We start from the raw sequence: 72089 nt of genomic DNA on the forward strand, positions 1-72089 counted from the left end.
CACTTCCAGGAGTAACATCCATTCGTTGATCATGCTTGTGATTTATGGCTGAGACAGAACAGGGTGGTGGGGGTGGGGGGGGTGGGATGGAGCCTGGGTAGGTCCCGGTCTAGACTACACAGTGGCACTCAGGACTGCAGGTCCTTGGATCAGGAGTTCAGGGTTGCTCTTCAGGCTGCAGGGCTTGCAGTACTAGGAACCTTCCATTTTGGCGATGTTCTGCAAGGAGCCAGATTCTTTGAAGAGTGAGGTTCTAGGTAGTCTCTTCCTCCCTGACACCTCCAAGCCTCTAGGCTGACCTCCTCCTTGGATGCCTAGCTTCTGTTACTCAAATGTTGATTCAAATGTTTTGAGTGAGTTCTGTCCTTGGCAAGAATAACAAATGGGCTCTATGTGAGCGGGGGATGGATGGGACATCAACATTTGTGTTAGAAAAGTCTGGTTCTAGATTCAGCTTTAAAGAATAAAGGGCTAGTGATCAACTAGTGATGTCTGGTACGAGCCCATGGTGTGAAGCTGCAGCAGCCTGTGTGCTTGCCCTGCAGGTCTAGGGCAAAGGCACCCCTACATCTGGGTCTGGTGGTGCAGTCCTAGCTACTCTGGAGGCCAGGGCAGGAGGACCAGAAGTTCAAGATTTGCCTGGAAAACTTGGGGAAGCCATCTCAAAAATTAAACTTTAATAGAGCTCACCTGGCATGTGCAAGGCCGTTTATGTTCAACCCCCAGCACAGGGCTATCTATGCTATCTATCTATGCCTGCACGGTAGGCCTTTGCCAAGTCTACTGTCCTCTCGACCTCACTGCTCACCCCTAGCAACCTGTGAATGCATGATCGAAAGTGAAGCCTGACCGACCCCCACCCCACTTTGATTAATGCCTATCTTTCACTACACTGTCTGCCCAGGCCCCACAGTGGCTTGTATCCCCAGGTGTGGCCTATGGTTTTTCTGGAAACATTATAGAGATTTTCCTGTAAAACCAACCGTCCCCTTCCACTGGGCAGGCAGAGTAGGCCTTGGCTTCCATCAACGACTAGCAAACAGGACTTAGCTGAAGTGACCAGCTTTCTCTTCCGTGATTCTGAGTGCCAGGGTCCAGGTGAAGGTGCAGCAGGCTTCCTTTGCTCCAGGCAAGGGTTGGCTGTCCAGGCACAAACATCATTCTGGCCCTGTGCAATTCCTTCAGCAAGTGCCTCTAATCATACTGAGGTCACACCTGCAAGCAGTTCTCAGGTCTGGACAGCAAAGGCCTCTCAGACAATGAGGTTAATAATCTCCTCTTTTGGATGTCCAGTGTTCACACACGTCACATGGGAGGTTCCATCCTCCCAAGTGCTCCCAGTACTACTGTTAGTGGGATCCCCACAAAGGGCCTCCAAGTACCACCAAAAGCATGGGAGGGAGAGCAGAGCACCTTTCTGCACCTAAGATGTCCCGGCACAAACACCAGCAACACCAACACCAACACCATTTACTCTGTGCACTTGAAATCTTCCCAACAGTGATGAAATGCAGACAGGGACCATTTAGAAAGCGTTTCTTCAACAACCAAGACTCCCATTCGCACTTTCTTTTAGTGCCAGCTCAAGCACAGAACCAGACAAGGTGTCCTCAGGACGAATCCTCAAAGGCAGGCCACAAGCAGCAGCAGGGAAGGAGCCGGCCTTGCTGCAGGGCTTGTGGGCCAGACAAGGTGTTTCACTCCATCTGCTCACAACAGGCTTAATGGGCTCTGGCAAGAGCAGGGGCTGTCTGGGGGCTTTCAAACACTGGAGGACAGCTCCGGTTCCCTCCTCTGGATCACACAGCCTAGCTGAAAGGAGCGTAGACACAATCATTTTCTTCCAAATTCTGATGTTTGGGCTCAATTCTCTCCTGTACTACCGTTTGTGATCTATACACTAAAACACTCAACACCAGCTTGTGGTAACTCAAGTACTGAAGGAACTATGCTTTCTATTCCCACTGGAAACATCCCACAAGGGTGTGTGTGTGGGGGGGGGGAGAAACTAGGCTTTTCTAAGGGCTGAAGTCTATGGAACAACAAAAATAATCATCTCCAATGTAAATTTTACTATTTTATTTGTGAAAAAACTACAAGCAGAATTCATAAATAGACATTTCTATTTAAAGCAGGAAAATGATAAAGTGGCTTCTAATAACATAGTCGTGCACATGCCAATAACAGGAATATATTAACATCTTTTATTTGCTAGACAAAGAGCAGTGTCCAATATAAATTTCCCCCAAACATTTAAGACCTGTGAATTTCTGACCAGTTCACAAAACCACCGACACTTTAGCATGAAGAGAAAACAAACCTAACAGACTGTCAGCTCTAAGACGGACGGAGCAGAAACTTCCAAAGCATTATACAAGCCATCTTTCTGGGCAAATGGAAAATAGAGCTCGTATAAGACATTAACAAAAGTTCACAAGGGAAGATTATGTTCTGACATACTTAACAAGCATTCGCTATCTGTCTCCAACAAACAAAGCTAAGGAAATAATGTAACCATCTTTACACAGTAAATTAAGGTTACAAGTCATACACAAGAACAGAACTGCTTGCGCGTTAGAAACTGTTCAGCTCCATTGTCACACTCTAAAGGTTGGCTCTTAAACCATTTTCAGTAACATACAAGCAAAGGTTATTATATATTCAGCAATTAATAAATTCTCAATAATTTAAGATATGGTAGCTTAAAAATGCAGACTGAGAATGATCTTGATAAGGCAGGCGAGACATCTTAGTGGAGCTAAACTCACAGAAGCTTCCGCCAATGTTCTGAAGTATCCAGATCCAAACTGAAAAGTTTCTTGATTAAAATATTTTCGTGGGTATCAAGATGTCTTTTTTTTTTTCCTCCCAACTGCATGACTTGGGCAGAGCAAGTTCGGTCAGCTCTGTGCGTGTGCGCACCGAGTGTGAAAATCATGTACTAAACATATGGGAAACTTGCAAGCCTTAACACTGTGCTTTTGTTTTAATATGCTTCCTGTGCCACTGAATACCAAGTATTTCTGGTCCTCTTAATGTCTCTTTGTAAGCTACACTAGTGTTTTTTACCTACTGAGTACTATAGTAGGGCAAACTGTAGATGCAGGAAGCTACTAGGAATTCCATTTCCAGAATGCATGCCTGAGGATGTCATCGTAGCACCTCTCCTCCACCCCAAGAGAGCCTGTGACAGCAGCAACCGGGCGGCCGGGAACATCTGAGTGCTTCGACTCCGCCACTGCCAGCTGCAGTTAGTTTCTCCCTCAAGGCAAGTTCACTCCACTCGTTCTGAAGCCTTTCCTCCCTTCCCCTCTCCTCATTAATTTATCACGGAGGCAAAACTGAAGAACCAAGACACGGGCCATGAATGAATTAGTAGCCTATGAGGAGCTGGTAAATCAGCCTTTCCCACTAATCTAGGGGGTCCAATCACTTTACATGAAACTCGTTTTGAAAAAGTACACAGTGTTTCTGAACAAAGTGCATACCAACACTTATTGGTTCAAAGAGCAGTGCAATCCACATGAATTTGGTGGCATTTAATTTTTTTTAAAAAGTTAATTAAAAAACTTAGCAATTCCTTACACCTCTGGAAAATAAATATGGCTGACTAATTAACCCTCCCTGAGACCCTTAATAAAAGGAATATTAAAACTTTAGAAGGAATGTCTTTGCAATACCCCACTAATATTAAAATGTGGATTTAAAATTCATAGTCAAATCACTATGTATTATATATTCTGATGCTTACAGAAAGCACCTGATTTCCTTTGGTTCATTAATAAATACTTTAAAAAGGTATTTAAAAAGGTAAGTACAGCTTGCATCCCAGACACAAGCACTGTTTTAAAAAGAGGGGAGCATTGTCCATGCTTCTGAGAACAGGAGCCCAGCGACAAATAGCACTGCCTTTGTGGACAGAACGTAGACCACGGCGCATCAAATGACTGGTTTTAATGTAAATGTGAATGGAACCGTTCCTGTTGGCTACTCAATTCAAGCTGTTAATATGTTCTTAACTTGTTGCCTCCACAGATAGAAATTAGCTCTATTATTAAGCAAACCCGGTTAACACCAAGAGGTGGTGTTTCCTTACACACTCTCCCATGAGTCCTTAGAGTGTGATCAAATAAAAGAGGTTACCACCACCTTCTCATGCTCACAGGGACTCAAGTACTACAAACTCAGCGGATATGAAGGTAGTCAGGCAGGAGAGATACCCTGAATCTAAGAGCAAAGCAGAACACCCAAATTTGGGATGAAATGGGGTGATAAACTGTCATTAGTGGTCTTCAATTATCCCCCGCCCCCCAAAATGGTAAAAAGTGAAAAGAAACTTTAGAGTTCAGTCAAGCTATCTCTGTTGAGAGGACAGAGACTGCCCGTTCACTCTCCTGGGATGTGAGCCTTCCCTACAACTTGCCCGTGTACCCCTGCAGTCCTTTCCCCCACAAGGAGCTGAGAACTGACACCAGAAACTGGAAGATCCGTGTCAGGTCTGGATGTGTGGTCGACAACCGTTGTTTAGCAGGTTTTAAGAAGACAAACTAACAACTGTGTTAGTAGGGTGAGGGCTTGAGGGTGGGGGCGGGGTGAAGTGGCAAACAGGCCATGGTCACAAAATCCACCACTGCAGTGTCACAGGGGAAGTAGACACGGGGCTGCTCCCTAGATGGTGGGGATTAAAAATGCACTACCGCAACCCTACAACTGAGAGACAGCTGCTGATGTGCCTCAGGCATGAGCAGGGGTCTGGAAAAAGGCCGGAATTCGAGATACAGAACACCATAGTTTCATGAGTGCTTAATAAGAACAGTAATGTTAACATGTAACCGTAATTTACACGAATACTTGGCATTCTGGAGCTAGTTTTGTTACTTCCGAATGGTCAAAGCCCTCCAACTGAACCACTGGTGATTTGTCAATTATCCCATCGCAAATGCAGGCTATCTGGAGCAGTCTTTCAATTTGAGATCACATTGTTTAAAAAATATATTTTTTATATCATCCAGTACTCTTAAAGACAGATGAGAGAGTCAAGTTCCCATGTAGGTTGGAACATACTTCATGTAAGACTGATTGGAATTACATCTCAGCACTTTCATAGAAGGGACCGTCCCGTTTCTGTGTCAACTGTCCAATGTTGTGTTCACTTCACAGTGTATCAAGCACCAGCGTTGCCATGGATTGGTTTCAAATAACCCTTTATATATAATTTTATATTTATATATATAGTTATATCAAAACTGATAGTACAGAGTATAGCTGGAAGAAAGAACTAAATTTTAAGAGGATATGCTGACAGGATGGAGTCTGTGAACACAATAAATAAAAGTTCCCTCCCCCCTCCCAACCCTCTTCAACAAAACAGAAACAGAAAACCAGTTGTAATGTACATGGAAAATTGTGCACAGCAGATTTTTTTATATAAAAAGTAGATTCAGGAGCACATCCAATTATAAATGATTGTTAGGAAAATCATATAAAACAATGGAATACATAAAAGTGTCAAGAGGAACTGTCAGGGTACGAAATTCCTTGGTGGCCAGATGCCCACGGCAAGCAGAACCTCTCCTGGTAGCATCACTACAAGGTCGTCCACAGAAGACTCTCCAGGGCGCAAGCAGCATGGGCAGGTGGAGGGTTTGAATCTCATACCCTGATTCATAGTTTCACAATTCCATGTGCAATTTCAGAAGGACTCGTCATTCACTGCTGACATGTCGCCCTTTGGCGTGGAGGAGCGGGAGGAGCCTTTGTCTGTGCTCTCTGACCCCGAGCTGCTCTGGTTCTGCTGTTCTGACCCTGCACTGGAGGTCACTGTGGAGGAGGATGTCGAGGAGGATCGAGTCTTTTCTTTAAAGTCTGTGATAATGACGGTGACGTTGCCCACAGTTACGGCCAACTGCTGTGCGGTGCTCCTGTCCACATTCTTCAGCCGGGGCCTGAAACATGCCAAGGGAAGCGCTTAGGGAGTGACAGCAACACAAGCCTTCCCACAAGCTTGTGCCCAGGGACCTACACACACCATGAACTGCCACAGAAGCAATGCTGCCCATTAGCTGCAGGCGTGCTGACCACTTGATCAATGAGACATGACCATCAGCTAGCAGAACTTTTGATCATATATGATGGCCCACTTCTGTTCTTTCTGTTCTGGCCAAGATAATCTCAAAAGGTCAGCAGCCTTACCTCTAGCTCCTCATTCCACCCCCCACCCCCACCCCCCAAATTTCTAAAATCTCTAAGTATGCTGCAACCTTAGGCTTTTGATTATGATTAAATCAACAACTTAGTAGTTCACTCCTTTCATAGTACCTTGAGGTGTGATTCGTTTCGCTGGTCTTTGTTGTAGCGTTAGCAGACTGTATACTGTTAGCTTCACTAGGAGGATCTTTCAGAATATCAGACTTTGGTCTAAGGGGTGAAGCAAAGACCCAGAGAAATAAAAGTAAGTCATCATTGAAAATCTCTGACCCTGGTGTAAATGAGCACATTGTATTTAGTACCCAGAAACTTACTTTGTTTTCTTGTTGGTGTTTTTCTTGGTGACACTGGGGCTGATGTCCTTGTCTTTATCAGGTTTCTCTTTGTCGGGCTTTTCTACCTTCTCCTTCTTCTCCTTCTTGGGGGGAGGTGGAGTGGCGTACTGCTGTGCCACCTGCTGTGCCACCAGCTGAGAATTGATGCGAGGTTTCCTACAACAGTCAACAGGAGATAGGTACAGCATCAGTGCCTGTGTTGGCACTTCTTACCAACATTACTCCACATTGTTTCAACGTTGTGTGTGTGCGTAGCCTTCAAAAGGAGACATCACATGCACTTGTGATCCATATGTGCAGAGCCCTGTGCATCATCCAACACGTTATAAGAGTGCTACAAACACTTCTTTTGAGCTGTCACGATTATACTGACAGCTTTCAAATACTTCCGCTGCAGAGGGCTAATCTGGTTTTATTAAAGGGACACTGGTAATCCCCTGAAAAGAGAATGAAATTAGAAGTGTGACATTCACTCCTCAATCTAATTATTCCAACTGGGCCTGCTCCCCTGCAGCTGTGATTGGCATGGACAACACATACAGGGCAATAAAAGGTAACTGTGGTTCATAAAACTCCCAAGGGGATGAAATCACTGTGGAAAAAAAAACCTCAGACAAGTGATACATTGACTGTGTCATAACAGTTATGCATGCACCAATCTCCAGCTGACACAGGCTCTCTCATCACTGTTGTGTGTAACTTCTAAGTAGTGCCAACACTTTTACAATACAGGACCATTCATAGACCCAAACTAGGGGGAAGGAATGCTAGCCAATGTTTCTATAGACAACAACCCCTCCTCTGCAGCCTCATAACAGATCTCTTAAGTGAGGTAGGCCCCAAACTATGACAAGGCAAGTGGCCCATCCAGCGAGGAATACTGGGCAAGGGGATGACCTGTCAGGTTAGTGATGGTTGGGATGAAATGTTATTGACCATGGCTGACTACAACTGGCCACTGAAGCTTGGATGAGACAAGATTCCTATAATACTAATATAAAATTTCCCTAGCTAGACATTCAAGAAGAATCAATGCTCCAAACCTCAAATGGGAATATTCAAATGGGTTCTTAGCAAAGTGAAGGGACAGGCTGCTAGAACACAGCAGAGGTGACCAAGGCGGAAGTCCTAAGCAGAGGACCTGGAAGAGCACAACCTCCACAGCACTGCCTTCTCCCGTAGTTCCGCTATTCCTCACGGGACTGTTAAGCAAACATGGTTAAAGGAGTACCCCTTGAAAAGACATGGCATGGGGACAGGTACTTATAGTTCCAGTAGAGGTGCAACCTCAGAGAATGTCTATCAGCCTCCAGCAACAACGGCCTGGATCAGGAAACCAGGTCCCTGAAAGTACAGTTCTCCAAGTGAGGGATTAAGTCACAACATCTCTATCGGCGGTTCTCAACCTTCACAATGCTGTGACCCTTTAATGCAGCTCATGATGTAGTGATGCCCAACCATAAAACCATTTTCATTGCTACTTCATAACTGTAATTTTGCTGTTATGAATCGTGATGTAAAAATGATATTCAACCCTTGTGAAAGGGTCACTCAACCCCAAAGGGGTCTCAACCCACAGGTTGAGAACCACTGCTCTAGATGACTGCACTGAGTCTAAGCCTTTAGGTGAAAAGGTGCTGTCAGTTTTAACAATGAAGCAGCCCTACCTAATATGTTCCTTCAAAGAGGAATATAGCTGCAAATACAAAGACAATATGAAAGCATTTCATAGACACCAAAGGAACAAAACCCAGCTGTTTACAGGGATTATTATCAAGCAGTATAAATAATATACTTTAACCTACACTCGCGTGTCAAAAGGAATTTCAGTGCTGGAGTGTAGTGTGTTTTCCCTGCATACACAAAGTCCTGCATTCGATCCCTGCTGTTAAACCTAATAAATTTTGAGGCCAGCTGAGCTACAGGAGGCTTTGGTATGTACAGAAAGTACTATGATCTGAGGATCCTTTCAATTAAGCCAGACACAGAACCAAAAGCGTCTAGGGGCCACATGCTAGAACCTCAATAAAGTTTTGTGGTGTCTTTTACTAGGCTACACTTTACATCTCAATGCCAGGTAAAAAGAGAAAATAAACAGCCAGGTGGTGGTGACACATGCCTTTAATCCCAGCACTCAGGAGGCAGAGGCAGGAGCAGGAGGATCTGAGTTCAAGGCCAGCCAGGACTACACAGAGAAACTCTTGTCTCAGGGAGAAGGGAGGGAGGAAAAAGGAGCAAATAAATAACCCCTGCGGGTAAAGGCAAAGGAGAACGAATGCATGGTGCGGTCTCCACTCTACTTTCAGCTCAGCCACTCCTACAAATCAGGTCTGCAAAGATGAAAGGACTACAGGCTGCTGTCAGCAATGGCAATTCCCAGGCAGAGAGGGTAAGAGCTTGGGTGAGGGTAGGGTGTGGGCAGAGATGTAGCATGGACATCAGAGATGGTGTCTATTTTGGTACAAGGCATGTGCGCTAATATAGTCCTAGAGGGAGAAGCAGAGAGATGGACAGAAAGGGAGCTCTTGCATCTTAAACCACTTGTGAAGGCCTGGCTATGGGCAGAGTACCTAACAGCACAGCTTCCAGCTCCCTGCTGTAGTTCTCTGGCTTCTCCAGGATGCAGGACTCCTGACAAGGACAGCCTGCTGGCACTACTCAAATGCTGCAGCCAACAGGTAAGATGTTTAAACACTGTGCCAATGTCAGGCACTCACACATCAGCAAATACGCTGCAATTCTTCAGCACAGGCCAACAAGCTTCATTATGGACAGGACAAAAAATCTATATATACAGAGAATAAATGATGGTCCATTCATCCTAGCATAGGCACAACAGTGTGTGGGCAGACAGTGATGTGCTGTGTTATACAAGCCAAAAGGAATTAAGACTAATTAGCATAGTATTCAATTATTACCATGAAAATTGACCCAGCTTCTAAAAGCACTGTGTTATTTGAAAATAACTGCTGTGTTCTAAATGTTGTATGTATGGCTCAATGATGTCCTTAATTGACCTTATAAGCAACCCACCACTTGTTCTCCTCCACCCAAACCCTCCATAGTGACTATTTTTTTTCTTTAGTTCAAATACTTGCTACAAACTAATCACTGCCCATCACACCCAGTATTTCTAGTATAAGGAGCAATTTCATGACCTAAGAAAAATGAAAGCCTAAAATGGTCTCTCATATTAAGGCATCCCTATGAGAAGCACTGATTTTTCCCCCTGATTCCACAAACATGTATATGCCCAGCCTAGACACCAAAGCTATTCTTCCTACCTCTTGTAGATGAAAGTCTTACCAGAAGATAGGAATGGTAGTACTTCCAACAGCAGGGCACTGGACAGATCAAATATGCTTTTGCAAATACAATTTTATAAATTAAAGTTATTTTTCTTTGCAAAAGTGCCTGGTTAAAGCCACACTGAGCTAAATAATTGATCTTTGTTTGAACTAGTCTCTATAAAATAACTTAAATTCTACTTGTAAACAGCTAAGGCATAAACACATGTCGGGATGACTCCTAAATCTACCTATAAGGCAATGTGCTAAGCTGTTCATCCCAGCAGCATCACCCACCACACATGAATGGCCCTGGCTTCTTAACCAGTACAACTTGTTTTCTGCTGATTTAATCCTGTTTCCTGACCAAGGAACCTATATGATTCATGACAACTTTGTATTAAAACCAGCTACCTTCACACAAGAGTAATTTAAAACCTCCACTACATTTCAATGTGGACATACCTTAGCAGTTATCACTGATTTCTCGGCTTTCCTCCTTAAGAAATCTTTCAGTACTAAATAGTTCCTACTCCCACAAAACAATCCTTGAAATTCTTTGGCTTCCTGAATGAGCAACTGGGTGCCCTAAAGAAGTTGTAATCCTATTCTAGATTATTCTTTCTCACCAGACTCAAGAGAGCCACCATGCTCTATAAAACTGTCCTCCCAAGTCTAACACCGACTACTGAATTAAACACTTTTCTCCCATGTATTTATTTCTCCTGTTGTCTTACAGGGAATACGGAAAACGTGGTGTAAAAGAGTAAAGCTGAGTGTCCCAGCACTAGGGAAACAGAGGCAAGATCTCTTTAAGTTCCAGGACATGCAGAGCTATAGAGAGAGACTGTTTCAAAAACAAACAAAACAAAAAAAAACACCAATATAAAAAATTGATATGAAAATTTTAGAGTGATATAACCAAGACAACCAAAGCTCCTTGGGGGCTCTTACAATTTTTTAAAGAGAATAAGGACTGCTCTGGTCAAGCATTTCACTATGCAAGTATGCTGTGCCACAGGCAGTCCCACTGTTGAAAAGGCAACCTGCAGAACCATTCAGATGAACTCTTAACTTCAAAAGGTAGAGGCAGGCAGATCTGAGTGATTTCCAGGACAGCCAGGGAGTTACACAGAGAAACCCTGCCTTGAAAAACAAAACAGAACAAAAACAAAGAAAGAAAGTCCATGGATAAGATACTACAAAAATAGAAGGTCTCATGTGGAAGAATGTTTCCTAAGTTGTTTAAAAAATACTTTTAAAAATTGTTTTTGTGAGCCGGGCGGTGGTGGCGCACGCCTTTAATCCCAGCACTCGGGAGGCAGAGGCAGGCGAATCTCTGTGAGTTCGAGGCCAGCCTGGACTACCAAGTGAGTTCCAGGAAAGGCACAAAAGCTACACAGAGAAACCCTGTCTCGAAAAACCAAAAAAAAAAAAAAAAAAAAAATTGTTTTTGTGGTTGGTGCCATGGCATGTATGTGGCGGTCAGCAGACAGCTTGAGGGAACTGGTTCTCTCTCCCCACCATGTGGGTCCTGGCAATTGACCTCAGTTTGCTAGGCTTGGTGCCAAGGGTCCTTACCCTGAGCCATCTTGTTGGCCACTTAGAACCTTTCTCTGAAGATCAATGGGTTTCTCTGGCATTTTCAGTCTTTGGTCAGGATCATACCCCCTGAGGCAGCCCAAACTGCAACTCCTAGACTGGACAGGCAGAGGAGGGCCTGCAGCAGCATCAAGGCTCTCTCTGATGCAGTGCTGGATGATTTTGGGTAAGACACATCATCTGGACAAACTTCTGTGCCCTTGATGATGAAAACATTGAAGTGGAGTAAATGATCACTGAGGTTCCTTTAGCTCGGATACTTGCATTCAATATTTAATAAACGCATCTAAACAAAGTGCTTGCTCTTGAGGCGCAGGCAGGGTTGCAGCTTACATTGTCAGCAACTCATTTAGCCTGTCTTTACAGTCAGCTATATCATATCACAAACACTCTACCGTGAGTTGGATGTGACCAGAATCACCTTCTTCCAAGAGGCATGCAAAACCACCTTCTAAACCACAAGGACAACAACTCTCTAGGCAAATACAGTTTCAAATGCAAATAAACGTGATAAATCAAGTCTCCCTCCAAGAAAGAAAACATTAAAGCAATCCAATCTGCTGTGCAAATTACTTCATAGCTGTCAAAGACCCTATTTAAAATCTATGAAACCATTTTGAAATTATAGTTCATTTCATTAAAATATTTATGAAACACAAAGAATCTGTAATGCTTCAAACAAATGTAAAAGGCTATTTATCAATTCCAGGTCTAATACTCACCCAACTACCTTCTGCAGGTGATGGTTAAGAGAAGTGCTGAACTGAATTTATTGAGGTATCATTTTTCAACATTTCTCAAATCAAAGCCTTAAAATTACCCCCAAACTTAAGTACAAGGAAACAACAGCTGCGAGAAGGTCATTTATGATCAAATGCTCATGCCATAATAGTTTCTAAATCACTGGTAATTAACGCTCTGCTGAAAACCTCAACTACAGTTGGAGCTTATAGAAGGGAATCTTAAACTCCTGGACTTAACACTCTCTGTTTGTGAAACTCTCTCCACACTGCCTTACCCCAGACCACTCATTCACACAGGTCCAACTACACTGGACTTTGTGGTTTTTGGAAGATACCTTCCACCACCTTTTTGCTTACCTTCTATCCCTTAGCTTTTGAGACACACCCAAGCTCAAGACCACTTGTTTCCTCATCTCTCTGGGCAAATAATCTGTAGCCAGGTCTTAGAACAATGCTTCAATCTACCCTGGCATGCACCTGCTGCTTAACATTTCACATCATAATGTACTACTTTTGTTTCTCTACTAGATTATAATTGTAAGGCAGTCCCGATTTCAATTTTGCATTCTACCCCCAAATCTGCTTTGAATTAATAGTTTCCAGACAGGAGCTCAGTGCTTACTTCTATAGGTGTTATGTCCTCTAAAAAGTGGTGCAGAAGCAGATGCTACAACAGCATGGAGCATACCTCTGCATTACAATGTTATACTTAACTGTTTGGGTCTCAGAACAGAACTCTCTAAGGCCCTTTGCATATACAACTCATGTTCTATGTTGCTATTCCTTAGCAGAAAGCCTGCCTGGGACACTGTGGGTTCTCAATGAAAAGTGCATTCTATGAGGAGAGTCTGTGCACTGCTGAGCTTTCTATAAACCACACCTCAGAGTTCTCAGTGTTCTGAAGTCACTAAAGGAACCAAACACCAAAAAAACTGTGTAGCCAGTTCGAGTAGACTTTAACTCAAGTTCATGCTTTTCCACTACACCATATTAGCTTAAGAAGGAAAATGAACACATCCAAGTGAAAGGTTACGGAAGCCGGGCGGTGGTGGCCACCGTTTTACTCCCAGCACTCAGGAGGCAGAGGCAGGTGGATCTACAAAGCTAGTTCCAGGACAACTAGGGCTATGAAGAGAAATCTTGTCTTGAAAAACTAAAACAAAACAAAAGACAAACAAAAGCAAACAAACCCAAAAAGGTAAGGAAGCAAAGAATTGCAAACCATTTTTTAAAGGGAAGCAAAAAAGTTTACAGTTTTGTACTAGGTGAGATACAAGCTCCAATCCTCCACCTTTCTAGTCTCAAATATGCCAACTGCTCAAGCACATTCCCACTTTTGCTCACATGACCAGAGAAGACTTGTGCAATCTGTTCTACAGCATTGTAGTTTAAAACCTTAGGAAGCTTGAGACCTTCAGAAGTGTTAAATCTGTTTCTCTGGCAAAGTAAAAGATATATATATATATAATCTCGCCACCAAAGCATCGTACAATGAGTAAGTAAGTTTGCTTACTTTAACTAGAGAAACCACACCATCACAAGTTAAGTACTCTGGCTTCAAGTGGGATTCCTACACCACAAGATCTCCAAGTGCACAGTGTTAGCTAAACCCTTCATGTATATAAAGGGGTATTTGGACAAACTGGGATGACCTTATATTGCACACATGGCTGTAATCATCTAGATAAAACATTTCAACTTAGTATTTACTTCTAATCAAGTACCTGCTTCTAACATCAAAGCAAATCCACTTTCATTCTTGATCTAACAATATCTAACAGGCTTTGGATTTTCAATACTCTACAAGTGACTCAAAAGTCTGTACCAGAACTCTCCCACCCTCTTCTTAATAACTACCAATGAATGTGGTAATACACTGTGTCCCCCAATATATTGTGTCCCCTAGTAAAATTACCTGGGGGTGAGAGAACAGAAGTCACTAGGTTAGACAGAGAGGCCAGAAAATGGTGGCACACACAACTTTAATCCTATCACTGGGAGGCAGAGATCCGTCTGGATCTCTGTGAGTTCAGGGCCACGCTAGGAATACAGCCAGGCGTGGTGGCACACACCTTTAATCCCAGCACTTGAGATTTCTTTAATCCCAGGAAGCGATGGCAAGAAGTAGAAAGGTATATAAGGAATGAGGACCAGGAACTAGAGGCTTTTAAGCTTTGAGGCTTTTAGCAGCAGTTCAGCTGAGATTCATTCGGGTGAGGACTCAGCAGCTTTCAAGTCTGAGGATTGTGGAAACAGGATCAGATGAGTTGTTGAGGTGAGGTTGGCTGTGGCTTGTTCTGTTTCTCTCATCTTTCAGAATTCACCTCAACATCTGGCTCCAGGCTTGTTTTTAACAATAAGACCTTTAAAATTTGTCTTATAAATGAACTTTCTGCAAAAAACCGCTAAAATATTAAACATCTCCATTCTCCTCTTTTTTTCTTTTTGGGGGTCCAGATGAGGCCCTCACATCACATTTTGCTTTTACTTCTTTCTCTCTGCCTGCCTGTGGTAGCTTCTTAGTATTTTAAGACCATGAAACTTGTAAAAGAGTTGCTTTCTAGAAATATCATTAGGTCAGGGCTGGAAAGATGGCTCAGTGGTTAAGAGCACTTGCTGCATCTTTGGTGGAGAAATTCTGGACTTTACAAATATGCTGTTTCTCTTCAAACTTTCTGCAACTGACTATCTAATGTGGATTCCCCTCAAATAGACCCAGTAGATTTGGGATTTGGAATCTTCCTGCCTGTCTCTAGAATGCTAGAATTACAGGCCTACACCTCTAGACCTGGACCCTTCCACTTGCATCAATTGGAATTCTTTCCCATATACTCATTGTATTTATTTTATGATTTCTATTAGTATGAATTTGTTTATCATATGGGGTATAAAGTTTTGTTTTTTTAAAAATCTCATGTTACCATTACAGGTTCTAGCTTTTTTGCCGTGTGTCCTTTCAACAAACTCCATCCTTCAGAATGTGTTCCAAAGTCTACAAGTTAATAAATATCAAATGGTCACTGGATCATCCAACGTTTTAAAGCAATACATTCAAAGACCACCTATAGAAGAAAGCCCTCACTAGGCTGTGTATATACAAGGTGATAAATGAGCCTTCCCCTCCAGGTAGATGACCTCGAACATATGAGGTTGAGGGCTTGTACATGTAAACGAGGAATTTGAATTTGAATGTCTGTATCACAGGCACTGATCTACAGCACTGACCAAATGTTTTAATGCCTGAGAATACTGTGTTCCAAGGGCACACTTGATCAAACAATATGTAGCTAAAGGCAGAAGAAATATCAAAAGAACTAAGGATAGATTTCAGTTTATCAGTTATATGAACTCCCTAAAATATAAAATGCTTTCTAGAATCTTGGGTATAGAGAAAAAACAAACAACAAACCCACAACTCTCAGAAAGTGGAGCTTTTCCCTCAGAAATAAGGACTCAAAAGCCAAGACTCAGTTCATGTGCCTACAAAAGCATATAGCCTGTTATGAAAGGAAACAGAGAACCGGGTCCTCTTCAGTCTCTACAGCTCAGGGCTAAAGGATAGCAATAGCTCCAAGACTGTTCATTCCTAAACAGCTGCCACACATTCAAAAGCAGCCAAAAGAGGGCAAAAGACAGTGGGTTTGCTTGACTTGGTCACCATTCTCAGTTTTGTTTGTTTTTGTTTTTGTTTTTTAAATTAAGAGCATTTTTGTTGTCATTGTTTTCCAAGACAGAGTTTCTCTGTGTAACCAGCCCTGGCTGTCCTCAAACTCAGAGACCTGCCTGCCTCTGCCTCCCTTAAAAGGGGTGCACCTCCACAGCTCGGCTGAGAAAGGAATCTTTCTATGTTGTCCAGGCTGGCCATAAGCTCTTAGGTTCTTCCTCCTAGTACCTGAGAGACCAGGTGTGCTTCATCATGCCAACTAGCCCTTTATGTTTCCAATGTAGTCAGTCCAAGAAGTTGTACCACAGGCACACAGCATGATTACCATCTCCCATCTTTTGCAGCTCTTTCCCAGACAGTTCTCTTCCCTGCTCCATGAGACGACATGTTTTCTGATATACAGATCAGATCCATCTTTCCTCTAGTTCGATGCACATGAATGACATAGCATATACTTCTCAAGTGCACATCTACTTGCACTGAGCTTGGCCTCGGAGCTTTGTCCATGCTGTGTGCTTGTTGTTTACCCAATCCCTTTGATAGACATTTATGCCTTTTCCATGTTTTAGCTAAAATGAAGAAAGCTGAAATGAGCACCAACTATAAATCTTTGTGTGGACATATGTTTTCATTTCTCCTAGCCAGAGATCTATGGCAAGTCTATATCCAGTTTTTTGATAAGCTGCCAATTCTTTTCTTCAAGAGGATTATACCATTTCACACCCTCTCTCGGCACAGCCCGAACACTATGGCGGCTCTCCATCCGCAACACTGGGTACTAGCAGTCTTTTTCATTTGAGCCATTCACATGGGTGTACAGCAGTGCTTCCAAATGGGGTTTTAGATTTGGGGCACATGGTTTCATGTAGCCCAAACCAGCCCTATACCCCTCATCCTCCTGACTCCATAGGCAGCTTCATCTGGCTTTCACCTGCAATCCTGATGGCTACTTTGTTTCTGAGTTTTATAGCTCCACAAGAACATTGCAGCACTTGTGAGGATCAAAGACAACTGCCAATTTCTGCCAATTTCACACTTAAAGCTGGGTGAGGAGCAATTAAGTGCCATTTCTACCTTAAATTACACACACTCACCATCGTGTGCACATGTGTAAGGCAGATCATGGGCAGTGTCAAGTTCTTTGCTCTCCACCTTATTTTCTGACACAGGCAGGTTCTCTTACTGATTCTGCTACACTGGTTGACCAGCACTCCCCCTGGATCTTCCTGTCTGCCTCTTAGGACTGAGATTACGGTCATGCACTACTACATCAGGCTTGTTGTAGGTTAAAAGTAAACCAGAAGCTTACATGCCTAGAGAATGCAACTGAAGTTCATGTACTCAGAAAGCAGAGCAAAAGTTTCTGTTAAAAAACAAAACACTTGACTCATTTAGGCACAGGCTAACAAGGAAAGAAAAGATAACAAGAGATAGCACTTCAGATGACAGAATCAAAATCCAAAGGGGTTCAGTGACTTCAACAATGGATTCAACGCCTGACAATAAGATATAAAAGGACAGCAATGTGCTTGATGTAGTTCTTTTGCTTTTTTTGGGGGGGGGGACGACTGCATCTCACAATTCTACCTCTTCTGCTGGTATACTAGGATTACAGAAGGCCACCCAACAGCTTTGGCTGTAAATGTTCTAGTGGGGACAATAATAGTTATCAGGAAAACCAAAGGACAGTCTTAGTCTATCAGCTTACAGATGAACTGTAAGAAGAAACTACAGTCCCTCGGTCTCAGTTTCTCCAGCTGTTAAAACCGAAAACATACCTGTCTTACATTACTCTTCCAACAGAACTGAGAATATAATGCTGAAACAAATGAAGTAAGCAAAGAACTTGCCCATACACACTTTTGTTTGTTCATAAAGCATTGTCAAATTTTAAAACTGGTTTAATGAAACCAACTATTTTCCTCCAAGTTTCAGGCAACTTTCTTAGAGGGTTGATATAGGAAAAACATCCCAATTATGCAAAAGACAAGCCTTAAACTATTACAATGTTTACTTCATACCCGTCATCCTACCACTGAGGAGACAGCCACAGGCATGAGGCCAATCTGGTCTATACAGCTGATGAGTGAGCCTATGTTTTCTAATGATTATGAGAAGGCAGTGTGACATCAGAGAAGATCAACAGAGGAAGTGGGAGGTGGAAAGACAGAAGGAAACAGAAGAGAAAAAAATATAAAAAGAGGCATGAAGTCAGTGTGTTTTCAAGGCAACCTAGACAGACCCAGATTATGAAGATTATGAGGAGGGGAGGGAAGAGGGAGGAGGGGAAAACACGGAAGGAGCTGCCATCACCCCACCTACTTCCCTCGTAGAGAAAGATGAATTACCCTGGGATTTTCCTTATGAGGCAGACTCAAGGAACCTAGACCAAAATCTCCACTGGAACCCAGCAACTCCTTCCTTCTTAACATGGGTGGTAAGGTGGTATGTGAGACAATGCTTCTGGGAAGGTCAGGGGCTGGGGAAATAAAAGCAAGGGCTAAATACTGCATTGTCAGTGGAGACGACCAGCAAGTGGAGCAGCAAGATATTTGCAGGTGATGCAAAAGAGAAGGGTTAATCTCAGTATGCAAGGAAGCAGATTCAAATCCATTTAGTGTCCTCCACTAAAGTAGTACTGATAAAGACTTGGAAATTGAAACCAAGACGAATGTGAAAAATAAGGCAATGGGAAATGTGTGACATCTGAGATTCTTGGTGCTCCTGATGAAAAAAAATCAAGATAGATATTTTTAGAATTTGAGAGCTGAATCAGCAATTGAAGCTGCTGTTGATCAGAATGGGAAGTATTATGGTGGGCAGGTGATAAAAGCATGTTTCTACAAATTAGATAAAATGGATCTTGGATCTGTTGGAACAAATTTAATTTTAGAGCTACAGTCACCTCCATGATACTTACATGAGCTGCAGACTGAACAATGAAACATGCATTAGCCTCAATGGCTGTTGGATGAACTTCTAAGTTATATGTTGAAGCGCGCTCTCTCTCTCTCTCTCCCTCCCTCCCTCCCTCCCTCCCTCTCTCTCTCTTTCTCCCTCTCTCTCTCTCCAGGGCTTCTCTGTGTAGTTTTGGAGCCTATCCTGGAACTCACTTTGTAGCCCACCCAGGCTGGCCTTGAACTCACAGAGATCCGCCTGCCTCTGCCTCCCAGGTGCTGGGATTAAAGGCATGTGCCACCATCGCCTAGCAATGGACCTCTCTTATCTTATGGTTTTTAAATATAGTATTAAAAAATGTTCCAAATGTCTTTAAGTTTACATTAACTAAACAAGAGTAATGAATTTATACATCTTATATCACAGCTCCAGGGTAATAGCATATAGCATCATTAAGGAATCAATGGTAGGAAATTGCCTGTTAAAGTGGCTAGGGCATAGTGGATACTCTTTTTAGTGGTTTTAAAGTCACTGTCACTTCATGCTAAGAACCTCCTGAACCCCTTCACAGATGAACACACTGTTTTACAGAAAATCAGGAGTTCTCAAGAATCTGAGTTTGAGCACTGATGTGCCTGCACTCTCTTAATGGGAAAGTACAGGACCAACTCCTAAAAACTTTTCCCAGTTCACCACAGAAGAGTTGAAGCACTCTACAATGTTCTGAGGCTAAAACGTCTGTCATGCTTTCTTCTTTGTACCAGGTATCAAAGGGTTATCTACACGACTCATACTTCTATTTCTAATTCTGACTGAGATGCTGATGATTTTAAAATGTAGCACAAGTTCATGAGCCAAACACAGGAAACAACCATACCTTAACAGGCAGGCTGGGTACGATTTGATTTACTTCTATCCTAAAATAATTGCCCCTGAAAATAAATCTGACTTTAAAATCTTATCCAGACCAGATGTGATGGTGCACAACTGCAATCAAAATGCTGGGGAGGCTAAGGCAGGAGAATCTCAAGTCCAAGTTCTGCTTCACAGTGAGAGAACCTGTCCCCAACACTTGGGGGAGGAAGATGAACTCTGAATTCTACAGCCAGGAATATACAAAATGAGACCCTGTCTCACAAATAAAAGCAAGCAAACAAACAAAAGACCCATAATATTATGTAGTAGTCTCCCCTTAGCCAAAGTTTTGCTTTCTAACGTTTAGTCATAATCTAAAAACACTACATAAGTTCCAGAAATAATCAATTCACCAAGTTTTAAGTAACTTTTACTATGATATACTGTTGTAATTTGTATTATTATTAATTTTACTGTGCCTAACTTAAACTTCATCCTAAGAATGTATACATAACTGAATGGATAAAAGAAAAACTGTGTGTGTGTGTGTGTGTGAGAGAGAGAGAGGGGGGGGGGGAATATATGAAGTTTGGTACCACATGCTTTTTGGGGGGAAAGGGAAACTGGAACATGTCCCTTAAAGATAAGAGGCTATTGTATTAAGTTTTGAGGTGTACTTTGTTACTCCCTAATTTAAAACAGGTATACTGCTGAGCCGAAGGCTCCAGGAATGTTGCTGTCATTACCTAGTCTATCAATAGCATCTATCCTTTTCAAAAGTGCTGTTACTAAACAACTTCTCAGTCATCTTGGAAAAATACCCTTCCAAATGCCATGCATTTGCTTCTGCTGTGCTGGACCCACTCATGTAGAAATAGGAGGTAAACACATGAGTTAGTGGAGAAAAACAGGGGAATCTACAGTGTTTTTCCCAGAAAAAGATCAGACTCATGTCCTTCGAACACATCTACTCTTTGTGCTATGAGGTAAGCAAACAGGGAGAAAAAAGGGAACACTTATCACAAATCAAATCCCCTCCATTGCTGGTTCTTAACTTGGCTGAGTGAGGTCTCTCTCGGAAATCTCAACATATAGTATGACAACTATTACCTCAGACAAGAACTGCACAACAGAAGGTGTGATTTGTGGATCCCATCCATGTTGTTCAGGCTGGGCCTAGCAGTCATCCGTTTTCATAAAACAAGCAAGAATAGGGATGACTGATTAAGACTATGTGCAGGAATGTGGCAGCCACACCAAAGACCCTAACAAAGCCTTATGGATAAGCTCACATGGTGAGCAACTAAGACCTATACCTGCCAACAGCTATTAAGTGCCAAAGGTCTTCAGTAACACCATACTTTCTCCAGCCCCTATACCAAGCCTTCAGATGAGGAAGGAAGCAACAGCTGACACTGTTAGAACTTCATCAAGGATAAGCCACTCCCAGATCCCTTACAAAAGACCCCACTTATCTTGTAATTACTGATTTGGGGTAATACATTAATCAATACAATACAGACACAATTAATACACGGAAACACACCTCCTATTATCTCCCAAATGTACAATAACTTTATCAAGTGATGGACGCCTTGGAGAGACAATATCTTAAGTTATACATTATGATCAAAATCTACTCTGGATAGAATAATAGTGAATCAGAGAGTAAACCCAGAAATGAATCTTAATGATGTGTCTCTATGTTCAGAGAATGTGTTAGGCCATTCATTGTTGCATGAGCATCACACTGCATTTACACAAACCTAAATAATCTGTGAACCTCTGTTGTACAGTGGTGGTGGCTTTATAGCCTTATCTCCACAGCCCCATAAGGAACAAAGTAACATGGCATTAAATTCAGTACAAAGAAACAATCAAAGTGTACTAAGCGGATGTGAGGCTGCTGCTGGCATAACAGCACACTGCTTTACAGTGAACAAGTGTGAGTATACAACAAAAATTACAGTAAATATTTAAACCAAGTCAGATGTAGTGGCACACACCCATAATACCAACACTTCAGGGGAGAGGCAGGGGAGAGGACCAAGAAGGCCACCCTGTCAACCAACACATCTCAGTTATTCATTCACTGTCAGGTCTTAAGCACTGTGTCCAGATGTGTGTGACGTACTTTTACGTCACCAGCAATGCAGTAGTAGGCTTGCTTACTTACTAGGTAACTAGGTTACCACACACAGTATTTATATTTCTAGTGTGGTGGCTAAGATGTTAACAGGTAAGAAGATTGCTTCAGTTCCTTGCTAACATTATGGGATCACCATTGCATTGCTGGCCTGTAACTAACCAAAATGTCATCATGTGGCACCTGACTTAGTAACCTAGCTAGCTATAAGTCCATGGTCTCTTCACATATTCAATCAAAACTTGTCCATCTTTAGATCAGGATCAGCAAGCTTTTTATCTAACAAGCAAGGCGAAATCCTCAAATACAGCAATGAGACAAAAAAAAAAAAAAACAATCAAGAATACTTAAGTAGACTATTAAAAGCTTACTCCCTAAGGTAGCTGTCAAAGAGAGTCCTCATGGAGGTAAGGTCTTCAACCTAGGACAATTCCAAGAAGCCAGGGAAATATTTTCTAAAGGAAACTCCAGTCTCCTTGTTTAATTTGCCTTAAGACAGTATTTTGTCTCTGTCTCTAAATTTATAGACCCATTAATCTCCTCGGTAGAATTCTTTCTCCCACTAAAAGCTCCCCGTTAAATGTCTTTTCTCAAGTGAAAATATCACTGCAGGCACTTGAAATCAGTCTGGTGGGCCAATCAATGACCCTGAATACCCCCACAGGAAAAATAACAGGATCAAGCTACATAAGCCACAAATGGGAGAGGTAGGTGCTCACTGTGAAATCAAATTGTCTTGCTCTCACTTGGCTACAAGGTCTCCTGCTTGGAGGCTATGGACACTTTGGGGAAGACCTGGTTTTTCTCTAGTGAATCATCTGCTGGAGGTAAGGCATCAAGCTAGATCCTTGTAACACCTCCAGTCTTCAGTGTTTCAGATACACTATCAATCTGCATGTACACCCAAGTCCCCGCTGACACAAAGCTAAAACTAAATGAAGTCTATTTATGCTTTAAGGAAAGTCAGTACTATAATAAACTTTGTATTTTCACATAACTGTAATTATTACAACTTCTGATAAAACTTCCCTATATGGTACTTTAAAACAGGGTGAAAAGGTGATAGAATAAAGACTAAAGATTTGAAATAGTCTAAGAAATGAAATTAGCATTTAATGAGCTTATTTCATAATTCAACTCCATTTTCTTTTCTGCAAAGGGTGAGATGGCATGTGTGCAGACACACACACATGGGGGGGGGTGTTCAATATTTAAAAAAAATCACCATGGTGGAGAAATGGCTCAGTAGGTAAAGGTATTTTGCCACTAAGCCTGATCTGAGTTTGAGCCTCAAGACCTACATGGTGTAAGGAAAAAAACTGATTCTGCAAGTGCTCTGACCTCCAAAGGTAAGCGATGGAGCAAAACTCATATACATACAAAATGAATAAAATGTAATAAAAGTCATTACCAAAAAGACAATGGGAAGGGGGATTGGCAGAGGGTAGATTTCAGCACAGCAACTGAGATTGGTAGGGGAAGGAAAGATTAATCTCTCCACATGCTTCAAACACTCTGGGTAGCTCCACTTACTGCCTGAAGAACACAAGCCACCTTGGTGCCTATCTTTGAAGGAGCCATTTTGGGTCAATTTGAGGAAGCTGTTGAACAGAAGAGGGGGTATTTTCTGAAGGCCTAGAGAACAGAAACCAGATATGGTGGTAGATGTTCAAGTAGGACCAACTATATCATAATCCCAGAGAGTTAAGAGCAGAGAGCTGTAGGGAAAGGTTCCACTCTTATGACCTGGACAGCCACCATAGCACACATAACTAAACCGTGTCCTCAAAATTCTCAGTCACAGGTCACTTGATATCTGCATGGCAAGATCAGGCAATGCCAATACACAGATCCCAGCTTAGACAATGCTTTCCGGAGCTTACTAACCAAACAGGCTTAGGCTTCCTGCAAGGCACTCATTAGCAAAAAACACTGACTATCCCTGTGCATTTAATTCCCACAACAATTAAAAACATGGACAATTAATGGGCAAAAGACCAACTATGACTATCTTCTCTCCTGTTTATTAGGACCTGTTTTTCAAAGCTGTGAGATTAACCACGTTTTGGTTTTCCCTTTCTGCTAAAAAAAATATATTCAGTTCACTCTATATTATGTGGGGGGGGGGGGGGAAAGAACTCCAAAACAGTCTTGCTTTTGGGGAAAGGGGTTATGTGTAAAATCTTGCTCCATACTCCAGGTTGGCCTCGAATTCACAACCTACATGCCTCAACCTACAGAACACTGGCTTTATGGTGCACTACCATGCCCAGATAGGGGTGATGGGGGAGAGAGACCACTCACTTTAGTTTCTAAGTCCTTAATTTTAGTGTTTTTATTCTTTAGATACAGTGGTCTTGCTCTAATTCTTCCTTTTAGTGTTCACTTGATTTTCTTAGAAGTAGTACTCATAGGTAAGTGAAAACATACTGCAAAGTCTAGAGATGAATCCTGAAACTCATCTGCTATTAATAAGCAAGCATCAGACAATAAACAAGTGATCTGCCAACCAATTTAGAGTTTTAAAGGTTTAGATGATCTCCATCTTTTAAAAATAACTAAAAATCTTAGCTATCTTACTTATGCCAATAAAATTGCTGCAGTGAGCATTAGTGATCATTTGGTAGCAACTGCTTTGAAAAGAAACAACTCTTCCTAACACTGGTTATTTCTCCTCTAACAGTTTCCCACAGGACTCCCTACCACTTAGCTAGTAGGATCTTTCAACCAGGCCTAAATGCCACAATACCATACTCGCCTAATGCCTGTCTTCTTCAAGCATGAAAGACACGTGGGGGTGGGGGTGGAGGGCTTGGAAAGGCTACTTTGTGAGTAGCTCTCACTCAGAAGATTCTGACAGGAAGCCTGGAACTTCTGTAGCAAAGACTGGTAGGGAACTGATTCTCAGGAAAGCCTACAGTTCCTCACACCCTTGCTGAAACACTAAATACACCTTTTCACATTCCTCGCTGCTGAGAGACCACAGCTTCAAACTCAGAGATCCACCTGCCTCTGCCTCCCAAGTGCTGGATTAAAGGTATGTGCCACCACCACTTGGCTATCCATGTAAATTTTAAAGTAATATTTTTATTGATGCTTTGAGAATTTCATAAACATTCTATCAACGCCTCCCAGTTCCCCATACCCCACTTCATGTTCTCTCCCCCACCTCCTTTTTTTCTTTTTGGTTTTTCGAGACAGGGTTTCTCTGTGTAGTTTTGGTGCCTGTCCTGAATCTTGGTCCGTAGACCAGGCTGGTCTCTAACTCACAGAGATCCACCTGGCTCTGCTTCCCCGAGTGCTGGGATTCAAGGCGTGTGTCACCACTGCCCAGCTTTTTTCTTTCTCTTAAATAAAGAAAAACCCATGAGAGAAAAGAACCCAGCCTGCACTGGTTGGCTTTTCCTGGGTATGGACTGAAAACATAATTTTTTAATAATAATTTTAAAAAGTTAAATAAACTGTTTCTTCTATCTAAGGCTTCTGCTAGAAGTCATTTTCCAAATTCATTTTTTATGAGCTTTATTTATGTTTACGTGCATATGCCTGTGTGAGTTTACATGCACCACTTGGGTGGAACTGCTCTGCATCTGACCCCCTAGGACTGCAGTTACAGGCAATTGTAACTACACCCCACTGAACCCTGGTTTTCTGCAAGAGCAGTAAACCCTCTCTCCAGCCCATTTTAAAAACTGCCACTTTTGCAAGTAAAAAATATGTATATAAATCAGAAAAAGTACATTTGGGCTATCGTTTCAAAGCTTACATTCCCCCAAACCCTGTTCATGTCCAATTTAACAATCCCCACAGAACAGATTGTCCTTTGGATGGAACAAACGGATTGGCAAGGGTGGGAAGAAAGTATGACCTAGGTCCTTCAGCTTTTTGCCTTCTGCAGTGAGCACACAGTAACAGGGATGGATGCAAAAACAAACAGTACTCACTAAATATCAAGTGCAAGCAACTATAGTTCAGCCTCCAGAACTCAGAAAATGAGCCTCTTCCAAATTCGCTAGTCTTGGGGTATTTCACAACATAAGCTACGGTGATTCCAACAGTCCAGACTATCACGTTCTAGCCAAGTGACCTGAGGCCCCTACAGCAGTTCTGATGTTCATGATCAGAATCACTACTATGGTATGATCCAGACACATGCACACAGTGCTCAAAGATTAGGACACTTCTGCAAAGGTGAGAGTCACAGAAGATTAGGGATGTATCTAAGTGATAAGGACTTAAAATCTGAATGACCTTAACTTTCATCCATTCTATAGTGTTACTTAGAGGTTGCCTTTCCATTATAAGTCATCACTGGGCTGGGAAAATGGCTCTGCAAGTGAAGGTACTAGCCACCTACACCTAATGACCAGAGTTTCACCCCCATAATTCACAAAAAAGCTGGTGTGGTAGTCGCCGTGTATAACCCAGCAGTCTTATGGTAATAAAGAAAATAGAGACAAAAGAATAACCCTGGGAGGCTACATAGCAGGGGGGACCCTAGGATGACTGTGGCTTATAAGTTTTGGTTTTACTCAATCACTGGGCAAGCCTCAGTGAAACATTTCACTATTAGGGTAAGAATTTGTACTGTTATCAAGCTGATAATAGAAAATAAAGAAATAAATAAGAAACTACTTCAGAAAACAGTTTGCAAGCAGTTAAGAAGCATCTTATAAAGTTAATTTTACATTCTGCTACCTACTCACAGGTATCTACTAGTAAGGAAATGCAAAAACACATATCCAAGGTCCTATTTAAATATTTACAAGATTATTCATAAAAAGCATAAAATTAGAAACAATACCAAATCCATCTACTTATGAATGCAGAAAATGTGGTTTATCCAGGTAACAAATTACGCAGCAGCAAAGAAATGAAGTATTGATAGAACACAACAAAACAAACACCCCTCATCAATATGCTGAGCAAAAGACTGTATGTTTGATTCCACTGGGTATTTATTTCTATGGAGAGTCAGAAGTCAGTAGTTGCCCTGGGGCAAGACAACTGGCTGCTAACAGGCAACAAGGGAACTTTTGGGGTGATGTTTTAGAACAAAACAGGACTAAGGTGAGGACTGCACAGCTATATAAAATCATTAAAAATGGGGCTGTTTAACACACAATTCACATGTACTGTAAATTGTTCTGTTTTTAAAAATCTGTTAAATTGTAGCAACCCAATCTTCTAGAAGATTTTAACAAAGAAGCCAACTTAATTTCCAAGTATTCTTGCATCTCGTTCTATATTTATTTGTATACAACAGGTTACATTTTCATACATAAATTACAGAGAGGATTAAAGGAAATTTCAGAGACAGCTTTTTCTTGAATAAAGCATGAGGTTTAGAACACTGTCACATAGCATGCATATTTCAGTCTTTTAGTAATGTCCAAGAAAATGTTATTTAAAAACCATGGACTGGTGACCAGCAAGATGTCTCAGTGGGTAAGTGCACTTGTTGCAAAAGCCTGATGGCTTGCCTGAGTTTGATTCCTAGAACCCACACTGGTGTAAAGAGACAACTGACTCCACAGAGTTGTCTGTGGCTGCCACAGGAGAGCCAAAGCATGCACATGTGCCTCCTCTAATGACAGTTAAAAAAAAAAATTCTGGGTTCATCCAATACTACCTGCCTCCATGCATGCTGCCCAAGTTCACCCCAAGGAGATCATGTACACCCAAGATGCACTGGAGGCGAGGTCAGTGCCACCATCACTAAAGCACCCAGTGACTAGGCAAGGTCTGAGGATTATAGTGAAACTGATCATTCAGAACTGACAGCCCAGATTAAGGTGGTACCCTCTGCTCTGCCCCATCATCAAAACCCTAGAGGAGTCATCAAGAGACAAAAGAAGCAGAAGAACATTAAACACAGAGCAAATACCACTTCTGATGAGACTGTCAACACTACACAGGCAGAGAACTTTCTGGAACTATTAAGGAGATCCTAGGTACTGCACAGCCAGTCTTGTGGGCTACAATGTAGACAGCCACCACAGTCATGACATCAACAGTGATGCAGTGGAATAGTCAGCTAGTTAGGCAACAGGAGAAAATTCTTCTCAATAGAAGGCAATCTAAGAAGACAAAAAAACCAAAATATACTATTGAGTAAGTTGCTACTAAAAGAAGTCTTGTGACCTGACTTTGTAGCAAGACAAACCACACTGTAACACACAGAAATATGCACACCATGTGAGGATTTTACACAAATCCAGGGGAAACAGAAATCATGCCAGTTGTATAAGACAGAAAAACAGTATGAAGACTTTCTGCAGTGGTTCTCACAAATGCAGTGTAGAATTACAATAAAGACTTTTTCTTCCATTATGAGGACAGATCATTCACTGCACAGCACCTATATCTCTATGGAATACCAACGTGATATAGTCTGAGGCTGAATTAGGTATAAGTGCTGTAACAAATTAATCTTCTTATGAACAGACAGTTTTTCCTGAACAGAAGTAGACCAAAGAAATGTGCTGAAAATCAACCACTAATTATTGGATATTAACCATGGGGGTGGGAGGGGTAGTGGTAGTACATTCAGCACCAACAATTCTCCACAGGACAAAAACCATCTCACCAATCAGGAACTTACTATTCATATGGAGCCTTTCTTCAAGACAGACATACACCCTTCCCTCTGAATTCTAGATTTACAACATTCTGGTGACTAACTGGACTTCTTAAAACTTTGGCATCTACCAAAGGGGTTATGGCAGAATAATCTGAGCATCTACTTATAGTTCAGTTTGTTGGGAGCTCAATTTCATCTTGTTCCATTTTATTCTCATCCAGTGGCTTGTCTAAAGTTCAGTCTCCTTGAGCCTGGTGACCTAATAATGATCGAACCAAGCTACCAGGAAAAGAAAACCATGGGTGGGGAACCCCCCTTCCTCGAAGAAAGGACTAGCTAGCTATAAAGGAAGGAGCAATACAACCGACAAAGCATAGTATAAGTACTTTGCTCTCAAGTATAGTGTTGAACTGTTAAAAGCACAGGGCTAGGAGTCCAAGGAGACTATGGAAGGAAGACTTTAAAAAGCAAGACCAAAAAGCCAGAGAGGCATACTCTTCAAGACTAAAAATCCTTTCAAGGCTCAAGTTTCCAATAATGTAGTTAACAATTTCGAGATGGTCTCAAGTCAAACAACAATGAAATACTTCTTTGTCCATTAGCTCTCCCGCCTCAGCACATAACTCTGACAGCCTCAAATGTCAGTAGGAAAAAGGAAATTCTGTTGTCAGCCACTTTTAAAATAATTTTGGCAACTCTTAATAGTGAAGATGCTATCATTTAAACTATGGCCCCTAAAGCAACCTGCCTATCTAGCCAAGTATGGTGGTACACATCTAAATTCCTAGTATTTGGGAGGCTGAGGCAGAAGGAAGGTCACAAATTCAAGGCCAACCAGGGCTATATTAAGTGGTCTCTGTTCTCTCTCCCACAAACAGGTAAACATACTACTGCTATCCAGCCTCTCAGCATGCCTGAGAAAATCAAGAACTTACAGGGTATCACTATAATCCTAAAATTAAAAAAGTTTACTTCAAGGAAATTGATGACATAAGTACATAAAAATTTGTCATCATTTGTCAGAAGATAAAACTATAATGAATATGGTACAGTCACTATTAATTTTTCTCATAAATAAAATAAAATAAAGTACTGAAGGGAGATGTATAGACACATTGTTGGTAGGGGAAGAAAGGGGATTTGAGAAGATGGAAATACTTATTCTCATTAAGATTTGAATAACCAAAATTCAGACCCAACACCAAAAAGGTCTTATTATATAGGAATACATCAATCTCATTTCTTAATATTTAAAAATTTTATGTGTAGAATTTTAACAGCTCCTGTTTCTATTAAAAACAACAACAACAAAAAAAAAAAAACAACAACTCCTTTCAGGACAGCAAGATGGTTGAATGGGTCAAGGCACTTGCTACCAAGCTTTTCTGACCTGAGTTTAAGTCCTAGGACCCACATGGTGGCACGGGAGAACTAATTCCATCAACTTGTACTCTGACCTTCATATGCACAGTGGCAAGCATATGCATGCATACATGCATGCGCGCGCGCATGCGCGCGCGCGCGCGCGCGCGCGCGCGCGCGCGCGCACACACACACACACACACACACACACACACACACACACGTAAAAAACCTTAACAATTAAATGAATTTCCCTCCCCTGTGCTTCTAGATGGCCTTCTAAGAGCCTTGAGTAAACAAACCAGCTATATCAAACCTGCAGTCTTCAATGGAGATCCCCATATTGTTAGGCAATCTGTTTTTCTGATACATGAAAATATACAACCAAGATAGGCTTCAAATGGGATGAAGACATGTAGAGCATTTCCATTCCGCCAAAATGTTCCAGGTGGCCCACAATTATCTAAAGAAAGTCATCAAGTAACATGACCAATGTGAAAGTAGACTACAAAGAAATGCTTACTAAGGGAAAGGAATCACTACGATTGTACTACCGATGGTAATTTAAAAAAGAAGTCATCCATCCCACTGGAGGAAATTAGAAGGACAGAGAAGTGAACCTATGTCAAGAACCAGCTCATTCCGTGAAGTCCCTCCCTCATACCTCATATCAAATCAGGCTTATCTGTCAAGCTAAGTGCTGTTCAAGAGCAAGCAAAACCAAATCACAGGCCTGCTGAAATAGCAAGTGAGGCATAGAAACTGAGAGTCACCACTGTTTATATACTGTAATTGGAAATATCTCACAAAACTGATCACCTGGAGAACCATGAAGACAGTCCTTATTCGTTCTGAAATGCATGCTTTCTGTGGTTGCAATTCTAAGTCAGGGAAAACAGAAAATGGGGAGAAGGTAAATAAGGCACATTACTTCATTTCTTCCTGTTCGTGGGGTAAGAAACACTCTGAAGCACAGAGAACATAGACAGCATGGAAGCAGCCACACTTCAGAATTAAGAGTCATGTTCCTAATGCCTGCTTTGCCACATATCGTCACTTCATGGGGAGGCAGACTATTTAGTTCCTCCATCACCTTAAGTGAGACTGTTAGTCCTTAATCTCACTGCATTTGAGTTTCCTTTTATGTAATTGCTGGGGAATCAACCTCTAGGGCTTGTTTTCAAAGAGATTTCTCAAGAAAAAGAATATAACCACAGGTAACTTAGTCTTAGTTATTGTTCTGTTGCAGCTTATTTAAAAAAGCATTTAATTGGGGGCTTGCTTAAGGTACAAAGGGTTACTTACAGATAGTCTGTGACCATCATAGGGAGGAAAATGGCAGCTGGAGTGGTAACTAAGAACTTACATCCTGATCTCGAAGTTGCGCACGGCGGAGTGCCTGATCCTTTGAAAGTTCAAAAAGCCCATATGACACACCTCCAAAGTCATACCTTCTAATCCTCCCAAGATAGTCCACCAATTTGCGAACAAACATTCAAATATATGAGCGTACTGGAGGCCATTCTCATTAAAACCACAACTAAAGCAATTCTGGCTTTTCTTTGCTAGATAAGGTAATTCTTACTACAGCTTGAGGACTTGACTCACGCTCATTCACTAAATGACTCCACACGTATTTTCCAGTAAGGCAAAAGCTAAGTTTAAAAAAAAAAAAAAAAGCTAAATAAACATCAAGAACAAGAAAACTGTACCAAAGCCCATTATAATCATTTTCTGAAATCCAGTAATAAAGAAATCTTAAAAAAGACGCAAGCCAGAGCTGGGCTTAAGTGTCACGTGCCTTTAATTCCAGCACTCAGGAGGCAGAGGCAGCTGGATTTCTGTGCTTATCAAGATCAGCCTGGTCTACATAGTGAGGTCCAGGACAGCCAGAGCTACATAGTGAGACCCTGAATGCCCCCTCCCCCCAAAAGCAGCCAGGGAAAACAAAAGACATTTATCATAGATGAATAAACTGTTAAGGCCAGCTTCCATTAACACCACATTCTCCAAAACCGGAGAGAAAAAACAGGAAATTAGAAGCTTCATACACTATTATGAAAGACAATAGAGAAACTTTAGAAGAGATGAGTTGGAGTAGTTTCTTCAGATTTTAAACAAAGACACTCTCTGACCTAGCAATCTCATTTCTAGGCAAATAGCCAAGAGACATCAAAGTGTATCTCCATACAAAACTATATACAAATGTTTACTGAAGCATCATTCCCAAGTCAAAAGTTACAATGCATACATAAGTATTACCTAAAACAGTCTTATTAAAATTATCATTATCCAGAACAGAATGAAGTGCAAAAGAGACATGGCATGTGAACACTATCTTAATAATGCTATTGCCAGAGAAGTTTAAAAAAAAAAAGGAAATAAGCCTGGAAGACAATGGCTCAGCCAGCAGTTAAGAACACTTACTGCTCTTGTACAGACTAGAAAGAGTTCAGTTCCCAGTACCAACCTGGCAGTTCACAACAGCTTCTACCTCCAGTTCCAGGGGATGTGGTGGCCTTAGAAGGCTCTTGCATACATGTGGTACATATAAGCTTATGCAAAGATGCACAAATATAAATAAAACTTTAAAAATAAAAATAATCACCAACAGCCCTATCTGGTAAGGAATAACAGGAAACCCCTCAGGTAGAACAAAGACATCACCAGATAGATCTGCACACAAGAGTGGAGACACAATAAATGCAGGAAAAGTGACTTATTTTGTTATATATTGACACATTTTCTAAAATAATAAGTTACTTAAGCAAAAAAGTTTAAAAGCTTGCTCTTGGTGATTAAACATATATCCAAGCAAACGCATGGTACAATAGCAGAAGGCCAGAAAGAAGTATTACGAAGTCTTCACTTGAAGCAGATTGTGATAAAACACATACTAATAAATCAACAATTTAAATGAGTCACAGCTAGGAAGTTAACAAGAGGAAGGGGAAGGTGGAGGGGGATAACTGGGTGTAGTAGAATGTGCCTGTAATCCCAACTTGGGAGGCAAAGTTGGAAGGATCAAGATCAAGGACAACCTAAATAAATGAAAAGATAAACTCTTCATGGATCAGAACAGTGAAATGCCTGTTTTCTTCCATTCTGTGAAGAAAAAAAAAATACACACACACACACACACACACACACACACACACACACACACACACACACACTCAATGAATTGTAAAACAAGGCCCAGTATGTCCTTTAGATAGGATTTGGCAGGCTGATTCTAAAATTTATTATGGGATTACAAAGAGTGAAACATAGCAAACTGAGAACAAATCAAATTAATTGAAAATAAAACAAGGTGGAAAGATCTCATTTCTTGATTTCAAGATGTTATAAAGCTAACAAATTAATAAAAAGACAGACCAATCAACAAAACATTTAAAAAAAACATTCAAAAGGAATTAATGATATGAACAGATACCTGAACATGTAAACAGTAAAGAAGGAGGAGGAGGAGGAGGAAAGAAAGAAAGAAAGAAAGAAAAAAAGGGTATGAGACACACTCAATACCCTAGCTGTTCTGGAGACAAAGGTTAAAACTACATCAACAGCTAAAATACCATGAGAAATCTATAGCTGAAAAATTTTTACCAAGGCCAAAGAGGATGTTAAAACAGCTTAGAACTATCATATGTGCTGCTGGGAATTTAAAATTATAGTCACTTTGGGAAATAATTAGCAGGTGGCTTTTTTTGTTGCTGCTGCTGATGCTTTAAGTTAAAGTTAGCCTAAGGGTTCCATTTCTAATATTTACTCAAGAGAAATGAAAAGCATAAGGCTATAGAAAGACTTGTCTGGGGTTATACACAACAGGTTTTTACTGTTGAGGGCCAGAAACTGAAAACAATTAAACTGACGTATATAGTGAATTGATTTGCAGATTAATATCAGCATTTAGGAGGTGGAGGCAGGTGGATGTCTGTGAGTTCAAGGCCAGCCTTGTCCAGGGAGCAGTTCCAGGACAGCCAAGGATACACAGAAAAATCCTACTGGGGGGGGGAGGGACAACAAAAAGCAGTTTAAAATAAATATGTATCTTCAAATAAGCATACTGACTCAAAGAGGCTAGGACCAATGGGTGGAAGATACATTCAATACAAATACAAATACAAATGAATTTACAAAAAAAGCTAATATAATCACTAGATCTGGGACTGAAAAGAACAGGAATGGGGGGGAAAATATATGATCATTACCTTCAACGTGGTAGTTTCTCAGACTGCATTTTAGGTGTGAACCTCCTTATATTAAACAAAGATGGCAAATGTTCTGTGTTTTGTCTGATTATAGTAAGGTTGGTTTTGTTACAGGACTAATACTGAAATCACACATTAGACCACAAAACTTCCCATAGACAAGTTTTATTATTAATCATCTCTTAAAATCTGAAGCTTAAGTTAGGCATGATGACTCACATTGTGATCCCAGCACTCAGGAGGCCATATTGGGCTACACAGTGAGTTGTACATCAGCCTGGGCTATCATGTGAGACACCAGTAAAAGAAATTAAGGAATGAACAAAATACAATAAAATCATAAAACTGAAGTCTACTGTTTAACATAATTTGAGAATGCATACTAAAAACACTGTAAGTGAATCATATTTTTGTATAGCAAAGTATTTTCTCACTAGCTTGCTAAGTATTTTTAAAATGTATTTTCATTCCTAATTTTTATTGGCAACAGATTCTAACATTTTTAAGCTGTCAATTTAGTGTCAAAACCACTATTACACACACACACACCACAGAATGTAGCACCCATCTTTTCAGAGGTGATCTACACTACAAAGCTTTCATGGAGGCATAAACTCAGTGATGATTGGAAGAGATCATTCCAGTCTGGCAACACTGAAGCTTCGTGCATTTGGGGGGTCACTATGCAACTTTCCATATTCAACAGTACGGAAATTAATCTTCCCACTCTTCTTCACACCAATATCTGGTCCAAATGGTTTTCTAGGCACAAGAAAATGAAAAGCAAACAAACACAGCCAGCCTGAGTTTATTCAAACGTCAACTGTTGGGCTTGGCATGGAGGTACATGCCTGCAATCCCAGCACTAGGGAAGAGTCTGAGGCAGGGAGACAGAGTTGGAGACCAGCCTGGCATACATAGTTAAGACCCTGCGTCTCAAAACAAAACCCTCCAAGTTTCTTGTTGCCTGTCATCTGAGTTTCCTCGGACTGAGCACAGGGAGGAGAGGCATGTGAGGACTTTCCTTCTGTTCAATCTTGAAATGCCAGGTGTAAGGAAAGAAAAAAGTCAACTTTCTTTGCCAAAAGCCTTTGCACAATTCCAAGTTGTTTTCTTTTAAGGGGGATTTTGAGAGAAGGAGGGGACTAAAGACTAAACCTGATGGTTAAAATAAATCCGAGGAAATTCCGGATCATGCAAGTGGAAACTGGCTGCTGTTCTGTCCTCATCACTCGATCTCTGAATGGAAATAGAACTCAGAACAAGGATTAAAGCTGTGCTCATTTACACAATGAACACAACCAACCAAGCCTGCCATCTGAAGGGAAACATGTGTCTATACACTACAGATGCTCACTTTAGCCCACCCGCCCAAAGATTTATCTATTCTTTACGAAAAATGCCAATGCCACAGCAACACTATACAATGTATTTTAGTGTCTTGAAAGAAAAAGTTATAATCCAGACAGGTTTGCACAACTTGCAATCCAGGTAAGTGGGAGTTTAAATAAACTATGGTAATTCTCAGACTACCCAAGTCTCAAGCCAGTGGTGTCAGCTCACTCTTGAGACCTCAGCACTTGGAGAGTTGAGTTAAGCTGCTCTGAGTTCCAGCTAAGCCAGCCTGGGCTAGAGTGAGCCCCTGCCTTCATAAATAAACAACTCAAAACATTACACAAACTTCTATCTAATGAGAGATCAACTCTGCGGTTTAGCATAAATGTCTACTTCTAGTATTTGGAAAGTTAGTTTGCAAATTGATAACTGGTGCATAAATTTAAAATCCAACAAATCATTTTTACCAAAACACTCGAAAGCATTGAGGAAAATGCCTGTTCCACTTATGGAACTCATATTAGGTCAAAGAATTCTGAAAGCATTAATAAACAACTTAGAGACTTCATTTATAAAACAGTGTCAAAGAGCTGAAAGAAGACCTAGAATTTCCCCTGCTGGCAGAAAATGATAGTACCTAAATCACGACACTTAGTTCAAGAGCTCTAGTCCATCTTCTGAAAAATCCCTTCATAAAAGAACTACAGCCATTCTGAGTGCTACTCAACTGCAAAATCTCTGAAGAAAAGCAGATTTCAAGATCTTGTTGAATTTAATCTACCTTTACTGCCAACCTAAGCCATTTTCAGGATCCAGACCACCCATACCCTTCTTGTGCAGTTGGTATCCAGCAGCAAGCTGAGTAAAGAACTTCTGAGGAGCCCACCTGGGAGAAGCTTGCCTTCTTAAAGCAACTGGCTTCATCAGAAGCCTATTCTGCAATCAACTGTTGGGTCAGCTGTGAGCAGAAAAGCAGGCATGAACTTGAAAGGGAAGTGTGATCACAGGCACCATCCTAAAATTAATACAGTGCATGGGAAAAGTAAAACCAGAAACAGAAGTGAGGAATAAGACAATGGCAGCCGGGCGTGATGATCACACCTTCAATTCCAGCACAGCAAAGGCAGGAGAATCTCTGAGTTTGAGGATAGCCTGGTCTACAGAGGGAGTTCCAGGACAGCCATAGCTACACAGTGAAACCCTGTCTCTAGAAACCAAAATAAAACCCCAGTATGGCAATCTTTCCAAGCCATTCACCTAGTTTCATGTTTGTGCTGCAGGATGAGTGTGTACTGTGCTAGTATGTATTTGCTAGAGATTAAACTTAGACCTTGCACAAGAAATCCAGGCAACTGCTGGGCTGCATTCTCAGCCCTTCCTTTTTTTCACATCAGCTCTCAGTGTCAGCTGGCTTTGAATTTGCTACTTAGGTAGCCCAGGCTGGCCGCCAGTTCTTCATCTTCCTGTTTCAACTTCCTCAGTGCTGGAACCATAGAAGTGTGCCACCACATCTAACTCATAAGTTTCTTAAATGAATTTACATAGATATTTAACCAACATGACACATCATCCTTAAGGGAGAAAAGCATTTAAACAAGAGATGAGAATAACGGATTATGCTCTGAAATGTACAGTGAATAATACAAAAGCTAGCCTGCTTTGGAAGATTTAACAACTGTCTGCCCTGAAGGCTTCAAACTCAAATACAGAGAAACAAATGGGAAGAGAAAAATCCAGTACAAAATAATTTCATGTTCTGCTGGAGACCTAACACAAAGCTGTTTCAATGATCACAAGAGAATCAAAAATGGTTTCTCTCAAGGGTTATCATTAGTTGGACCTTGCACCAGAAGCTAGAGTTTACCAGGTAGGGATAAGAGTAAAGTTTTCGGACAATTTTATCTAAGTATAAGTGGGACAGGGACTCCCTCTGTGATGAAGTCTATCCTGAGCCACAAACTGTATGTGGCAAGCAAGGCAGGCAACGTAATGGCATTAAAAAACATGTTCAGTAAACACTCATCAATGTGATCAGGAAATGCACACTAACGGTCAGAGAGCCTTGAAGAGCAAAACAGCAACCAGTTGTTGAATAGACCTATTACAAGCTCTCTGTATTTTCTGAAGTTATCTCCAAGAAACTAGACTTGGAAAAAAAAAAACCAGTTTCGAGGTCACTGAATTGATACAGGTACAGATTCTTGCAAAATACACTGAAAAATAAAAAAATGCAATGAACATTAAGGCGGAATATCAGAGGACTAAAATGAGAATTCAGTGTATTGACTGTCATGGTGAATAGCTATCTAATGTTTCTAAACTGTGGTTCACAGATGGTAGAGAGACTAAATAAATAGGCTATTTCTATGAAGCAAGAAAGATCAAGAGCAATCCTACTAAAAAACTCGGATTAGTAATGTTAAACTAATCCTCACTTCCTTACCATTAAGGAGCCATATACCTCTATGTACACCCTTGCCTTGTAAGGATTAAATGAGAAAATGCATGGAATGAACTTTAGTGAGCTCCTATGGTAAGTTAAACCCTTGTTAAAAAATGTTAGCCCTTATCAACATTGAGTGGACTACAAGGTCACTAATAAAGCTTGAACAACAACAAAAACAAAGCCACACCACACTATTCAGGCCTGGGCTAGCACCACTATACTATGTCATGTCATGCTGTAGAGCCTTGGACAAGCTGTGCCTCCATACACAGCACCTAGTACAGTCAATACACATCTGATGTTCCATATATGCTAGTCAGAGAGACCCCAATGTAGATGGGGTCTGTCAAAACCAAGCTTTGCTACAGGGTGTTTCCTTAATTAAATAATAAAGGTATGAGGATGCACCACCCTGGGGCTGCTGTACAACAAATAGTACCTACAAATGCACTGTCTTCTGCACCAGGTGTTCTGGAGTGATTCCAAAATTTCAGACAGTCTTTCTTTGGGGTTTTTTGTTTTGTTGTTGTCTGTTTGAAACAGGTTCTCTATGTAGCTGCAGACATTCTATAACTATGTAGACCTACCTGGCTGGCCCCAAACTTACATATAAGTCCACCAGCCTCTACCTCCTAAGTACTGGGATTAAAGGTGTGTACCACAAGGCCTAGCTTCAAGAAATTCTGACATCTGAATACCTTTGTCTTCATCCTCATTTTCCAGTCTACACTGAGCTTAGGAAAAATTAGGAAGGATATGTAAATGAAGAATTTAGTAACAAAACCAGAAAACTGTTCAGTTACATGCTGTGGGACGGTCTGTATGTCAAATTGCTCTGATTGGTCAATAAATAAAACACTGATTGGCCAGTGGCCAGGCAGGAAGTAGGTGGGACAAGGAGAGAGGAGAATTGTGGGAAGCAGAAGGCTGAGGTGGAGAGACACTGCAGCCGCCGCCATGACCAGCAGCTTGTGAAGATGCCGGTAAGCCACCAGCCACGTGGCAAGGTATAGATTTATGGAAATGGATTAATTTAAGCTATAAGCACAGTTAGCAAGATGCCTGCCATGGCCATACAGTTTGTAAGCAATATAAGTCTCTGTGTTTACTTGGTTGGGTCTGAGCGGCTGTGGGACTGGCGGGTAACAAAGATTTGTCCTGACTGTGGGCAAGGCAGAAAAACTCAAGCTACAGTTACATATAAACTGAACACTCCAACATTTGTAACAGAAAGAACTCCTTCAAGCAGAGACACCAAAATATGTAAGTACTTATTCATACCTCACTGAGGGAACACACAAAGAATAAACCATTTTCCCTACATATTTTTAAACAAATAATTTGGCATCATAGTATTGAAGAGAAATGTTTAAGACCTGTCTCAGAAAACAATAAATCAGAAAAGTCACACAAGAGTGCATGTGTGAGGTCTCAGGATTGCCCTTCAAAAAGCGAAACTCTAAAACATAAATTATACTACATCAAATTTTACCCCCTAAAGTCAATTAGGAAGATCATGTTCCAAAGTCTTCAAATGTGTGTGGGGGACAGAGGGAGCAAAACAATGGCATAATTTTACAATCAGGAAGAACAGTAGTAGTAGTTCTTTGTAGAAGATGTGATAGGCGCCATGTTTAAGGAAGGTTCACTAAGACAAGGAGACATAAAAGGAGGCATTTGCCAACACATGAGCTGACTGTTTGCTGACATACATTATGTCCTCAAATAGCCAAGGACAAGCTGCATATTCCCTTGACTTCCTCAGTGACTTAACTGAAGGAACTGGACACAGAGCCAGAGTACACAGTGAAAGCAGAACTTATTCAAAGGGCACAGAGCTTGTCCACCTACTCTGTCTAGGTAACAAGTGCTTTCCATTGCACCACTTTCCTGCAGAGTAAATCATTCACAAACTCAATGCTTCTTTCTGGTGATATTAATGATAATATGAAAAGTACTTTCAAGTAACTGTGTGATTTTCTAAGTCAAGAGAACAACTCTTCTGATTTTAAGGCAGAAAATGCTATACACTCTCAGTCTGGTTTTTTTTTTTTTTTTTTTTTTTTTTTTGGTTTTTCGAGACAGGGTTTCTCTGTGTAGCTTTGCGCCTTTTCCTGGAACTCACTTGGTAGCCCAGGCTGGCCTCGAACTCACAGAGATCCGCCTGGCTCTGCCTCCCGAGTGCTGGGATTAAAGGTGTGCGCCACCACCGCCCGGCTCTCAGTCTGTTTTTAAAGATACTATTTCTCCAAAAGTCGGGATGAGAAGGATAAGAAACACCGATAAGAAAAACATAAGAATTAGTAAAAATAAATCTTAGTGTGTATGTATACACACACACACACACACACACACACACACACACACACACACACACACACACAGTGTTAACTGCATATTATAGGCTCTGTGATTAGGCCTTTTTCCAGAATTCTGAACAAGCATCATTCTATTGCTCTCTCCTAATTGAAACCCTCCTAGAAAAGGATGGAATGTTGTGAAGATGCTGGGTAAAGAAGTTTTACAAACACTCTGTACATGATAACTGGTCCATTTAGCTTAATCACCTTTCCTCTGTCTTACTGAACATGGAATCAAGTTACTTTTCTGTGCAACAGCTTCTATGACTGCAAGGCTGTAGCAACTACCACCTCTCAGAACTGCTTTGAGTGTTAACATTAAGGGAAACAACATAAAACTGATGTGCAAAACAAAGCACAGCCAGGCGGTGGTGGCGCACACCTTTAACCCCAGCACTCGGGAGGCAGAGCCAGGTGGATCTCTGTGACTTCAAGGCCAGCCTGGTTTACAGAAGAGATCCAGGACAGGTACCAAAGCTACACAGAGAAACCCTGTCTTGAAAAAAAAAAAAAAAAAAAAAACATAAAGCACTATGAAAACATATAATGTTTCAGAATATCCAATGACTGATGGACTATGCTCAGGGGCCCATTAACAATAGTATAGTAACAATTTACATGTTTTTCTTTTTAATTTACTTTATATGTTTCAACTTGCATATGACTATGCACCACATTCATGCCTGGTATCCACAGAATTCAGAAGAGTTTCTAACATCCTGAAACTGGAGTTACAGATGGTTTTGAGTTGCCATGTGGGGGCAGGGAATTGAACCTGGGTCCTCTGGAAAAGCAGGCTGCTCTTAACCACTGAGCTATTTCTCCTGCCCCTTACATATCCTTTACTAAGCTTTTTTGGACTTATTTACAAACTCATAGGAAATTGCAAAATAGTCTATCATGGTACCACGTAATCGCCTTTCAGCCTCTGTGTAATCCTCACCTTAATTATAATGCAGTGTCAGAACCAATCAAATATCATCAGCATAATGCATACTTACATGCCTATTTTTGTGATTTATAATTTTCAAAATGATTTAAATTTCTTATGATTATTTTTGACTCTTAGTCATGAGGTATAGCGATATATTATACATATATTATATATTATATATTATACATATATTATACATGTATATAATGTGTAAATGAACAAATCATTCTAATTATCATTTCCAACTCTTCAAATACCAGTTCTTTGTGCTGAGAACCAAATCCCTCTCTTTTATCTTCTGAAGTAATTGACAAACTAGTTACCCAACTGTGCTACAGCACACTCCTAGTTTTATTTGGGGGACGCTATCGTGCTTCTCAATCCCCCTTAACCATGTCATTTAACACAGGTTCACATTCACATAATACAACACAAGACACCAAAAGATCTTCCACAGTATCAGCTCTTGAAGCCATGTTCTATTCTTTTTCGTGCAAAGTATTCTACTCTGTGGAGATATTTCTCCTCTAATGAAACATAGTTGGGTTTTTTGTTTTTACTAATTTGGAGGTTTGACAAAGCTGTGAATAGCTTTTGTGTGAGTGTAAGTTTTCATTTCTTTGGGCTTAAAGATCAAGGGGTATAACTGCTAGGTCATATGGTAAGTGTATGTGTAGGAAAAAAAATCTGACAGACTATTTTCCAGAGTGGAATACACAGTATACATTCTCACCAACAATGGGATTGGTCTCAAGCCACTTTTAGTAACTAAAATATTCCAAAGCTGTAATATACTTTAAATAATACATAACATTTAAAGATAATTTTATTAAAATATATTAATTTCTTTAATGTGTACGTATGCACATACTCATGAGCATGTTATAGCATATTTGTGCAAATCAATGGATAACCCACAGGACTCAGTTCTCTCCTACTATCACGTGGGTCCCATACACTGAACTCAGATTTGTCAGGCTTAGTGGAAAGCATTCTGGCTCACAGAGCCGTCTTGCTGGCCCCTGAATCTTCACTCTAACACAATCAATGTCTATAGAGAAATTTTTATGGGCCAGTCATACTGCTGGATCACAAAATACATGTATTCTAAAAGCATAATTTAAAAAAATTTATGCTATCAACCAAAGGTCTATGAGAATCTTCATTTCCCAACCTAAATTTTTTTCAATCTTTAACATTTCATTTGCTCCTATTTAACAATGGGGGAAAGTTAAGCTTTCCTTTGATTACCAACTTGATTTGTAGTTTTGTTTTTTGAGACAGAGTCTCACTATGCCACCCCATCTCACTTAGAACTCCTACACAGACCAGGCTGACCTCCACTCTCAAGAGATCTACCTGCCTCTGCGTACCCTATGGCTTGTGCCACCTTGCCTTCACAAGCAGGTATCAATCACATCAGTGTATCTTTCAACTGTACTGTGTCTCATGTTTGATTTAAAAGCTGGATTCTGTCAGACGGCGATGGTGCACGCCTTTAATCCCAGCACTCCGGGAGGCAGAGCCAAGCAGATCTCTGTGAGTTCAAGGCCAGCATGGTCTACAGAGTGAGATCCAGGACAGGCACCAAAACTACAGAGAAACCCTGTCTCGAAAAACCAAAAAACAAACAAATAAATAAATAAAGATGGATTCCTCAACAGTTAAGAGTACATCTTGCAGAGGACTGGAGTTTGGCTCCCAGCGGCCACATCGGGCAGCACATAAGATACTCCAGCTCCAGGAGATCCAATCTCTTCCAGTTCTTCTGCGGGTGCCTTCACTCCTCACATGCACACACTGGCAAATATACATCATTTTTAATTTTTTTTTAAAAAAATGTTAAATCTTTTAAAAACTAAGTTGTTGTTTTAAATAAAAAAAGAAAAGCTGGGTGTAGTGGTGTATGTCTTTAGTACCAGCACTTGGGAGGCAAAAGCAGGTGGATCAGAGTTTGAAGCCAACCTGGTCTACAGAGCAAGTTCCAGGACAGGGAAATCCTGGTGTGAGGTTAGTAAAATTTTGGCTTTGGATTAAGAAAGACTGACAATTTCTGAAATGACCCTAAACATCCTTCTGCCATTTTGTATTATGCATGTATGTGAGGCAACATTCTCTAAATTGTGATTATAAAAATCAAACCATTACCTCTGAAAAACACAAAAAATTCTTTATGTTCCACATATCCAACATTAAGCCAAGATTTAACTATCTGTATAAAACTAGGCATATCTATGTGGTTAGTATGCAAATGAGCTTTTGTCTCAAATGGTAAAATCACATGCACAGCAACAAGATTTAACATCTTTGTTGTTAAGTATTTGATTTGTATGCCTAGTTTTCATGCCTCTATGCTCTGAGGTCCAAAGTAGAAAAGTTAAAGAAGCCACAATCTGAACCAGCAATTCCAAGATGCGCTACCCAGACCAGCAGCATGACACTGCCTGAGAACCTATGAGAAATGCATAGTATCTTGGTCCTTCTAGAAAACAAACAATCTACAACAAAGCAGGATTTTCACCTTACTCTCTACAAATAAGGAATTCAAAAACATGAAATGTTCACAAAACATCTTCCTTAAAAGCACCCAAAAGCTTTGAAATCTCTCATTCATACAGCTTACCTTCCCCATTCCCACATGGTGCTACCACCTATCCCATTGTGTCAACAAAAGCACCTATTACAATACAGCACCAGGGAAAGTGGACTCAATGAATAAACTCAAAAACAATTCCTACTGGTGACAATGAGAATGTTCCTATTTTTGTTTGGTCTCTAAATATCCTGTACCATATTCTCTTCCTAACAAGGACACCAGTGGGTTCCAGAATTTATCAATCTTTACTACTACTATTCTTGACTCACACAGTGAAAATTTACTAATAATGAGCTGGAGAGATGGCTCAGCTGTTGAGAACACTGGATGCTCTTCCAGAGGACCTAAGTTTGACTCCCCACATAGTGGCTCACAACCATCTCTAACTCCAGTTCTGGGGACCCAGCACCCTCTTCTGGCTTCCACAGGTACCAGGCAGGCATGCGGTGCATACATACATGCAGTCAAAATACCCACACATTATAAATAAATGAATGAATAGTAAACAAACTAACAACTGCTCCTCCAGAGGACCTGATTTTGGTTCCCAGAATCCACAGCCCTGTGACTCCATCTCCAGGTGACTCTCACACATCTAACCTCTGCAGGCACTTGCACTCGTGCATATATCCATACAGCCACAAAAGTCAAGAAATACAGACAAGTTACTAATCATTTACAAGGTGCTGGAGTGACACTGCAGGGAGTGCAAGGCCGCCCTGTTGAAGGAGTTCAGCATTAGAACTGAGCATGACTAGTGACCCAGCTCAACTCTAGTTTTTATTATCCACCTTCTACTTAGTAACAGATTCACTAAGCTTGGCCAATCATATGACCACACGTTAGACAACAACAACCCAGGAATTGGTCAAGAAATCTGACTCTTACCGTCAGTCAATCAGTCTTAATGACACTTCCTCTTACAGGTGACATGGACCACTAAATGGTTTTGGGTTTGGGGACTTAAAGCAGCTTGAATCAAGAGTCTGACGTCTTTTCTAAGAGAAGGGTTAGCAAACCTCACAGCCTACATATGACATCTGAGCTGTTCTTAGAAAGCAGTTACCAAGTTTGTTTTCTCTCTATGACTAACCACCACGTTGTAAGATTCATCATGCTGAGAAAACTGGCATTCTTTTAATCTCTTGTCCTTCCAAAGGCCACCAAAGTTTCTTATCTGTGTATTTTTTGCACTCTTTAATGGTACAGAAAAATACATTGTCTTAACTCAGAGGCTTTTTTACATACCCCTAAATCCTTCCCACTGTTTTTTGGTTGGTTTGGTTTTTTGTTTTGTTTTGTTTTGTTTTCCAACCACAAGATAAAACAGATATTCTAAATTGGCTAATAGGAAAAAAGAAAGTACTATCTAACTCTACTTCAAAATTGTACCTGTTTACCTCATGATCCCAACCCTCGATTTCTGAGTAATACTGTAGCATATCCACAAATGCCTTTACTGAGTTCATTTTTGCCACCATAGTGTCAACTACTGCACAGAAATGAAAATATAGCTAAATAAATGAAGTGAATGAGTCAAGACTTCAACAAAATACAAGCAATTACTCCAAATTACTCAACAAAATAGAACAAAGGGTACAAAGGTGAAATTACCATATGTAGGAGGTGTAATGTCAAATTATAGGTGTGTTAAAACAGCAGATGGACAGAGGGCTTCCAGCACTGGTCAGAACTCTTTGGCCATCTGTAAGCTGCACTGGGTGCCCGTTTACAAAGAAGCAATCTGCCTCTTCAAAATTGGTTTATCCCATACAATCAACCCCTTGCTTCATTTCCAGACTTCCCAATGACTTTTGGCTGCTAAAATTACCACCTGGGCTACTAAGATAATACTTATGACAGTTGATATTCAAGTGTGCCACAAAACACCATAGCTCAAAACCACTCCAGAAACTACTTGAAATGCACTGCTTCTTGCCAAGGCTTTCTGGTCTTACATTTAAGCCACAGTGCCTGTTTAGGGAAAAACAAGATATTATAGGAGCACACTTCAGGGAGACAATGTTCACCTAACTCAATAACATTAAACACACAAGAGGAAAGCCCTCACATATAAAAGAACATTTGCTACAACTCAAAACTGAGGCTGGGTGGGAGTGTTGCTCCAGCACACATTAGGCAATGGTTTTTCATCTCCAGAACTACAAACAACCAAAAGAACTGTAACTATTTTTTCAAGTCTTTATTTGCTCTATAGAGCAGACATCGGTGACCCCTAGGAGGTGCCAGGTTGTATTATAATAAACACAGGAAAACAAAATGATAAAAACCTGTCCTCCAACAAGGTAACAACAGAGGAAGACTGGCAAATCAAATATATACAGCTGAAAAATACACACACACACACACACACACACACACACACACACACACACACGATAGGATGAGTGCAACAGAAATAGAAAATAGAAAAAGTCCTTAGAGGAAAATAGAGGAAGACCCATAGATGTATGAAGTAAGACACGGTCCACACTCAGAAAACACTAAACCGTTTTGTATGGAACAAACATGTTCTGCAGATGGGGTAGTTGCAAGCTGTTTCCAGAACTCCTGAAGACAGACACAAGAAAAGACCAAACCACAATATCTTTGAAATACTCAGGATTTAGATTTCTTCCTAAAAGAATGTGAACCAGGGGCTGGAGAGTTGGCTCAACGGTTAAGAACACTGGCTGACCTTCCAGAGGAACTGAATTCAATTCCCAGCAACCATATGGTGGCTCACAACCATCTGTAATGAGATCTGGCGCCCTCTTCTGGCCTCCAGGGAGAACACTGTATACATAAAAAAATAAATGTTAAAAAAAAAAAAAAGCCGGGCGGTGGTGGCGCACACCTTTAATCCTAGCACTTGAGGCAGAGACAGGCGGATATCTGTGAGTTCAAGACCAGCCTGGTCTCCAAAGGGAGTTCCAGGAAAGGCGCAAAGCTACACAGAGAAACCCTGTCTCAAAAAACAAAAACAAGCAAACAAAAAAGAATGTGAGCCAGGAGATAATTTGAAGTAGGATTTGTGAGTGTGCTCTGTGTGGCACCTTCGGGAAATACTCTCAGAACTCAGCTTTTCAACCTATGGATTGAATTGCCTTTAAGCTGCTCAAATGGAGAAGCAGTCCAGGAAGCAGGTATATCTGTCTTATGTACTCAAGCATGGAGGTGATGAGAGATTAATAATGATGGTGAGTAGAGACTAATAATTAAGTCTCTGAGAATGCAAACATTTGGAAGAGAAAGTCAAAGAATGTAATGATGGACTCAGATGCTGTTCAATTGCAGAGCACTTGTCTACACACATGCGGCCCTGGAGTCTATCCTAAGCACCTAAAGAGTTAAAAAGAGGTTAGGAGAAACAGGGTATACAGTCCAGGTGTGATCCATTAATCCAGGCAAGGAGGCTGAGAATCCTTAGTTCAAGACCAGCATCAGTCAGTCTATACAACCAATCTTACACTCAAAAACAATGAGGCCTTCTTCAAGGAAGAGACTGTTTCCACTTTAAACAATCACTGACTCTTACGTGTTCCGTCACACCATGTCCATCATCACAGTTACTACACTTGGTTCTCATTGGCTATTGTTTCTTGGAAGGAGAAGTTCCCCATTTACTTATTAACCAGTATTTTGAAATAGCAGTGACTGACAAGCTTCAACAGGTGTAGTGAGTGGCACGTACCAGAGACTGAAGCTGAGGCAAAAGAACTTATGGTTCAAGGCCAGCCTAAGCTACATACTGAGTGCCAGGTCAGCCTGTGTTAGCTGCCTCAAAAATGCAAAAAAAAAAAAAAAAAAAAAAAAATGCAAAAAAAATGCAAAAAAAAAAGACTGCTAAACAATACAGCCAATGAGAGGTGAGAATCAATTTCCTTTTATGACCTCTACAAGTTTCACACCTTTCAGTCCACTCATATAAAAGGATAAAACTCTGGTCTGTTGTGGTGGCCCACACCTTTAGGCAAAGACAAGATAATCTCTGAGATCTTGATCTGCATAACAGAGACTCTGCCTAAAATAAATAAATAAAGGGATAGTCTGAGGGCAGCTGCTCAGAGGGAAACTCAGATGGTCTGAGAATAAAACATCACTGATAAATAAATAAACAAGATGTGCTCACAGCATCATAGCTACTCTACTCAGCCTAACAGTGAGTTAAAACAGAAGGAAAACTAATCACCCCGATGATAAAACATGAGACAGTATACAAGGGGTTCCTGGGAACATTCTCCAAACAATCTGAAGACTCAGGAACACCAAGTTACAAGCATGTACTTACTCTGTAGAAGTTCATGAAGCATTTAAACGTGAACACTACCAACAGGTAAAGCAAGGACTACTGTAGGGACAAAGACAATACCACAAGGAGGGGAAGTACTGACCAAGGACAAGAGACAAAAACAGGCCAGAGAGAAACAGCATGTGGGCTGCTCAAGTCCAGAATCCTACTCTGAGCACGTAGTCAAAAAGCTGGTCTGGTAGTTCTTTTGGTAAGCTACAGAAATAGAGCTGTGTATGTATAATCTCCTATGCTGGTGATTAAAAAAACACTGAAGGATGCTAACTGGCCTACATTTAACATACAACATACAACTAAGTCGAGTACCCTAGGACTCGCAATGTAAACATCATCTGAACTAAAAGATAAATAAACAGCACACATAAATCTGTAGACCTCACTCTCCTCTGGCTCCAAAAGCAGGCAGCATCACCACACCTAAACAGGCAAATACAGACAGCAGCACTGGCCTCCACCTGCCCTCACACTCCTCTGTGCTCATTACCATATTCTTCAGGGCATCCATCAAAAGTTGAAATGATCTTAGTTTGCTGTTTATGTATCTTCTCTTCCCTCTCCATAGTATTCAATTCTATGAGAAGAGGAATTTTGCCTGTCTTTGGACCACTGTGCATACACACAGAGTCTGATGGCTCTGTACATTAAAAAAAAACTTGTCAAGTAATCAGGTAAATTATCTACCCAGGTAATTTACTTTAAGGTCACCATGTATAACCTAAGATCAAGTCAGTACCAATGAATTGGTCAGTTCAATACAATAACACAAAATAAATTATTAATCAACTTCTGGTAAGAGTAATCTCAAAAACTTCCAGCTTTGAAAGGAGCATTCAGCTCACAGGTTTGGTAAGGTTTAATGATTTGGAAAACAGAGGGAATTTTTGAAATGTATTTTACAGAGTATTTTTATGAAAGACAGTCATTACAACGAAGCCAATGTGACTCAAGGTGCAAAACCACAGTTGTGGATTATCAGGAAATATGGGTAAGAGGCCTGGAAGTCTTACTATCTGAAATATACCGACAGATGCACTTTGGTTCCAGTAAAGATCATAACTTTATTGTGGTTTTTCCACAAAACTTCTCTAATGCTTAGTGACTTCTCAACAGACTGAGTTGTCTTTTCACATTCATTGTTACAGAGGAACAGGATCATGTGACTCTCCCACCCCCCTGCCATTTTATACATACAAAAATGCTCCTTATCTCCCCATCTGGCAAAGCTGGGTGTACCACCATGATGCAGAGGCAACCTTCCAACAGTCCACAACTACTTTAGGCTCCACTGTTAACTTTGCTGTGTGTATCAATGAATGTGATGAGAAGAAATCAACTGACATGGTAATGTTCTAAAAACTTGGAATGTGGTGATAGTGGCACTCTTTCAAATGACTTAAGAAAAAACTCACTTAATTGCACTCATGATGAGTGAATGTTATGATATGTAATGTATGCCCCCAATAAAGCTCGTTTTAAAAAAATTCAGACTGGAGGGATTGTTCAATGGTTAAGAGCACTTGAGGTATTCAAAGGACCAGAGTTCAAGTCCCAGAATCTGTATCAAGGCAGCTAACAACCACCTGTAACTCCAGCTGGTCCAGGGAATCTGATACCTTTGCTCACCTGCACATACATCATACATACCTGCAGAACTAACAAATAATAAAAATAAAAGATAACTTCTTTAAAAAATCAGTTAGACTAGAGAATAAGAATGGTTAAGAAATTATAGACTAGAAAAGGCCAGATTTAATAACACACACCTGTAATACCCAAACTAGAGAGACTAGCAAGGGCCCAGAAGTTCAAAGCCAGCCCAGGCTATGTAGTCAGTTGCAAGCTATTCTTCTGGACCCTACCTCAAAAGAATACAGACCCATGAGCCTGGAGAGATGGCTCAGTGGTTAAAAGCACTGACCTGCTCTTCCAGAGGGCCTGGGTTCAGTTCCCAGCACCCACATGTAGCTCACAACTGTCTGTAACTCCAGATTTAGGGGATCTGACACCCTCACAGACATACATGCAGGCAAAACACCAATGCACATAAAATTAAAAAAAAAATCAATTATCTTTGAAATAATTTTAAAAAAGAAAAAACTTACAGACCCAACATGCACTTCATAATTCTCTCTAAAATGCAGACCTTAGCCCAGCAGGACCATTCACAAGTATAAATGAACCAATGTACAAAGAGGTCGGCCCCCACTACTAGATCCCACTCCTTTTCCCTTGGGGCTTTTCTTACTGTCCCTTCACTCTGCTCTTTGCCACTCCACGAAGTCCCTATTCTAAATTAATTAACTAGCTACCTGCAGAGTTAAAAAGACGATACTGTACATCACAAAAGAAGTAAAAAGCTGGCAGCTGATTTTGCAGAAACCAGTTTTCCTTTTCCAAAATAAATGGAGGGAAGAGTTCCTGCTAGTTGATTCCCAAGCCAGGCTGTTCCAATCCGATTTTACACATCTCTGGCAGTCTTTACAGCTTTGATTAGTTTACCTGGGTACATGTTCCACATCCTTTTAACACACACACACCCCTTCCCTTCAGCTGCTTCTTTCACATCCTAGGAACTTCATAAATGCTCTTTAGATGATGGGTAGTATTTTCATACTTAAATGAGGGATATCAACCCTATCCCCAAAGGGCAAATAGCTCTGTGTCCTTCCTACTGGTCTAGCACTAATTTAAAGCTGTTTTCCTGGGTTGACTGGTTGATGCCAGCAGCAATAAAAACAATAGTAATCACCAACTCCACAATAACTACTGGCCAGCTAACCAGATAAGGCTGTTTAAACACTAGCTCAGAGCAACAAAACCATGTGTGTCAGCAAACACTATTTCAAAATTGCCAGTTTTCATCTATTACTCACCATCCAACCCCAACCACCCGCTGGGTTGAAGTTCCTATAGACATAACTTTAATGCCCAGTACTGCAAAAACAAACCCGAAAAACAAATTAAGTTTTCTACTGCCACCTGATTAATAATATGAAGGAGAAAAAAAAGGCAAGATCCTGTGAAATCTTGGAAGTACAAAACTATTTACAAGAAAAAGGTTCAAGAGAAAATATTGTAATAGCCAATATTCCAAAGAAATCAAGGGATACATAATGGCTAGGAGAGCAGAACACTGGTCATATTCGCTCCTTATTCATGAAACCCATGAATAACACAGAAAACCAAAAATGTTACTTGCATTCCACTTAATGACTTCTGAACAGATCTAAAACACTGAAGTATTGGTTACAACCAAAACCAAACAACCTCTGTCCAAAAAGTTATCATGACTGGTATTTTAAAGATCTGTGCAATCTGTATTCTGAACTTACTGAATGACTCAACTGCATGAAAGCCCTGAAAGACATCACTTTATCCATTTTTCTGAATTGACAGACTCTCAAATATTCTAAAATGTCACTGTCAGCTGTGGCTCTGAAAACTTTAGACAAAATATTAAGGTCAACACCTTTCACGTGTTCCCAAAAAGTTGGTGAGTCAGGTTTTTCAATAAAAGTAGAAACTGAAAAGCATTTCAAGATGAGATAATTATTCCCAGCAATACATCAGATGTAAACTTTTGAAACTGGCTGAAGTGGTCTCTTCACCAGCATGGTTCTCAAGTTCTTACTAGTTTCCTGGTCATTTACTTGAACATCATCTACAGTAACACTCAAAGCAAAACCACAATAAAGAGCTTTAGCCTCAGAGGGATTCTACATGTAAAAAACATTACTCATAAATAATATACAGTTACTATTGATTTAAGTAACAAATACATTTCTAAACTTTCATGCTGCCTGATGGAATCCCCGATTTTAGACAGCAGAACAAAACCCACAGAAATGGGTTTTCCATTTAACTAAATTTATTATTATACAAAAAATTTGACATGAATTTACTTTAACAAAAACAACCTACTAGCTTAGCTGGGTGTGGTGACAACAGTCTACAATCCCAGCACTTAGGAGGCTTTCAGTTCCAGATTAGCTCCAAACATCGTAAGATGCTATCTTAGTAGAGGAAAAACTACTTATGGGGAAATACATTCCAGTTCTTGAGTTTTGATTCAAAAGTCCCATTTCTTAAGAGCTAGTGAAATTCAAAAACAGTCTACCAGTAACTTAACTAGGGCAATTCATTCTAGTTACAGACTTGCAGCTGAGCCTCTTTAATCCCAAGTGAAAGCAGAGCAATGAGACCCTGACAGGACACCTCACTCAGAACATCCAGGTGGAACTGCAGTCACGCTGGGATGGCGCCACCAACCCCAAATCAAACACCTGCCTAAATGAAACTTTTGACCGGCAACCTCAACTCCTGAAAGGTCCTAACCTCACTCTCACTTTCTATGTGCTCTGAAGACAGTCTCTTTATAGGAGAGCAAGAACCTAACTCTTAGCAACAGAAATCCAAATAAAAGTTACAACACCTGGAAGACTATAAAATCAGTTTTTACATTTCACCTAAGTCCATTTTAATGTCACCTCTGGAAGTAGTACCAACTCATTTGCTGTCTATCACATGCAGTTAACCAACCACTCTCGTCTCAATAGAAAAGAAACCCTTCCAATGTTTTAATACAAAACCATCACACACAAACTTCAAAAATCAATTCATCTCAACATTACACACATCTCTTCACCATTCTGCATAAGCTAGTAACAAAAAAAAATAAAAAACACCACACACATCAGCAACCCCCTTGCACTTTTCCAACCCTCCAATACGTATCTTCAAGTGCAAAAAAGAAGAGACATTTGCAACTCAAGACAGAACAAGGCACAACCCAGTCTTATTGTACTACCATGCCACCATTAAAAACTCAGGAAAAAACTAATTCCGGAGAGACAAATTAAAACCACCCTGCACACGGCAAAAACAAAAAGGTCCTAATGTCCTACAATCCATAGCAATATCCCCACTTCCTCTCTCCCTTCTGGGAGCCAATACCAACAGGCCAAAGGAACCAAGTGTCAAATAAATCCAGTGTCTGTCTGAAACAAGACAAAAACCTGGGAAAATTCCCTCCCATAAATCCTTATTTTAGCACGAGGCACTGCACCCAACTTTAAATGGCAAACAACCCGAACCACATCCCCTACCCCCCAAATGCAAAAAAAGGGTCGTAATCAACAAGTTGGCAAGAGGGCGATCAATAATAATAAAAGTACGACTCCCCTTCTCCGCACAGCAAATAGAGAAATAAAGCCAAAACAAGTCTTTCAACAAAAGCTAGCACACACGTCTTTCAGTACCTGGTGGAGGTGCCTTTCCGCACATCGCAGATGCTGCATTTAAAGGCTTCGGCGCTGTTCCTGAAGGTGCAGACGCTACAATCCCAAAAGCCTTCGTCTGCGGCAGGTTTCGCTTGTCTTTTTGGCCTTCCGTGGAGTCAGGAACCGATGGGAGGATGGAGAGAGGAGAGAAACAGGCGCTGGTGAGCCGTCGTCATTGCACAGGAATCCGACGCTGGAAACTTCTCGCGGCGACCACCCATCTACCCCACTGGCGGGCACCGGGGCCGGAGGGGCCGCCGGGCAGCGCGGAGCCGTGCGCCCCCTCCGGCCCCGGGAACCGAGCGCCTGGCGGCGACGGCTCACGCGGGGCCGCGCCGGGCGCAGGAAGCGGGCCGACTCGGGGACGCGAGCGCGGGGCGGCGGGGGCGCGGCGCGGGCCGCGGGCCGGATCCCGAAGGCGGCGGGCAGCCGGGACGGCCGGGCGGCGGCGCGGAGGAGGCCGGCGCCGCGCGCTGCCCGCCCCTGCTCGCGCCCTCCCGCCCGCCCCACCTGGTTAAATCTCCCTTTGTCTGGGCGGAGCGGCGACGGCGGAGGGCGGCTGAGGAGGAGCCGCCATGGCTGCGGCGCGCACGGCCGCCGGCCCGAGCGGAGCGACACCGCCTCCCTCCGCCCCCGGGTCTCCATCTTAGCGCGCCTCCCCCGCGCGGCCGCTCCGGCCTAGTCGCCGGCGTCCCCGCCCGCCGCGGCCGCCCTCCCCTTCCGCCCCCTCGGCGCCCGGCAGGTACCTGGTCGGGCTCTTCTTGTCGCCCATGGTCATGGACGGGCTGGCCCCCGGCGCCCCACAGCTGCGCGCGCCGCCGCTCAGAGGAGAAGCGCGGTCCGCAGCGTCGCGGAGCGGCCCCCGCCCTCCCGCGCCGCCCGCCCGCCCTCCGCCGCTGGGCTCAAGCTCCGGCCGCCGCCGCCGCCGCCGCTGCCGCCGCCAGTCTCCGGACGAGACTAGTCCCCGCCAGCGCCGCCTCCGCCGAGTGACTGACGAGGGGCGGGGCCGGGCGCCGCGCGTCATGCGCCGGCCAGCCAATAGGAGGGCGACGACCGGCGCCGCGGGGGCGTGGCGTGGCGCGCGGGAGGGCGGGGCGCGGCGGGGGGGGCGGGGCGGCCGGCGTGCGTGCCCGGGAGTGTGTGCGCGCGGGGGGCGCGCGTGCCTGCCGGTGGCCCCCGCGGCCCCGGCGCGTCTGAGCGTGCGAGCCCGGCGGGGAGCACGTGGCCGTGCCCGCGGGGCCCCCGCCGCTCGGTGGCGGCCCCTACTCGCCCCGGAGCCCTGTGCGGCCGCTGCTGGGACTCTCGCCCCGCAGCCGCTCCGCTGAAGTAGTTCCGCGCAGTTTGCGCGCGCCGCGGGGGGCTGCGCCTCGAGGCCCGCGTCTCCCGCACTGCCGCTTGTGCCACGCGGGGCTTTGTGGCCGCCTCCCCCGAGTGGCCCTCCCCGGCGACAGCCAGCCCCGCACCCTTCTGGGCCCGGGCGCCGGAGGGAACTCTGGAGAGGGTGTGGCGGAGCCGCGGGCCCCCGCAGCCGAAATAGGGCGTTTCCCCGGGGAAGTTGCTGTTCAGATCCAGGCGACCACATGCCTGCTTTCCAACCTCGAGCCGCGCGGCCCCTGCCTCAGAGAAATGAGGCTCCTAAGGCTCTTCCCAGGGAGGGCACCGTGGATGGAAAGCACGCTGACCTGTACCCCGCACTTGGGAAGTGTCTGGGCCCGACTCCATTCCCTCCGGCGCCGGAGGTTGGGAGGTGGGAAAGATCGGTAACCCTCACTTTCTGCCTTGCTCCAACCAAGAGTGCTCTTGCCACCGGTTGTGTCTCGGGGACCTCCACCCCCAGGAACCGGCAAGGAACCTTGGGGGGATGTCTGAAGATTAAAGGAAGCCCCAGGTCGGGGAGGAACCGGACCAGTGGGTGATGCTAAAAGGTGGGGGCAGGGATGGGATGTGGAGGACAGATAAGAGCAAGCCCAAGCTCTGGTTGACGTGCAAACTCAAAAAGTAGGTTCTTATCAGGACTGGCTCTTGGGAGAAGAGCAGATCTGGAGACCCGGTGAAGCTGCCGCAGAGCGGGAAGCAGGAAGTCTTGGGATCTGAAGGGAGAGAATAAAAGAGGGAGGCAATGTGACCAAGATAAGCTTGATCAGCACTAGATGTCCTCCAAGCAGGCACACCCAGAAGGGCCAAGCTATACTGGTCAGCAAGGGTCAGCAACCTCCCAGGCCTGGGCCACTTACTACTTCTTAGGAATGAAGGAGGAAGGATGGAGTCCCTGGGGCAGAGGGGCCAGAGATAGCCAAGGAATGTGCATGTTAAGGCATGGCCCAAGGCCAGCAGCTTTGGCCTCTAGGGTCGGCCTGGCGTGCTTCCAGCACTCTGCCCCTGGTGCATTAAAAAAAAAAGTCCCTTTGGAGGGGGAGGCAGGGAACCACTAAAGGGTTGCAGCTCAGTTCCTGCTTAGCAAAAAGGTCCTGGGTTACATCCCCAGGCACTGGGTAAATACACAAAGAATAAGCAGTCTCCCTGCAAACTCCATCCACAGAGGGTAGGGATATTTATGCAGAAGTAGAACAAAACCGTTCTTGCACCTCAGTACATATAGTCATGGCCTTGTATGCACCATGGAGGTGAAGGTGGGCTAAGGTTTTTCACCATCCTGGTGCAACCCAGCCCCAACCCCAGGTAATCACTACTTCAACTTAAGTCAGCCAAGGTTAGCTTGGTCCCTTCATGAACTATCCTTGGGGTTATGTGGTATGCCTCGGGTAGAACTTTTTCCTCCCCGTGGTGGAGAAGAAACCCATGGCCTTGTTGGTAAGCAAGGACCGCCACTGAGTGATAGATAGCCCGAGCCCTGGCACTTCCTCCTCAGCAGAGTATCTTTGATAATTCTTCCATTATGTTGCCTACATCTGAGTCCACACTCCTTTCTTCGCCTAATCTTGTAGAATCCCATTGCAGTCACACCATCATTTATCCATAGGACATTGACTTTTTTTCAGGATGTCTTTTTGTGTGTGCATTTGTCCAGTGGTACCTTTGGGGGTGGAGTATGGGAGATTGTTTCTTGAAAGCTTGTTTTAAAGGAGAGTTTACAGAATAAAGAGCTCATTTCTAGGAACTTCCTAGGAGACAGCAGATTCAGGAATTCTGGTTTTAGTCAGTAGTGGGAAATGAGACTATCAGAAGTATCTTCTAGTTCCAGGAGTACATGGGACACCCTACCCCTAGATTTTGGAGTCCATGCGCCATGGCAGGATGGCTCTAGGCAGAAGGCACTGAAGTCCCAGAGTGGGGAACTTCAACTTGAGCTGGATGGCAGGCAGACCTTCCTGCAAGTGAGAGGTGCCCACCCTCCTTGGGTCTCTGGTCCCTGTCTTGAACTTTTGTCAAGAAAGAAGAGGACAGGCAGTGGTGGCACACGCCTTTAATCCCAGCACTCAGGGAGGCAGAGCCAGGTGGGTGGATCTCTGAGTTCCAGGCTAGCCTGGTCTCCAAAGCAAGCTCCAGGACTGGACAGGCACCAAAACCACACAGAGAAACCCTGTCTGGCTGGGGGGGGGGGGGCGGGGGGGCGCCTCACCTTTAAATCCCAGCCAGCATCCAGCAGCATGGCATGTGGATGTCTGAATTAGAAGCTAGCCTGGTACAGAGACAGCCAAGCCAAGCTAGTGGGAACTCATGAACTTTAGACCAACAGCTGTGGAGCCTCCACAGGACTGGACTAGGCGTAAGTGAGACAGTTGTGTAGCTTGATCTGCTTAAGAAGCCCCCTGGCAGGAGGATCGGGATCCATCCCTGGTGAATGAGCTGGCTTTTTTGGAGCCCACTACCTATGGTGGAACACCTCACACAGCCTTGAAGCAGGGGAGGGGCTTGGACCTGCTTCTACTGAATGTACCAGGCTCTGCTGACTCCCCACGGGAGGCCTCACCTTGTTGGAGGAGGGAATGGGGGGGTGGGTTGTAGGGGGTAGGCTGGAAGGGTGGGAGGAGAGAAGAGAGGGGGATCTGTGGTTGGTATGTAAAATGAATAGAAAATTCCTTAATTAAAAATATTTAAGACAGGTTAAAAAAAAGAGAGAGAGAAACTAGCCTGGACTTATAGTGGGTTCCAAGCCAGCCAGGGCTACTTAGACCCTGTCTCAAAAAGAAAGGAAGGAAGCAAGGAAGGGCTGGGCGGTGGTGGCGCACACCTTTAATCCCAGCACTCAGGAGGCAGAGCCAGGAGGATCTCTGTGAGTTCGAGGCCAGCCTGGGCTACCAAGTGAGTTCCAGGAAAGGCACAAAGCTACTCAGAGAAACCCTGTCTCGAGGGAAAAAAAAAAAAAGAAGGAAGGAAGAGAAGAGGGAGGGAGGGAGGGAGGGAGGGAGGGAGGGAGGGAGGGAGGGAGGGAGGGAGAGCTCTAGCCTTTGCAAAGGAAGGGTCTGGAAAGTTGTCAGTGCAGCCCTGCTTTTAAATTTGCTACTGCTCTCAAAGGGCGGTGGTGGCCCACGCCTTTAATCCCAGCACTCGGGAGGCAGAGGCGGGCAGATCTCTGTGAGTTCAAGGACAGCCTGATCTACAGAGTGCGTGCCAGGACAGGACACAGAGAAAGCCTGTCTCCAAAAACAACAACAAAATTGCTACTGCTGGTTTAGCCTGAATGCTCTGGGAGGCTGGAACTTTGAGCCTGAGACATACCTAATAAAGGCATGATAAACAGTGGGAGAGATAAGCCTGTCTCCGAGGACCTCCAGGCTTGCCCCAGGCCCTCCCATGTCACCCTGGTGGTCTGAGACTCCAGGCACAGCCTAGGCTGAAGTTTGCACTAGTCTACGGTGAACTGAGGACAGTGAAGGCTAAAAGTGAGACCGCTTTGCTCTGCCCAAGGAAACGACCACCCAGAGATGGTTCTTAGAAGAACTTTTTTATTATCCGAGATTATCGTCTCAGTGTTTTTCTTTTCTTAGATGGATAGCTCATGTCAGTATGCCTTCTCTGTTGTGTCGTCTTTGTTGGGGGATGGGTGTTGGTTTGTTTTTCAGGTGGGGTCTCATGTAGCCCAAGTTGGCCCAGAACTCATGAGCCTCCTCCTAACACTGTCTCCCAACTGCTGGGATCGTGACAGATGTTGCCCTACTCCGGCTTACCCTGGCTTTAACAGACTAATGGCAATAGTACATGGGAGTAGATTGTCTTAAAATGCACTCAGGTGCCTCCAGTTCTGATGGTAGGTTACTTTCCTAAGTTCCGGTGATGTCATCCTGGAAGGCTTTAGTGTGCTGAGGTCTCAATGACTTTACTGAACCTTTCGGGGCCAGTGGGATTGAAGGGAAGAGGAGGGGGAAAACCAGTATCAACGGGTGACTGGAAAAGCCAGCCGAGAAGGTCAGAGACTTAGGAAGGTTAAGATCTCAATTGTAATGGCTAACAATCAATGCCCTACTTTGCAGAGAATGTTCATTTAGGGGTTTAGAGGAAATTACTTCTTGGAGGGACCAACCACTTGGAATTGTCTCAGGAACAGAGCGGAATAGAACCAGATTCCCTTTAGGACCCAGGGCGTGTCCTGATATCACTGGGCACATTCAGAGCATCACACTGGAGGCACTGGAAGCCCAAGCTGGAGGCTGGTAGAGTGCCCTGGCCGCCAGTGCTGAAGCTTACTCAGATTGTGTGTGAGGTTTAGGACCTTTCATGGACCTTCGCCTTGCACAGCAGGAAAGGCCACAAGTCACAACTGTGCTGGTGCTGTGGCACATACACACACACACACACACACACACACACACACACACACACACACACACACATAAATAAATACCAACAAACAAACTGCTGGGCAACATAGCACACAACTGACTAAAATTAAACTAAATCAGGCCAGGTATGATAGCATGTGACTTTAATCCCAGCACTCAGGACGCAGAGGCAGGTGGGTCTCTATGAGTTTGGGGCCAGCCTGGTCCACAGAGTAAGTTCCAGGAAATCCAGGGCTATGTAGAGAGACTGTCTCAAAACCAACCAAACAAACAAACAAACGAATGAATAAGAGTCTAAAATATCAGGGAGAAAATATAAATAGGCAAGTCTCCTAATGGTATATAAAGATTCTTTACACAATGCATGAAGCACAAAGGTTCAGGGCTGGGGTTGTAATTGGATGGGTAGAGTGGTCTATGCAGGAGCCCTGGGCTCCATCCCTCACAGCATGCAGGAAGCCCTGGGCTCCATCCTCACTGCATGCAGGAAGCCCTGGGCTCCATCCCTCACAGCATGCAGGAGCCCTGGGCTCCATCCCCCACAGCATGCAGGAATCCCTGGGCTCCATCCCCACAGCATGCAGGAAGCCCTGGGCTCCATCCCCACAGCATGCAGGAGCCCTGGGCTCCATCCCCACAGCATGCAGGAATCCCTGGGCTCCATCCTCACAGCATGCAGGAAGTCCTGGGCTCCATCCCCCACAGCATGCAGGAGTCCTGGGCTCCATCCCCACAGCATGCAGGAGTCCTGGGCTCCATCCCCCACAGCATGCAGGAGTCCTGGGCTCCATCCCCACAGCATGCAGGAGTCCTGGGCTCCATCCCCCACAGCATGCAGGAATCCCTGGGCTCCATCCTCACTGCATGCAGGAAGCCCTGGGCTCCATCCCCACAGCATGCAGGAGTCCTGGGCTCCATCCCCACAGCATGCAGGAAGCCCTGGGCTCCATCCCCCACAGCATGCAGGAGTCCTGGGCTCCATCCTCACTGCATGCAGGAAGCCCTGGGCTCCATCCCCACAGCATGCAGGAGTCCTGGGCTCCATCCCTCACAGCATGCAGGAGCCCTGGGCTCCATCCTCACTGCATGCAGGAAGCCCTGGGCTCCATCCCTCACAGCATGCAGGAAGCCCTGGGCTCCATCCCCCACAGCATGCAGGAATCCCTGGGCTCCATCCCCCACAGCATGCAGGAAGCCCTGGGCTCCATCCCCACAGCATGCAGGAAGCCCTGGGCTCCATCCCCCACAGCATGCAGGAATCCCTGGGCTCCATCCTCACTGCATGCAGGAAGCCCTGGGCTCCATCCCCACAGCATGCAGGAATCCCTGGGCTCCATCCCCCCCACACTGCATAAATCAGACACAACCGTACACCTGGAATCCCAACACTCAAGAGGTGGAGGAGAGTGGTTAGAAGCTCGAGGTCATCCCCAGCTATACAATGAGTTCTAGGCCAGCCTGTGCTACATAAGACCCTGTCTCTAAGCAAATCAATTAAATTGTCTTCTCTTTGAAAAGCGCTGTTGAGAAAATGAAAAGAAGGCCTGGACCGGACCGTAGCTCAGTCGGTAATGTGCTTGCCTAGCACATCAGAGGCCCTGGACTCAATCTCCTGTACTACCTAGATCTGACATGGTGGCTCAGGCCTATAAGCCCAGCACTGGGGAGGTGAGGCAGGAGGATCAGAAACTGAAAGTCCTCTTCAACTATGTTCAAAGTCAGCCTGAGCTGTATGAGACGCTATGTCCAAAAAGAGGAGGAAGAGAAAGTGGGCACACACACATACAAAAGAAAGAAACAGACCTGAAAAAATGAGGCAAAGACTGGGGGCCAATATTTACAAAATACATAGCTGATAAAGGACTTGCATCCAAAAATATGGCTTACTTTTCCTTATGCAGCCTAATGAAACATGAGCAGAAGATGCAGAGAGACATTTCACCAGGAGGTACAGAGACGGCATCCACAAACATGTCCAACGTCAGTATTCAGGAGGAAACCCACACACACAAAGCCACAGCAATATACCCCTGAGCCTCAGAGTGGCTTAAGTCAGAAAACCCGGCAATGCCAAGTGCAGGGGAGGATGTGGCACTACCCTCCTCCATTACCAGTGGGAGTGCAATATGGTACATTTCCTCTGGAAAAAACAGATTGGCAGTTTCTTACCAAGTTAAACATACACTTGCCGTGTGAGCCAGCAATCCCACTCCTAGGGATTTACCAAGAGACGGGGAGGCATATGTTCACACAAAACATTATACGTAGATACTTAGAGCTGCTTTTTCATTGGCACTGAAATCTGGCAGCAATCCAAATGCCCTGAGCTGGTCGATCATTAACACATTGTGGTACATCTACAGCATGGAATACTACTCAGCAGTTAAAAGGGCAAACTACTGGGCAGGCAACAGGATAAAATAACAAATGCTTTATTCTAAGTAAGAGAAGCCCGTCTCCAAAGATGATTTACTGTGTGGTTCCACTTAACGAGATTTTTCTGGAAAAGGTAAAACTAGACAATTTCTTAAGATTCAGTGATCGGATTAAAGCCAGTTGATCTGCTGTACGAGGCGCCTTCTCTTTGAGTACTGATGGTCACTGAAAAGAAGTTCTGGAGGACCTTGAAGTGACATGGGTGACCAGTACTCACAGTTTAATGGCCGGGGTCCCATAGCCACAATCATCAGTGGGAAAGACAATCCCCATGTGCCTCAGAGATGAACAGCAGAAAACATTGGACTGTTCACTTTCTGGCTGTGGGAATGGGCCTGCTTAAACAGCAGTCGGGAGATCCTTATTTCTGCCTGTGACCTGCACTGCCTTGCTCAGAATGCTCTTAGGACTTCTCATGACACTTAGATTAAGACCCAGAATCTTGCCTGTGGTGTTCCTGGCTCCTTATCTTCATGTTAATACAGCTTTTTCAGCCCCCAGCTTGACTCTGGGCATGCAGGTGCCTTGCTTTTTTCTGCCAAGCACAGACCCCCTAAGGCCTCTCTGCCTGTTCCCCCATGGATCTCTCCATAGCTCCTAGCTACCTGGTGTCCTGGTGCCTGCTAAACATCCCTCTTCAAAAATCCTTCAATATCTTACATAGTATGAGCTCAAGTCACCATCACCCTTCAAACTACTGTATTTTCCCTCAGATGATTAAGAATGAGCCTTCACACAGTAACTGCCACCAGAATTCATGCCTGCATGCCTGCCTGCCCGCCTGCCTGCTAAGGATTGACTAGAACTTAATTTCTAGGGGAACAACAGCTTTCCTTTCTTCAGTCTCTGTCTGTAGTGTCTAGACTAGAATAGAAAATGTCCCCATAGCCAGTAGATAGTAATAACTGAAGGCAAGACAAAAACATGTTTACATCGTTCCCCTCTTAAAGCCTCAAATGACCCAGTGAGAGAATCACCATTACTGAGCCATAGAGGTGGTTCAGCAGGCAAAAAACACTTGCCTGGCAAGTCTGTGTGTGGATCTGAGGTAGCTCCCCAGAACCCACATAAAAGGTATACATGGTATACCATCAGTAACTCCAGCATATGGAGATAAGAGGTGGAGATAAAAGAATCAGCTGGAAGTTCTCTCAAATGTTATCTCAGAAATAACTAGAGAGACCCCGCCTCAAAAACAATGTGGAAGGAGATAATGGATTCCCGAAAAAAAGGATCCTCTGACTTCCACTTGTTTGTAGTGTCTCTGCGCTCTGCTGCTACTGTGCTAGTTCTCTCTCTCTTCCTCCTCTCTCTCTGTCTCTGTCTATCTCTGTGTGTGTCTCTTTCTCTTTGTCTCTCTCTCCCTGTGTCTCTGTGTATATGTCTGTCTCTGTTTCTCTTTCTCTCTCCCCTGCTCTCTCTTTCTCCCTCTCCTTCCCTTCTCATACCCACTAAAATTTAAAAGAAAATAAGAATCACCATCACTTCATTAGCTAGTCGAGCAAACTGAGTCAGGACAGAGTCTGAATTCCACTCAGCCCCCCCCCCCCCCATCCGCAGTCTGTTGTCATGTCTTTTCAGTGTGCCTCTTCAGAAGCATCACAAAGGGACAGCTTGTTTTGAAGGGTCCCCAAGGGATGTAGACACATGCCAAAGTCCTGTGGATCCTTTCTGACAGGAGTCTGTATGTGTGTCTGCGTGTCTGTGATTTCTCCATTCCCTGATGCCCCAGTTAGGTCCATCCCTAACCCATACAAGGTCTCAGTAGTCCTCCTCTTCAGGGGGAAACCACAAATACCGGGGCTGGAGGAGATGACTCAGCTGTTAAGAGTAAGCATTGCTCTTGCAGAGGACCAATACCCACATACAGACATGCACATTACAGAATTTAAAATAAATCTTCTATACACGAAGGTTTTCTGATCCTGGTAAGCCTGGGTTGTGAGCCTGTCTGACGGTTAGCTTTTGCCTGTACAGAGCAGCCACATGTGCTGGATCGCATGGAATGAACAAGGCGCTGGCTGGGACTTGGTTTGGGCCTGTGATGTGCAGAAGGGGTCCTTGTGCTCAAGTCCCAAACCTCAGCAGTCACTTCCCACACTGATAATTGTTTTCCCTTATCTTGGAATCAGAGTCGCCGTTCTCTGAGGACAGGGAGAAGAGTTAAGACATTTCACTGAGTTCAGAGGGAAAAGCTAGCATGCAGATAGAAGTTGAGGCTGTTACACCACTCTAATCACCATCCTATGTGAACCCCCAATGTGCCCTCTTCAGGTTGGGGACAGTTGGCTACAGTAGTGTATGTGAATGTAAACAAGAAAATCCCCACTGACCTGCGTTTCCAACTGACAACATCCAGCCTTCCGGTTGCTGACTCTTTCTGTCACAGCAGAATGGAAACCCTATACATCAAGAATCCTACCGTCCATTCACTAATACATCTTGTTCACTGAAACAGCTGATGTTGAGCCAGGGAGTGGTGAGGTGGCTCAGCCAGTAAAGGGACTTTCTATGCAAGTCGGGTGACCTGAGTTCAAATCCTGGAGCCAACATGAGGTAGAAAATGAGAACTGACTCCAGGTTGTCCTGGCTTCCGCATATGTACTGGAGCATGCCTGCTCCTGACACATGCACACACAATGATAAATAAAAATTAAAACAAAGCCATCTAATATCGGGGTATATTTATATGTTACAGGGCTTTCCTCTCCTCCAGATGAGGATGGTGAAGACCTCACCCTTGCCACCCGAGAATGTGATGTATTTGGAAATGGCATCTTTAGAGGTGATTAAATTAAAACGGAGTCAATAAGGTGGGACCAGCAACTCCCCCCCCCCACACACACTTTTCTTTTTTAATTTTTTGAACCAGCGTCTCATTGTGTAGGTTTGGCTGGCCTGGAACTTACTATCTAGACCAAGCTGGCCTTGATCTGCCTGCCTCTGCTTTCCTGAATGCTGGATTAAAGATGTACACACACACACACACACACACACACACACACACACACACAATGTCTCTTTAAGAAAAACATTCAAAGTCAGGCATGGTAGCACATGCCTGAAATCCAAGCACATAGTGAGTTCCAGGTCTGGGTAACATAACAAGAGTCTGTTTCAAGAAAATAAAACCAGCTGGGCAGTGGTGGCGAGTGCCTTTAATCCCAGCATTCAGGAGGCAGAGGCAGAGGGATTTCAGTGAGTTCGAGGCCAGCCTGGTCTACAGAGTGAGTTCCAAGACAGCCAGGACTGCTTCACAGAGAACCCCTGCCTTGAAAAACTGAAGGAAAAGAAAGAAAGGAAGAGCCGGGCGTTGGTGGCGCACGCCTTTAATCCCAGCACTCGGGAGGCAGAGCCAGGCGGATCTCTGTGAGTTGGAGGCCAGCCTGGGCTACCAAGTGAGCTCCAGGAAAGGCGCAAAGCTACACAGAGAAACCCTGTCTCGAAAAACCAAAAAAAAAAAAAAAAAAAAAAAAAAAAAAAAAAAAAAAAAGAAAGAAAGGAAGGTAGGAAGGAAAGAAAGGGAAAGGAAAGGAAAGGAAAGGAAAAGAAAAGGAAAGGAAAGAAAAGGAAGAAAGGAAAACCAAAAAAGAGAGGGAAGGTGAGGGAGAGGAGGGAGAAACTGAGGAGGAAGAGGAGGAAGAGGAGAGGGGAGAAAGAGGAGTTGGAGGGGGAAGATAATGAGGAGGAGAAAAGGAAGAGGAAGAGGGGGAGGAGGGAGGGGAAGGATGAGGAGGAAACATCTGGACACACTCAGAGATCTCAAAAGTCTACATGTGACAGAACGGCCTGGTGAGGAAATTTCCACAAGCTGGGGAAAGAGGCCCCTGAGAGACCAGATCTGCCAAACCCCTTCCCTCTAGACTTCCCGCTCCAATTGTGTGAGAAAGTCCATTTCTGTTCCTTAAGTGTTTGGTCTGTGGTATTTCGTTACAGTAATTCTAGCAAACCGTCGCCTATGCTCTGAGTGTGGGTAGAGACGCCCCCGGGGTTAATAACTCACACCGCTAACAGGGCGGCTTAGGCAGTCACTAAGCACACGGGGGTTTTTTGTTGTTGTTGTTGTTGTTGTTGTTTTTTGTTTTATTTTAGCAGATGCTCTCTGTGTAATCCAAGCTGGGCTCCAAATCTTTTTTAAAAATGAACTGCGTCTGCCTGTGTTAGATGTATGTGGGTACAGGTGTGCTGTGGCGTGCGTGTTGAAGTCACAGGACAACCTGCAGGAATGTGTTCTCTCCATCCACCATGTGGGGCCTGGGGAGGGAGCTCAGGCTTTCAGGTTTGTCGGCAAGTGTTGTTGTTGGTGTTGGTGGTGGTGGTTCTTTTTTTTTTTTTTTGAGATCAGGTTCCTCTGTGTTCAGCTCTGACTGTCCTGGAACTCAATTCCTAGACCAAGCTGGCCTTGAACTCACAGAGATCTGTCTGCCTCTGTCTACCAAGTGCTGAGACTAAAGGCGTGCGCCGCCACCACCATACTCAGCAATCCACTAAGCTCTATTGCTGATCCCTGGGTTTGAAATCTCTTTTACATTTTATCTTTGTGTATGTCTACATGTGTCTATGTGAACGTATATGCATATGTGCAGGTGCCCTCTGAGGTCAGAAGAGGCCATCGGATCCCTTGGCGCTGGAACTAATAGGATTTGTGAGCCAGCTGACCTGGGTCTTAGGATCTGAACTCTAGTCCTTAACTGCTGAGCCAACTCTCCAGCCCCTGGGCTTAAAACCTTGATCCTCCTGTCTCAGGTTCTCTAGAACTGGAATCAGGTATACACTACCAAGCCCAGCATACTTAGGGTGTTTTTAACACAGTGGATACTAACAATAACCCTGTGAGGCAGATTCTATTATGATTCCCTTGTTATAAATAAGGGAACTAAGGCTAAAATAAATGGAGGGGAGGAAGGAGGAGGGATCACTTGTCTTGAGTCACACATTCTGAAAGTAACTAGGCTGGGAGCTGAATCCTGTTGCCTGGGCTCTGAAGATTCTAGTAAGTTAGCTGTGGTCATTCCCTGATCATAGCTCAGATGAGGAACTGGAGGGCTCAGACTCTGGTGTCCCACATCCATGCAGCCAGCCAGGGTGTGGTGAAACCAGAATTTCAAGTTCTCTGAAGTCACCACACACCAGAGCCCTGGAACTCAAGAATGCCGAATGTGGTTAGCTGGAGGAAGGAGAAAGACCCAAGCTGGGGGAACAAGGACAAAAATTCCATGAATCAGGGGATGAAGAGATGGGTCAGTGGGTAAAGGCACTTGCCATGCAGGCCTGGTGACCCGAGTTCAATCCCCAGAACCCTGGAAAGGGGGAAGGAGAAAACAGAATCCACAGAATTGCCCTCTGACCTCCACGTGGTGTGCCACACATACACACAGATGCATGCACTCACACACTGGTGCGTGCGCGCATGCATGCACACACACACACACACACACACACACACACACACACATCTATGAATCCATGCAATAGGTTTACAGGGGGAAGAGACACCTGAGCTAGGACAACTGAGCCTGAATCTGGGAAGCCTTGAAAGGGGAGAAGGCACCAAGCACAGGGCTTTGAAGAGCACCTTGCTGCTTGTAGCCTCTGTAGCCCCAAGAAACAGACATGGGTCCTGCGATCCCGTGCCAGGGAGCAGACAGTAAAATCTAGCCGGAGACCACACAAGCAGAGACTCATTCAAGCTATGACTCTGTCACTCACTTCCTTCGGACTTTTAATTTGAGCATTCACAGGTAGGCATGCTTCCTATGTATGCCGTGGGGGGGCGGGGGGGGGGCGCGGGGTAGGCTGACAATGCTGGGCTGAAGTATGCTGCAGTAGACCTCAGTAGTTAGATCGAGAGAGAAACTGGCCTGTGAGCAGATAGGAACAGCTGGGTGGCCACCAGTTGAAGGAGGTTGCAGCTCTCCTGGAATTTCTCTCTTAACCTAGCAGATTGCCCTCTCTACCCAGTCACAGAACAGCAGGGGGGCGGGGGCTTCAGCCTTGGCCCTCAGGGTTGTGTAACCCTAAAGGCTAGTTCACCATCTCCCAGGCGGGGGTGGGGGATGGGGCCAGCAAGTGCTGGGAAGAAGGGAGGGTCGCGTGCAGACAAAACAACTCCCAGGGGCTGGGGAAGGAGGGAAAGCCGGGCGAGCAGGAAGCAGAGCCAGGGGAGGCAGTCGGCAAACAGGACCCCCGGAGCTGGGTATGCAGAAGTCAAAGGCTGTCTCTGAGCTTACAGACAAGCTCGGCCCTGGGGTGGGCTCCGCCAAGACCACTCTCAGGTTCTTAAGGGACAAGAAACACACCAGGAATATCTCTGTGGCAATGTGTGATGAACAGATGCCCTGAGACCAGCTAGACACTCCTCTCTACACAGGGACTGAATCAGAATCCAGGTCACAATAGAAATCAAGAGAACAATAAGGAAAGAAATCTCCAGCAAGTGGAGTTGCATAACTACTGGGTTTGTAAGAGAGGAAACGAGTGTGAAGAAGAACTTCGGACCCAGTGGAGTGACCCACAGAGGCATGTCAGCACGGGCAGGCCAGGCCAACAGCACACACAGCGGTAGCTTGGCACTGCAGGGCGATCTGTGCGCTGCAACCTGGCACACGTGCGTGCGGAGTGGAAGAGAGAGCAGAGCAGTGGGCCCCGGAGCCTCCTACGACCCTAAACATCAACTTCATTCCACCGTGAAGACCATGGCAGGCCACGCACAGTTACAATCAGTGAAGGTGCACACTGAGTTTTTAAAGTGTCTTTGATAGCAATGTGGATAGATGCCAGTGGTTTGAGGGTCAGTGTATGAGCAAGGACAATCAGTTAAAAAAAAAAAATGAATTGGCGAAGAACTGAAAAGGAAGATGAAGGGTTCATGCCAAAAATCTCCTAGATTGATTCAAGATTGAGTTTCAGGGGTAAGGCAAGGGGGAGAGAAGGGTGACTTCAGGGGCCACGGTGGGATGAACAGAAAGAGAATCAGAGGAGAAGGTGTTTAGAATGGGAGACCGTGAGGTGAATGGCTGGGATGACAACTTGGATTAGGGCCTTCGGGCGGTAGTAGAGCATTTGCCTAGTACAATAAGGCCCTGGGTTCAAATGGAAGGCACACCACATGACTCACAGTTTTGATGTGTCATTTAGGATGCAAGTAACAACAGCAAGATATAACATGATAAAAATGACCCCTCTGCCCCCCCCCCTAAAAAAAATCCTATGCAAACCATGAGAGAATACATCTTTTTTTTTTTTTTTTTTTTTTTTTTTTTTTTTTTTTTTTTTTTTTTTTTTTTCCCTTTCTGGAGCTGAGGACTGAACCCAGGGCCTTGTACTTGCTAGGCAAGCGCTCTACCACTGAGCTAAATCCCCAACCCCAAGAGAATACATCTTTTAACATGCTGGCTGTCAAGAACCCAAGCCCCATCCCATCCTTCTCTTGTTTGTGACAACTTAAGGATGCAAACAGTGTCACCGGTCCCCTGTCACAAGAAACACACCTTAAGAGACAGGGGACTATCTTCCATGTGTCCTTTTAGGAGGAAGAAAAACTTCTTCTCTGTGTCTTACTGCAAGAGTCAGATGTGACTCATCCGGAATGTGACAACAGTCCTGGGGTCCGTGGCTCCACTCCTGCAAGACACTGTTCCCATGCAAGCACATAAAAACACATAAAAATGGGAACATTGGGTGAATAAGGACTATAGGACATATCATGCAGGAGTTAGCTGAGGACAAGCTCTGCCGCTGAGCTACAGGGATCCAAGCACAAAGAAGGGAAATGAGCCAAACACACAGACCCTACAGAACACGGCATCGCAAGGAGGGTCTCCTGAGAAGATGTAGCTTAGCAGCTGAATCTTGGTTTTAGATTCAGAGGCCTGCATTGAGACGCCAGCCTTGCCTCTCGCTCCTTCTGTGACCTCCAGTGGGGGCTTCTTAATTACTCATGGCCTTGGTTGAATGGATGGGTCGGTAAGCCTGCCCTGCAGGGGTGACAGAGGACAGCTGGGAAAAGGCAGGCACACAAAGCTCCTATACAGCCACACAAGGCAGCTGCTCCAGGGCTATTGAAGAAAAAGGGGGTCACACAGAAAGATCTAGAAAGTAGAGGAGAAGCTGGAGATAACCAGGACAGAGGGACACCTATGCCAAGTCACAAGAGGACCCCTCATTGCTAAAGAGGAACTGACAAAATGTCCTCTGGGATGAGCAACTAGAAGGCCACTGTTCCTCTTGACTTTGGACCAGAGTTCTGGACTAGGGAACTTAGAAGAAGGGGCAGCAAACAGGACCCAAGTCCAAGGTGCTTGGCTGGCAGCGAGGGCTCTGTTCTGAAAATCCCCCTCTGTATCATACCTCAGCCACACTCACTTAGGGGCTGAATGTGCAGCTTAGGCAGTAGTGTTCTTGTCTAGTATGGATAAAGCCCTCGGCTCAGCACTGAGCACTATACCCAGTTGGGTGTGGTAGGGCATGCTTGTAACCCTGGCACCTGGAAAGTGGAGACAGGGTCAGGAGTTCAAGGACATCTTCTGCTATACAGTGAATTTGAAGTTAGTCTGGGATGTATAAGAGCAGAGAAGAGGAGAAGGAAGGAGAGGGGAGGGAAGGAGGGAGAAGAGAGGGGAGGAGAGGAGAGAGGCGGGAATGAAATGTCCTCTTCGCCTATTTTCTAATTCTCTGAGAGTGAGGTAAAGGTAGTCATGTCCTTTTTTGTCTTTTGGCCTTTGACGAAGGAGGCATCATTCCAGCCCGTGTCGCAACCTTTTGCAGAGTTTGTTTGCACTAGCATTTTATTGCTGTGTAGTTCTTTTCTCTGTCTGACATATTTCTCAAAAATAAAAAGCAAACAAACAAACAAAAGGAAATTCCAAACAACATATGTGCTTGGCATTAACCTGAAAAAGTCCGAACCCCTCAATCTGTATACTATCAGACTTGTGGGACTGGGAAAAGTGTATAAAAACCGTGGAATCCGGCAAGTTCTCCTTTAATGAATGACAACAGTTGCTTCTCAGACTCCTTTGGTCACATGGATCATGTTGGTCAGGGCTGTCATGAAGAGCCTGCTAGTTTATTCCCTGCTGAATGTCTCTGGGCAATCCAAACGTGGGTAGCCCCTGAGCAAGGTCAATTTCATGACCTCCTTCCTGCCACCCCGCCCCCTCCGGACTCTCACAGCTCCCCAGTGGCTGATCCTTCATCCCTAGCAACAACTGCAGCTGCTACTGTTTCCTGACTCTGGTGGAGAAAGTGGGCTTGGGGCCAGGTCTACTGTCCAGGGCTCCCTGTGGAAGATGCTAGAAGAGAGCAAGCAGCACACTCGCTCTCACCATCAGCAACCTTTGCAGAGCATCTGGATTGCAACATGCGCAGTCCAAAGGTCCAGCCTGTGTGTTTCTGCACCTGGCTTGGTTGTTCAAACGGAACTGACCTTAAACCAAGTGCTGGGTCCTTACTCTGGTATTCGTGCAGAGAGTTGGATGTCAAATGTGAATATGGATTTAGCATCCTCTCCCTCCAGGCTGTTGGGACTAAGGGATGCATATTAACCACCCAGCTCCTTGAATACTGAACCCCACGCCAGAGCTTGCACACTCCTTCTGGATCCAATAATATCTTTGTCCCTGTTGAATCCAGCTTATCTCTTACCTTTCAGCTCATAGTCATAGGCATGCTGCAGAGGTGAGTTCCTGTATTGGGAGAGGCTGGGGAGGCCACACCTTGTCCTTAACCCATCAGCATTCTGTGCCTGAGATTGGAAGTGTAGGGCAGTGTGGCGCACTGGAAGAGAAGTGAGTACTCAGCTGTCACTGGCTCTGAGTGACGGCCTCTTGTTGGGTGGGTGGGTTTGGCAGGCACAGTTGAGAGAAGACAGAGCTGGGCTGGTATAACTACATAGGGGTGAATTAGACCACTAGATTCCTGGACACAGGCCTGGGCCTGATCTTTCTGATTCTAGAAGAGGCTTCAAGATAGAGCAAGCATGATTTTATCCGACAGGTATTTATTAAGTTGGTATCTTAACTGGCGCTGTCTCATAATGTGCGCAGTGCTGGTGGGCAGAGTCTTGTGTAGACTATTATGGGGTGAAGAGAAGACTTGACAAGGATACTTACTAAGAATTTTGTATAGATGTAGCTCAGTTGGTAGAGTGCCTGCCTAGCATGCAATGCACGAAGCCCTGGGATTGATCCCTAGTGCCACATAAACTACATGTGGGAGTGCCAGCCTGTGACCCCAGTACTGAGGAGGTTGAGACAGGGAAATCCAAAGTTTAAGGACATCCTTGGCTATGTAGTGACTGTGAGGCCAGCCTGGGTCACACAAGACTGTTTTTAAGAGAGGCAGCTAGAGCCATTGAATGAGAGCAATGATTCCCTCACTTAAAACCAACCTCTGAACACCCATTGCACCTAACCGCCTCCCGAGGTGGGAAGAATGCTTCACCGGAGAAGACAGACGAGATAGCTCCCAGTATGAAGCCCTCAAAGTCACGATGTAGCTAGCAGGCGAGCAAGGCAGGAAAGACAACAGGTTGACAGACTGGTTACTTCCGGAGCCAGTCACACAGGCGACGGTGGAAGAAGACAGGGATGCTCTAAAGTGATGCCCAATTCCATTCTCCAAGGGAGATTTAGCAATAGTCAGTAGCTCAGGCTAGGAACCTCGGGGGTAGGTGGAGGGCTAGCACACACCATGGGGGAAGCCCAGTATGATTTGAGACCTGGGGGGATACTGACTTAGAATGCTGAGCTATGACA

The 72089-nt window shown here is 43.8% G+C and overlaps 1 protein-coding gene and 1 pseudogene across 1 annotated transcript; one reads left to right on the top strand and one right to left on the bottom strand.

Annotated features, from left to right (window-relative positions):
• Positions 1 to 2064: 2064 nt before the first annotated feature.
• On the bottom strand, positions 2065 to 54057 carry Rybp (RING1 and YY1 binding protein). Its single transcript, XM_076567464.1, has 5 exons — positions 53902 to 54057; positions 53135 to 53260; positions 6522 to 6698; positions 6319 to 6417; positions 2065 to 5945 (listed from the first exon to the last, which is right to left on the bottom strand). Exons 1-5 carry the CDS (start codon positions 53931 to 53933, stop codon positions 5693 to 5695), a joined length of 687 nt encoding a protein of 228 aa, XP_076423579.1. The 5' UTR covers positions 53934 to 54057; the 3' UTR covers positions 2065 to 5692.
• Positions 17921 to 18725, top strand: LOC121828185 (splicing factor 45 pseudogene; annotated as a pseudogene).
• Positions 54058 to 72089: the final 18032 nt, after the last annotated feature.

Source organism: Peromyscus maniculatus, chromosome 3, assembly GCF_049852395.1.
Source record: "Peromyscus maniculatus bairdii isolate BWxNUB_F1_BW_parent chromosome 3, HU_Pman_BW_mat_3.1, whole genome shotgun sequence".
NCBI lineage: Eukaryota > Metazoa > Chordata > Mammalia > Rodentia > Cricetidae > Peromyscus > Peromyscus maniculatus.

Bases quoted from the DNA above. Each gene is read 5' to 3' on its own strand.
- Rybp (XM_076567464.1), bottom strand. From the start codon at position 53,933: ATGACCATGGGCGACAAGAAGAGCCCGACCAG. The intron at 53,261-53,901 runs GTACCTGCCGGG...ACTCCACGGAAG, and splicing joins GACAAGAAGAGCCCGACCAG to GCCAAAAAGACAAGCGAAAC. The intron at 5,946-6,318 runs GTACTATGAAAG...GGCATGTTTCAG, and splicing joins GAAACGAATCACACCTCAAG to GCCCCGGCTGAAGAATGTGG.